At 38.3% G+C, this 72089-nt stretch overlaps 1 protein-coding gene and 1 long non-coding RNA gene across 3 annotated transcripts; one reads left to right on the top strand and one right to left on the bottom strand.

Annotated features, from left to right (window-relative positions):
- Window positions 1-35103: 35103 nt before the first annotated feature.
- On the bottom strand, window positions 35104-35734 carry LOC130462566 (uncharacterized). Its single transcript, XR_008923087.1, has 3 exons — window positions 35692-35734; window positions 35438-35539; window positions 35104-35332 (listed from the first exon to the last, which is right to left on the bottom strand). It is a non-coding gene; the product is annotated as an uncharacterized lncRNA (long non-coding RNA).
- Window positions 35735-54309: 18575 nt separating this feature from the next.
- LOC130463915 (protein DETOXIFICATION 45, chloroplastic-like) lies at window positions 54310-58754 on the top strand. Of its 2 annotated transcripts, XM_056833200.1 has the most exons (6): window positions 54310-54420; window positions 54519-54647; window positions 54742-54882; window positions 55069-55249; window positions 55455-55618; window positions 58220-58754. In XM_056833200.1, exons 3-6 carry the CDS (start codon window positions 54742-54744, stop codon window positions 58316-58318), a joined length of 585 nt encoding a protein of 194 aa, XP_056689178.1. In that variant the 5' UTR covers window positions 54310-54420; window positions 54519-54647; the 3' UTR covers window positions 58319-58754. The 2 variants fall into 2 exon arrangements, with proteins under 2 accessions (XP_056689178.1, XP_056689179.1); XM_056833201.1 differs by having other exon boundaries at window positions 54315-54647.
- The last annotated feature ends 13335 nt before the right edge of the window (window positions 58755-72089 follow it).

Genomic DNA, 72089 nt, shown 5'->3' with positions numbered 1-72089 from the left:
TAGTTTGCCAAGAAAAGGTTTAGGATCGAGGGAGAAATACTTGCTCCCCATGGTTTGCCGCAGAACCATTTTTTCGATCTTCTTCTCGTTATCGAGGTCATTTTTGGCTTGCGCAGCCGCTAAGGATTCGTTTTCCATTTTCAGTTGACTCATAAGTTGAGTCATTTGGACCATTTGATCTCGTAATTTTTCCATGGACATGTTTGAGGGTGCGAATTGAGGTTGGGGAAGCGGAGATCCTTGAAAGGGGGAATGACGGATGGAGCTTGGAGTTACTAGACCTTGTGTTGGTGATGTAGCTTCGAGACGCACTAACCTTTGGTTTTTAGATCGACACCAAGTGGCAGAACCAGCCCTATGCATAAGACAAGCTAAAGTTTAGGCCCAAAGTTAAGCATTACTTAGTCTAGACTTTTGACTCTTTCTATTGGTTTTCTATTCTCACTCTTGTTGGTACACTTTTGGCTCTTCTTTTGGTCATTCTTTGGATTTTCGAAACATATGCCCGTGTGACATTTAAGGTTATCTTAATTAGCATGCTCGGTTTTGGTGCCGAATATTGTCGTCATAGGATGTCTAATGACGACACAAGGAGTTATTTAGTTTGTAAGTCGTTTTGAGAATCGAGTGCCTTTTTCATACGTCCTTGTAGGAAATCCGTTACGAACTTTTTATTGCTACGTATACTTTGTGCGCGGGTACCGAGGCTGCCGTGCCCGACCAAAAGGCCAGGCAGCAACTCCAGCGCCCAGCACGGGCGTTGAAAATGATTGGCGCCCAGCCAGGGGCGCTGAAAATGCGTCCCTGACTGGTACTCGTATTCTGTTCGCGTATCCCTTTTTTGTATATACGACTTGATTTTGCGTGCTTTCCTAATAACGTCATTTACGCGTTGTGCGGCGTTGTGGGATGCTTTACAGGCTGTCCTGGGCGTCGCTTATTTTTGTGGCGATCACTCGGGGCTGCGGAACACGTATTTTGGTATAAATCTTTGGCCAATTGGTGTTTATGAATGTTTGGGCAATTTTTAGGGTCGTTGGTTTTCTAGTATTATTTGTCACACACAATCACATAATTCGCTACACATAACTAACATTACAACATGAAGTAAAATAATATGTCACGTAGTTTATGATAGGCTTCTATGGGTAATATTTGTGCCGGCTTGGTACCTCCTCTATCGTCGGTCCAACACATGCCCTGGTCGGGGAAGTGCTTTCACGAGCGAATTTTGTCCCAAGAGGCCAATCACGATGTAAGCCAAGGGGGGATGCACCAATCAGAGGGACCTAGTGGGCGAGCGATTTGGTTTGGGATAGGTGTACTACTAGCGAAAGTGCCGAGTGGACAATATTCGAAGCGTATGCACCCTCCGGGTAGCGATGTGTATCCTTATTCCCAACTCCCGAGATGATACATGCCAAGGGAGCCAAGATTCGTTATGCGGTTTTGTCCGTTCACATTAATATGCTGATTTTCAGGTCGTCCCAACTTGATAGGGAAATAAACGCGGGGTAGGATCGTTTCACCCTTCGGCTATTTTGATTACCTACGAGCACGAGTATTTCATTAATGTCCCCAGCGGAGTCTCCACTGTGAGGGGGTCGAAAAAGCACGAAGCTAATGCGTGACCTCGTCCCTCGTGGGCGTGACGTTGTCAGATCAAGTGTAATTGGATTTCCTGTGAGTTTACACCCAATCGACTAGTAATATAGGAGTCGCCATTCAGTTTTTAACGACAATGAGAAAAACTGACAAAACACGGTTATCATGACATAAAGGGAGTGCCATTATGTTCGACCACGACGGCCATAGGTTCCCTTGTGATCCCTGGTGTGGGGATCGCTCAACGTACACCCGCAGGGCAGAGATTGAGATTTCGGAGGACTGTAACTACCGAGAGGAGTGCTCATCGATAATACTCCAGAGGCAGGTTATCCTTACTAGCTCAGCATAAATAATTGAAGGGACATGCGTTAAACTATTAAACTATTCTGAATTGATTTTAGAAATATGCAACACATAATACTAAATCGATCGTGATTATCTTATTTAGATTGATTTAAGGTACCTAGCATGATAATTCAATTGTCCAGGGTATTATCTTATTAGGCGTGATAGATCAATCAAATTAATAGTTTGACAATTTTATAAAAGGGTGATGAAAGCGATTAAATCATATGAGGGACACATTACAACGCACCCTTGAGAGGTGCGTTGTGGTTCGCAGAAAACTAACCACTTGGCTTTGCTATTTCTCCTTTTATTTAGCGAATCTCGGGTTTCCAAGCAATGTTCCAGTATTTAGGCTTAATTCATCAAGCTACAAGGGGCAGGATGCGTTCTGTTCGACTTTTGGGTCGATTGCGACAGAACGCCGGATCAATTTCGCAGCGTGAGGCTTAGGCTTAAGGCTAGAGTCAATACTCAGATTATGGAATTGTGTGTTATTTTCATGTCGGTTTTAGGCTGTATTTATAGGAACAGAGTGTGTGGAAAGATAGATTTTAAGATACGAATCAAAAAAGAATCCGGAGATAAAACGACCCCAGCTCTTTCAGCGCCCAGATCCAGGCGTTGAAAATGGGATCTGGGCCGAGTTCTTGTCAGATTTGGACTCTTAGAACACGGAGCTTTTGGGAGATTTATCTGAGTCTTTTAGTGCGTATTAACTTATGACGGAATGCGTCTGGGCCCGTTACGAACTCTAGGTTCGTTAGGAATTTAATTAATACGTAACTCTTATTTTCGAATTATACCAGGAATAGAATTCCTTTGTAAATTCTATCTCTTTTAGGATTTATGTTGGAGTGCAACACCTAATTCTGACAGGTTTCTATCTTTTATGATTTTGCCACTTTTAACAACTACCTTTTACGGCAGTTACTATTCTTAGCAGGTTTCTATAAATAACAGCTTTGGCTGAAATGAAAGGGTGATTGAGATTCGTTATTTTATAGGAGATGCGTTGCCAAGTGGAGATTTATGTTCTCATCATCAAACCTTCCCTTTCGGGAATGGGGACAAATGTAGGCGTCTACACGTACCATGTTTCCGTTTCCGGCAACATCTACGATTTGGATAATATTTATATTTCCAATACGATCCATATTTCCGTTTCCGGCAATATCATCGTTTCCGGAGTATTCATTTACTTGCCTTTGACGATCTCAGCTCCCACTGAAACTAAGATCCGTCAATTCCGAATATCCATTAAATACTTGATCCGTCTACGTACTATTTGTGTGACCCTACGGGTTCAGTCAAGATTAAGCTGTGGATTAATATCATCAATCTACTTGAACTGAAGCGGCCTCTAGCTAGGCATACAGTTCACTTGATCTCCCAGAATTATTAACTTGTATAATTAATACTGAACCGCATTTATTAGACTTACCATTAAATGCATACTTGGACCAAGGGCATTATTTCCTTCAGTTACAACTTGAAGCTTCAAAGCAATGGAGTTTCTCTCTCTAGAAATGCTGAAAAAAGTAAATGGAATTTCTAATTATGTAAATGTAAAAGTGAATCTTCTAAAATTAAAATCAAAAATTTATTTTTAAGTTTCCCCAAATAGAAGCTTTATTTCAAAAATCTGCAGCCCGCGTCGATGTTCGGTCGCACATACCCTTTGTGCGATCGAACAAAGAAAGCTAATTCGAGCAAACATTTAATCCTATGCGAGCAAACGAAGCGAAGACAGCCTCCTTCGTCATGTGCGAATGAACAGGAAATCTTGTTCGATCGAATAAGCTTTTCTTGGCCCAAGTCTTCTACGATTTCTAATTTGGTCGAACAGCTAATCTTGTGTGGGCGCACAAATTCTTGTGCGGTCGAACGAAATCATGTGCGGTCGAACACCAAAACATGGGACATTCTGTCTCTGAAATCCATTTTGTGCGATCGTTTAACAGAGCTCGATCGCACAAAGGGGCTCTTGTGCGATCGAACATAAAGAGTTGTTCGGTCGCACAAAGATGTGTCTTCCTTAATTCCACCAGTTCATCACTGTTCGGGCGCACGAACTCCTGTTCGGTCGCACATCCCCTGTTTTGGCTCCAATCTACTTGTTTTCCATCATATTTCACCATAATCACCTATAAAGTAAAAGATGGAGAGAAACTTATAAAAATCATACGAAAAACTATAAAAACTATGAAATAGCATAATAAACTAACATGAAATCCTAAGCTAAGAGCGACATAAATGTCGCTCATCAATGAACCATAAAAAGGTTTAGAAGGTATCCTTAGGTTCATTTTTTTGATATTTGGGATAGAAAATGCCATTTTGGGCCATATATGACCTATATCGACCCAAATGAGCTTTATATGTGCATAAATAGTTTGAAATAAATCTTAGAAACCTCTAACTAAGCATATGAAACATAAAAGTCTTAGAATGTGTCCTTAGGTTCATTTGTTGATATTTGGTATCGAAAGCGCATTTTGGGCCATACATGACCTATATCGACCCAAATGAGCCTTAGGTGTGCATAAAGAACTTGAAATGAATCTTAGAAACCTCTAACTAAGCATATGGAACATAAAAAGGTTTAGAATGTGTCCTTAGGTTCATTTGTTGATATTCGGAATCGTAAATCCCATTTGGGGCATGTATGAACTATATCGAGCCAAATGATCCTTAGTTGTGCATAAAGAACTTGAAATGAATCTTAGAAACCTCTAACTTAGCATATGAAACTTAAACAAGGTTTAAAATGTGTCATTAGGTTCATTTATTGATATTTGGGATCGAAAATGCCATATTGGGCCATATATGAACTATAAAAACCCAAATGATCCTTAACTGTGCATAAAGAACTTGAAATGAATCTTAGAAACCTCTAACTAAGTATATGAAACATAAAAAAGGTTTAGAAAGCTGTTTTCGCTACCAACTCTCAACTAATATTATATTTAACTTAATTTAATTTATTGGTTTGCATGTATGTTGTTTTTTAAAAGGTTTTTAACAATTCAAGGGATAGGCCCTTTACCAAAGACGAGATGCATGAAGTTCAAGACAAGTGGTCTAATTACTTCACCGATTGTGAAATACCCTCGTTGTAAATAGATTATGCTAGTAGTTATCCGTGACTCTTAAATTACTTTGTTATTTATTGATTTAATTACATTTGAATTAATGTGGTAATATTTGATGTGGCCTAAAATAGGCGGATATCGTGACCTAATGATAGCTCGACACGTGTCCTGTGTAATATAAAATTGGCAAAACAATCAAGTTGTTTTGCATGCCAATGTGGCACATTCAATACTACTCTTATATACTTTCTAAACCTAGTAAAGTAATCACTTATTAATTGGCCCAAGGCCCAATAAATACCATGCATCACATTTTCTGAGACACTTGTCATTCCAAGAATGATCAGCCAATCACAGGCTTTCTCCATTAGGGTTTTTCCTAGCTTGAAACCATATAAATACCCCCATTTTCCATCACAAAAGGGAAGGGTATTCTTCTCAATAGACTACACATTACAAAGCAACATAGCTCTGCCTTCTCTCTAAACATAAAAAAGGGTTTAGAATGTGTCATTAGGTTAATATCAATATTAAAGGTTTTTCTTCGTGTTTTCCTTAATCATTTCAAAAACAAATTTTCTGAAACCATAAAAACTTTGTAGTCACCAAATTAAACGTGATTAATCCACTATATATACAATGTGTAACAATAGGTATATACTTCATAGCTTTTGAAACAAAATATCAAATTACAAATTAAGCTAATGTAATCTTATATGTACTAATAATTTTTGTTATGGCTTTTAGTTTTCATATGACAGTAATAATTAATCTGTATATGCATAGTTTTCTTTCATTTAGAAAATCTAATATTTTTTTTTTGACAGGAGAAAGTCTAATATTACGTAGTCTATAATAGATTTTTTATTTAATAGAGATCGATAGTTAGAAAAAACATATTTTATTTATTTAAATTAAAAGAGAGGCGAATCAATGAGTGACATTTGTCATCACCACATTGATTTTCTCTCTTTTCATATAATATATAGATATAGATTGATCTTTTCAATCTAATTTTTTAGGGTTCCTGAGATATACCGACAAGGCGACAACCATTATTCCATTCGAAAAAGAGAGATTTCAAATTTATCTCAGAGATTAACGGAACAAGTAAATCAAAGGGCAAAGTAGTAAATGACAGTTAAAAAGAAGGTGACTGTATATTTAAAAAAGATTAAAGTTGTATACTTTTGTAACATGAATATTATTAAGAATTACTTCACTGTATATTTTTGTAAGGTCATTGTCAATTAAAAGATGTGAATACTATTTTAATTCAAAAGAGTAGCCCTCAATCTCAGAAATACTCCCCCAAACCCTTCTCACTGTCCCTCTCCAGCCCCTGAGCATTCTCCCCTTCAGTGTACGTTAGCACCTCCGCCCTCACCGCACCTTCTCTCGACATCCCCTCACCTTAACCACCACCACACTCCTGAAGGAAATAATGCCCTTGGTCCAAGTATGCATTCTATGTTAAGTCTAATAAATGCGGTTCAGTATTAATTAACAAGTTAATAATTCAGTGAGATCAAGTGAGCTGAATGCCTAGCTAGAGGCCGCTTCAGTTCAAGTGGAATTAATGATATTAATCCACAGCTTACTCTTGACTGAACCCGTAGGGTCACACAAATAGTACGTAAATGGATCAAGTATTTAATGGCATTAAATACTCCATCTATGAATATTCGGAACCGACGGATCTTGGTTTCAGTGGGAGCTGAGATCGTCACAGGCAAGAAATGAATACTCCGGAAACGATGATATTGCCGGAAACGGAAATATGGATCGTATCGGAAATATGAATATTATCCAAGTCGTAGATGTTGCCGGAAACGGAAACATGGTACGTATCGGAAAATATTATTGGAAATGGAAATATTACCAGAATCGGAAATATTGCCGGAAACGGAAATATTGTCAGAATCGGAAATATTGCCGGAATCGGAAAATAATTCCGGAAACGGAAATATTAAATATTTGTTCGAAACGGAAATTAATTCCGGAATCGGAAATATTAAATATTGTTCGTATCGGAAATAGATTCCGGAAATGGAAATTTAATCGGAAGCGTATCGTACGAATTAGCATCGGACGAGGCTTGCCGGACGAAGGCCCAGCACGAAGCCGGGGCCATCGCCCAGCAAGCGTGCGCGCCACAAGCCCAGCCAAGGCAGCGCCCAGGCCTACCGCAAGGCAGGCCCAGCGCGCGCCAAGGGCCACGGCTGCGTGGGCCGTGCTGCGCGGGCTGCTGCTCGCACGCATGGGCAGCCCTTGTGGCTGCCGTGTGTGTGTGAGTTTGTGCTCATGCATGATTCCTGAATCTGCAAGAGTCAGTGTATGATTAAATGTCTATTCCTAATTGGATAAATTAATTAAATAGAATTCATGTAGGATTCTAATTCCAATTAATTCGCATCCTACTAGGATTACGATTCCTTTTCCATAACTCTATAAATAAAGGCCTAGGGGTCATAATTTATACATAAGTTTCAAAGTATTCAAAAGTGAGTTTTTGAGAGAAAATTAAAACACATCTTGCTCATAAAAGTGCCGAATTTTCTAGTACCTTAAGGGCGGTTCTAGTTGGTCAATCTTAAGGCGGATCCGGACGTGCTGTGGACTATCTACGGAGGGACGACACTTGGAGTCCTAAAAGACTTGTTCTTGTTCGGTTCGGGCGCAGCTAGGGAGGGCACACAACAAAGAGTATGCATCTAAATTATGCTATATGATTATGTGTAAATAATATGTTGTCCTGGGTTAATGGTTGTTTCCGCATGATCTATGTAATGTCATATGTATCATAACCTAACAGTGGTATCACGAGCCCCTTATTATTTTCATAATCTAAATTGCATGAACATGGTTAAATATTACAAATTTGCAAGAATTAAAAGGGGTGATTAATTTTCGTAATTGTTAATTAATTGCAAATTGCGTTTATTTAATTATACGTACGCAGTTTTTCGGCAGTTTATTCGTTACTCATCCGAATTGAGTGATTTTTGTGTCAATTCCGCATGTAAAAGGCATTCTAAAATTTTGACAAAAATAGTATTTTTCTGCCGAACCCAGAATTCTCAAATTCGAAGCCTAACTATGACTTTTCGAAGGTTTTAGTTTTTCGAATGCAAAATTTCGTAAATTTAAGATGTTAAATTAAATATTTGCTATTCCTGTTGATAAATCTTGAATTTTTGATTGACCTACTGCATATGTTTAACAAGTTTGAATGCCTAGTCTTGTTAATTATGCAATCTAATTTGTAATTATGATTAATTTGTTGAAAATTAGAATAATTTAGAATTAATTTGATTTTCATAATTAATTGTAATTTAATTAGAAACCTATGATTAAAAACCACCATAAAAGTTGTAAATTTACGATAAATTTTAAATTTTTATGACCTAGACATGAATCCATATCAATCGGAAATCAATTGGATAATAAATTTTCGATTTTTTCGCCCTAAAATTATGAAATTAATAATATTTATTAATTTGTCATTAATTTTAAATATAAATTTTGAATTTTTATGCGATTCGTTCAAATAACTTGCACGCACGAAGCAATGGACGCTTCGTGTTACCCTTAAGGGGTGTTGTATAATGCGGGCATGCGACGACGAGCAAGGGAGCTCGTCGCCCGTGCGGCACGAATGCAATGAGCAAGGGCGTAGTGCACGAGCACAAGGCAGCAGCCCTGCCTTGTGTCGTGTGCCACGAGCAATGAACGAATGGGCATGGGCGAAGGGCGAGCCAAGGCAGTCGCGTGTGGGCAGCAAGCGAGCTGCGCCACAACGCGCGCTGCCTCGCACAAGTGCGCGCAGCCTCGCGCGCAGCGAGCGCAAGCTCGCGTGCCACGAGCGCTGCGCCCAGCACTGCTCGCGCACGCAGCGCGCGATGTCGCTCGCCCAGCGAGCGATGTCGCGCGATGGCTCGCGCGCGCAGCGCGCGATGTCACTCGCCCAGCGAGCGATGTCGCGCCCCAGCGAGCGATGGCTCGCGCGCACAGCGAGCGAGCCAGCGCGCCCAGCGAGCGATCTCGCGCGCGCGCACTGCGAGCGATAGCTCGCGTGCGATGGGGCGCTGTGCGGAGGCTTGCGGTGAGACAGCAGCAGCTATGCGACGAGCGCATGGGCTGCGCGCACATGGCCAGCAATGGCTGTGTGCGTACGGCCCATGGGCGTGCAACGCGTAGGGTGTTTGCGTTACGATTAGATCGTTTTGAATGTTTAATTTGAAAATTTCAGTTCATGTAATTTTAATTAATTTTAAAATTAATAATTTGAATTAATTTCTTGGATTTTAATTTTGAATATTATAATTATAATAAATGGAATTTATTCTAATTATTTTACTAAAATTAAAATCATGAATTAATTTAAATGCGACTGAAATTAAATTAAATTTTTGGATTCAATTATAAATTTATATGAGCTTTAAATTTTAATTAAATTTGTATGTTTCCGGTTAGACTAGAAATACAATTTTATGTTTAAAATTAGTAAAGCATATGAATTTATTGGTTTAAGTGGGAGCGCTTTTAGTCATAAACTCTTGATTAGGTCTACAAATCCTTAAGGTTAAAACAACTTGATTAGAATTAATAAGGACTGAATAATTGGTAGATTATTGGTGCCCTTGATTAATTGCTGCAAATGTTTACGTGATGCATAATGTGTTTTACTAACCAGCTAAGTGGGCCATTCATGATAATGAATGGGTGAATGGTATATATTGTATATGTACTGTTTTGCAGGTTATGAAGTGACTAGTATGGCCCAAATAGGATAGAAAATATGGTCTGCGTACCATTAATTTGAATGTAATTGGTCTAAAGTACCAAAGTTATTTTTCAATTCAAATATGGTCTGCGTACCATCAAATAGTTGTAACTAGTTATAACTTATCCTATTTGAAGAAAATGGTGCCTCCCACGGAGATTTTCAAGACGGACTTTGAAGTTAAAGCTTCAAGATGAAGTCGGGCCATACTAGATCACATTTATCTTATGCATGTTTTAAGTTATTTATTGCTTTAAATATGTCTTAATTATGCATAAGATTATGGCTTGATTATGTTGCATGATTAAGGATTTTAGTTCACTTAAAATCTAACCAACATAGTAAGAGCCTTAAGTTCCAAACTTAAAAATTGAGTTAAAAGGTGCCATGCCAAAATATACACTTGCTTGGATATCCTTTACATCAATCTAGTAATAGTTTTCGCTCAGCGAGGTGTTACTTATTGGTCCTAAAGGGGCAAGGTACACAAATAATTGTGAGTACATGTTAGTTTTGGTGAAACTCAACGATATAAGTAAGGAGTCCTTTTATGTCGTGGCAAATTCGATAGGTTTACCTAATAAGTTCTTAGACGTACCTATCAACCAAGAATAGTTTCTAGACTATTAGCAAAAGGCTTTTGCTTACCTAAGATGTTCTAGGATTAAGTCGACAAACTGTGCTTAGTTCTTCAATGATTTTAGGATCTTGGAATCATTTTATTCACACCTGCCGGAACAATAAAATCGAATAAAATGCTAATAACTTGTTTGAATTGCATGGTTGCTTTAATTTCAAGTTATTATTAATGGTAAATGTTTAGACTTTGCATGCTTCAATGTATGTTTTAATTATTGTTTATAATTAAATATCTTGCACTGCAATAAATCCTTTTAGAAAGGTAACAGTAAATTTCCTCGATTGGTAGTGAATCCAAGAACGATTCACGGAAAAGAGAGAAAGTGAGCAATTTAAAATGTACGTTTCTTATAGCGACTTTTATGGTTGTTTTCGAATATCAAAATCGAATGGCAAACCAATTGGTGCTTGTGAATTCAAAATACAATGTAGTTTTGAGATCATAAAGCATTGAGTTTAATACGCTCAGCTTTACCAATGGTTAACAACCTAATATCTTTGTCCATTTAATTCTCGAATGAGTCTAGTCCCTAGACATTCGAATAGATCGATGCTTAGAGAACTTTAGAAGCTTCTGATAAGATCATCTAGTTGAAACAAAATATTCAACATAAATCAAAATGGTAAAGAACCTTGTTGGTGACATTGGACATGTCTAACAAAGTATAAAAGTCAACACTAAAGAATTCAATTCTTAAGACTATAAGAAAGGGTACAAGAAATAGGAAAACGAGGAACAAATGAAAGGAATTTACGATTCCGTTTTCTACCTATAAATTTATGTTTAAAGAGAAGTGACCTAGCAATCAAACTTCCTTGGTATCATATACCGCTTGAGGTTCTTACTTCGGTAATAACTCAAACAATGGAAGCTAGGATACACTAATGACCTACAAGTGGGAAATGAAGCATGGCATTGCTACATTAATTGTAGGGTCATCTAGTTTTTTTTTTAAGTCCTTTCAAAGGCTGGAACTAAATGGCTATTTTGTTCCATAATCAGCATACCTAAATTTCTGTTTTCAAACACAGAAAGACTCACATTCAAGAAAAAACAAATACAATGTTTGTTTGTTTATTTGAATGAAATGGTCAATTACTGGTTGAGTCAATATGCTTGATTAAAACAAACAACTCTTTAAAGAACTTTACTAGGTTCAAATCAAACCCTTGATTTGAGTTCCATTAAATCTTTGGCATTGTTGCTTAGACCATATCAACAAGTTAACATTCATAAGCTCTATTTTGATGGACTTTTGAAAGTTGGTTGATTTCTAGATCAACTTAAGACAAGCTAGTGTTACTTGTTGAAAGTAACAAAAGATGTGAACTATTGTTAGAACGCCTAGACAATAGAGTTCAAAGCTAAAGAAAGATTTTATGACTTTATTATTTCGCATGGATTTGAGTGAATTTACTCAAATGTGATATAAGTTGAATCTGTTTGGCTAGTTCAAAGATTCAGAAGTATAAAATCCACTCGGCAAGAAATCATAAAGATCTAGGTTAGATCATTTTGATGATTACTTGAGACCAAATATGATCATCATTGATTGTGTGTTGTAATTTCACAATCTAGCTCCATAAGATATGGCATATCTACGTTAGAATGATCGAAGTCAATTAGTACTTGATTCGATCAATGATGAATCATAAAGACTTTTCCTATAATTTCTAAAACAAAATGCTCAACTACCACCAAACTAAACCAAATTCGTCAAAGCTATTGAAAAGTAATTTCAGGATATCTTTTCAATTATATATATCTAAAGAGTTGCTAAACTCAGTGGGAGCTTAGTATTTGTTATTCAACAAACTAAGGCCCAAGTCTAGATATATGTTTCATTGTGATTTATTCAAATGAGACACAAGGGTATTGTTTCTACCACGAATTTTTGAGAACATAATGTTTGTTTGCTCGAAATAATGTCCTTTTGGAGATTCGTTTCCAAAATGACAAGTGGGAGAAAATAGACCTCGAAAGTCTTCGAGACGAACAACAAACATAAACGGACATTCCGGAGGCTTTTCGAAGTGCTTCAGAAAATCCGAACTTATTCTTTAAGGACTTTAGAAGTGGCTTTAAAGAATAGACATCTCTTAGAAGACTTTACAAGTGCTTCAAGGAGAACAGAATATTCAAAGGACTTTCAAGTGGCTATTGATATTCTAATGTTTGATGTTCTATACCCAAGTAGGCATATGAGATTCTTCTATTAGATAGTAAAGAAACATAGAGATCAGGTCAATGAAACTATGAGATTCTTCTATTAAATAGTGAAGAAACCTACAACTTGCAGTCAAACTATTATCATGTAGATTAATGAGTTTGTGACTTGTAAGAAAGCTATGACGAAACCTAGATTCCCTAAAATGGTTAGAGGCCATATATAGACTCAAATGTTTTAAATGGTTAGAGGCCATAAAACATACTCAATGTTTTGATGACAAAATTGAAATTTTGTTGATTTGCAAGAATGGGTTCACACCTATTGGTTGCAAGTTTGTTTTAAGGATAAAAACCATCAAACATGGAATTGTGTTCACACACAAAGCTAGATTAGTTGCTAAAGGTTACAAGCAAATTCATGGTGTAAATTGTGTTGAAACCTCATGCATAATCGTAATGCTCAAGTCTATAATTCAAGCAATGATTGCATATTGGTACATATAGCAATTGGATGACAAAACGTATTCCTCAATCAAATGTTGGAATAAACTATGTACATGGTATGTCATAGGATTTGTGGATCCAAATAAATGCTTGAAAGAGAAAGCTAGCTTATAAAATCTAAGTACAGATTTAAGCAAGCAATTGGGAGTTGGAACTGTATTTTAGTGAAGCTAATAAGTATTTTAGTTTCATAAAATGTACATGATTCTTATAGATATATAAGAAGTTTAGTGGGAGTACATAAAACTTAATTGGTCCTATGTGTATCACACACATATCTCTCTATTGTGAAATAACATTCAAATGCTAATGACTTAGATTTGAAATTATTCATCAATGATGGACCATGGCAAAACTTAGTACATACTGGGTATTAAGATCCATTTACAAAGATCTTATGATATTGTTTTAGATTAAGTAATGGCATTTACTAAATCAAACACGAAAGTCTCCATTGGAGATATTCGACCCATGTGAATAAATCTAAGTAAAGAATGTTTGAACTATGTATAAGCATTTACTAAGTTAAAACATCAAAGAATCTAATGAGATTCTTCACCTATATTATATGTCAAAGAATTTAGCTGGATTCAGTATCTACTGAAATTGAATGAGCTAAAGTTACATGAAAAGAATTCAATTGGGAATTATTCTGCAAAAGAATTTATCATGTATGATATAATATGAGGATCGCCAAAAATGTATCGTGTGACTTTAGCCATGACGAACATATACCAATCTCTATTGATCTAAGTAAAGATCAACTAGATTGAGATCAAGAATACTTATGGTACTTGAAAAGGTACATAGGAATAGTTCTTGATTCAAGGAAATAAAGATATGCTAAATATTGATGCTACACGCATAAACACTGGCAAAGGATCAAGCAAGACCCTTTGGAGTTAACCATTGATAAAGACGAGCTATAGAGCATCGTGTTTTGAAAATGGCAACATGGGTTGGAGACCATGAGTTGTTGCGTGGGAAATTAAAATAATAATTTCTATGTTCTAAGATATAGTTGGAGAATCTTCCACATATCTATGAACTGCCTGGATAGGTAAATCCAAACAAAGCATCACTAGCAACCTATACAGTTGAAGTAAAAGTAATTATTGCCTAAGAAGCAATAAAACAGGGGTGTTTAAAGTTCTTCACTGAACTTGGGTAGATCACTTATCTGCTGGCTTGATGGTTCTTCATTGAAAAATGCGTAGAACCACTCTTGAAGCAAGAAAAACGTCTGCTAACTTGATGGTTCTTCATTGCAAAATGAGTAAAACCACCATCGAAGTAAGAAAGACTAGATCACATAATAAACAAACTCGAAAAGATCTTATCATCATATCTCGAAGAACATTCGATGAAAAGGATATTAAGATTGGCAAAGCATGATAACTAAACCTATGCAACAAGTGAGAAGCAACACTCACGTTGTAGCACTGGAAATCAAGCAAAGCTTTGAATTCCATGAATTGTTTTAGAAGATGGGTTTGAGGCCCATGGTTATAAAACATTGGGGTTGAACATTTATCATATATGAAATGTATTTTCATATTCCATTTAATCTTGGTTTAGTATTAAATGATGAGTCCCTTCAATTTGACGATATATTCAAGATAGACTGTCAGGACCAGTCCTGTGACTAAGAAATGTCTATCAAGTGAACTTGAATGTCAAAGGTTGAAAATGGTCCCTAGTCGGAGTTTTCTATAAAATTGGACGCATAGAAAACGTTAGACGATTAGAATGCAAGATGACTAGTAGTTCTGTTTCTTGAACTATGTGGACATGGCAATGTCATAATCATTTGCATAGATACTTACTTTGGGAAGACTAGTATCGGACAAGACCTATGAAACTTTACTGTAAGAGATGAAAGTCTGTCATAAGTAAATTTCATTAAATTATTAGACACTAAATCCTCAATACCTGAGTGATTTGAGATTACTTGTTTGAGAACTGGTTGCTTTGACGTTGACCAACCGTCGCACCGTAAAAGGAGGCTATAAAGGCAACGCTCAGGTAATCACCTATCAAACGAAGTCTAATCTCAAGATCGCAAGATTGGGATTGTCCTCCCATAAATCGGGATGAGATGCTTAAAAGTTGTACAAGGCCACTCGGAGAGCTAGAAACTGTGAAATGCATGGCCGTGCTCGGATGAATCATAGGCTATGATTATCTGTTTATTTGATCAGTTGAACTCTGAAACCGAGGAACACCTCTGGACATAATAAGGATGACAACTCTTACCTTATGTTCAAGAGCAAGCATCGAGCGACAAAGGAATTAGGAAATGCACACTTGTCCCTAAGGACAAGTGGGAGACTGAAGGAAATAATGCCCTTGGTCCAAGTATGCATTCTATGTTAAGTCTAATAAATGCGGTTCAGTATTAATTAACAAGTTAATAATTCAGTGAGATCAAGTGAGCTGAATGCCTAGCTAGAGGCCGCTTCAGTTCAAGTGGAATTAATGATATTAATCCACAGCTTACTCTTGACTGAACCCGTAGGGTCACACAAATAGTACGTAAACGGATCAAGTATTTAATGGCATTAAATACTCCATCTATGAATATTCGGAACCGACGGATCTTGGTTTCAGTGGGAGCTGAGATCGTCACAGGCAAGAAATGAATACTCCGGAAACGATGATATTGCCGGAAACGGAAATATGGATCGTATCGGAAATATGAATATTATCCAAGTCGTAGATGTTGCCGGAAACGGAAACATGGTACGTATCGGAAAATATTATTGGAAATGGAAATATTACCAGAATCGGAAATATTGCCGGAAACGGAAATATTGTCAGAATCGGAAATATTGCCGGAATCGGAAAATAATTCCGGAAACGGAAATATTAAATATTTGTTCGAAACGGAAATTAATTCCGGAATCGGAAATATTAAATATTGTTCGTATCGGAAATAGATTCCGGAAATGGAAATTTAATCGGAAGCGTATCGTACGAATTAGCATCGGACGAGGCTTGCCGGACGAAGGCCCAGCACGAAGCCGGGGCCATCGCCCAGCAAGCGTGCGCGCCACAAGCCCAGCCAAGGCAGCGCCCAGGCCTACCGCAAGGCAGGCCCAGCGCGCGCCAAGGGCCACGGCTGCGTGGGCCGTGCTGCGCGGGCTGCTGCTCGCACGCATGGGCAGCCCTTGTGGCTGCCGTGTGTGTGTGAGTTTGTGCTCATGCATGATTCCTGAATCTGCAAGAGTCAGTGTATGATTAAATGTCTATTCCTAATTGGATAAATTAATTAAATAGAATTCATGTAGGATTCTAATTCCAATTAATTCGCATCCTACTAGGATTACGATTCCTTTTCCATAACTCTATAAATAAAGGCCTAGGGGTCATAATTTATACATAAGTTTCAAAGTATTCAAAAGTGAGTTTTTGAGAGAAAATTAAAACACATCTTGCTCATAAAAGTGCCGAATTTTCTAGTACCTTAAGGGCGGTTCTAGTTGGTCAATCTTAAGGCGGATCCGGACGTGCTGTGGACTATCTACGGAGGGACGACACTTGGAGTCCTAAAAGACTTGTTCTTGTTCGGTTCGGGCGCAGCTAGGGAGGGCACGCAACAAAGAGTATGCATCTAAATTATGCTATATGATTATGTGTAAATAATATGTTGTCCTGGGTTAATGGTTGTTTCCGCATGATCTATGTAATGTCATATGTATCATAACCTAACAACTCCCACTAACATTCACCCCCAAAGCACGATAGTCCTCCTCCCTCCCATAATTCTCCAAAACTGTCGCACCCACTGCGCCTACCCCGACGGCGCATAAGTGTGCATCTGGTACGGACGAACTACATCAAAATCTACCTCGGAAAACCCGATTACTCGACTATCCAAATTGCTAAAATGCGCTTTTAGAAGGTCAGAGGTAGGAGGAGATACTAATGCCCTTACTACTTCTTTTATTTACCAAAGTTGCCACTTGATTTACTCACTGTGTTTATCTCTGAGATAAACTCGGAAAAGCTCTTCAAAAACTGTTGCAGGTATTGTTTGATGTAAATTTATTTTTTTTGAGTTTTTTTTACGACTTTGTCCAAATGGACCCCCACGGCTGGACCATTACTCCTGTAGGGTAGTTTGTAATCCAAGAATCTAATATACCTTAATCCCGCTGAAGGAAATAATGCCCTTGGTCCAAGTATGAATTCAATGCTAATTCTAATAAACGCGGTTCAGTATTAATTAATCAAGTTAATAATTCAGTGAGATCAAGTGAGCTGAATGCCTAGCTAGAGGCCGCTTCAGTTCAAGTGGAATTAATAATATTAATCAACATCTTACTTTTGACTGAACCCGTAGGGTCACACAAATAGTATTTGAACGGATCAAGTATTTAAGTGAATTAAATACTCTATTTATGAACATTCGGAATCGGCGGATCTCGGTTCCAGTGGGAGCTGAAATCGTCAAAAGGCAAAATATGAATACTCCGGAAATGATGATATTCCCGGAAACGGAAATATGGATCGTAACGGGAATATAAATATTATCCAAGTCGATCGTAGATGTTGCTGGAAACGCAAACATGGTACGTATTAGAAAATATTATTGGAAATAGAAATATTGCCGGAATCGGAAATATTGCCGGAAACGAAAATATTACCGGAATCGGAAATATTGTCAGAATCGGAAATAAATTCCGGAATCAGAAATATGAAATATTTGTTCGAATCGAAAATAAATTCCGGAATCGGACATATTAAATATTGTTCGAACCGGAAATGAATTCCTGAATCGGAAAGCGAATCGGAAGCGCGACGTATGATACGATCGTCGGACGAGCTTTCTAGAGGCAAGGCCCAACACGAAGCCATGCCCGCGCGCATAGCGAGCAGCATGGCAGGCCCAGCGCGCGAGCAGCGAGCAAGGAAGGCCTAGCCGCGCAGCAAGCGAGCAAGGAAAAGCCCAACAGAAGCGCCCACCATGGGCCGCGTGCTGCCAGCGCCCTGCCTAAGGCCCCTTCTGGGCTGCGTGGCTGCAATGCTACGTACGACCAACTCCTTGGTCATTTAGGATTGCTTGATTAAATTGTTTTCCTAATTCTACACGAATTGAATATTTTTGTGTTTGATTAAAAATTAAATTCTAATGGATTAATTTAACTAGAATCTTAATGGATTTAGTTATTTGAATCCTAGTAGAAATCTAAGTATGTTATTTCCACCCTATAAATACGTGGTTCATAATCACAATTTATATACAACAATTCAATAAGTATTCATATAGTTTAAGTTCAAGTACGAATTTAATAAATTGCCTGAATATATAACTAAGCTTTCGGATAAACATAATACCTTAGAGAATATCCTAGTTGGTTGAATCTAAAGCGGATCCGAACATGCTGTGGACTATCTATGGAGGGGCGAAATTTGGAGTCCTAAACTTGTTCTTCTTCGGTTCGGGAGCAGCTAGGGAAGGCACGCATCAGATTTATGTATCCTAAATTATGCTAATTGACTATGTGGCAATTAATTTGGAATCCTGGCTTTATGGTTTTTCCGCATGAAATATATGTTATATATTTGTCATAACCTAACAGTGGTATCACGAGCCTCTAATTAATTCCATAATCAATTATAGTTAACATGGTTAAATTTTATAAATTTGCAATGAATTAAAGGGGTGATTAATTTCGTGTATGTAATAAATTTCCCATGTAAACGGCGTTTTAAAATTTTGACAAAAATCAAAGATTTGTCGCCGAACCCAGCATTCCCAAATTCGAAGCCTAACTATGACTTTTCGGAGGTTTTAGTTTTTCGAACGCAAAATTTATAATTTTTATGATGATAAATTAAATATGTGCGAATCTTGTATGTAAATCTTGAATCTATGGTTGACCTACTGTATATGTTTAACAATTTTAAAGCCTAATCTGTTAATTATACAACCTAATTTGTAATTGTGATTAATTTGTTGAAATTCGAATAATTTAGAATTTGTTTTGATTTTCATAATGAATTAGAAATTTAATTAGGTTCTTATGATTAAAACCACCATAAAATTTGTTAAAATTGAAAATTTTTAAAATTTAATGACCTAGATTTGAATCCATGAAAATAAAAATAATCGGAAATTAATTTGAATAATAAATTTTCGATTTTTGCCCGAATTTAATCAAATTAATATGATTTATTAATTCGTCAATTAAATTAAAGTATAAAAATTATTAATTTTTATAAAACTGATCACCAATGTTGAACGCACGAAGCAATGGAAGCTAAGTGTTACCCTTAAGGGGTGTTGCATTGTGCGGGCATGCGACGACGAGCAAGGGAGCTCGTCGCCCATGCGGTACAAGGCAACGAGCAACGAGGCATGCACGGCAACAAGGGTGCTATGCCGTGTTTTCCGTGTGGATGGTCGAGCAACAAAGGGCATCGATGCAACGTAGCGCCAGGCACGAGGCAAGGCAGCAGCATACGAGCAAGGGAGCTCGCATGCGCTGCGCATGCCACTGTCCAGCGCTGGCAGCCATCAGCGAGCAAGCGAGCAGCCGCAAGGCAGCGAACACAGCCCGCAGCGATGAGCATCACTCAACACACTCATCGCAGGCCTGGGCGCTGCTCCGTGCACGCGACCCGTGGTGTTCGGCCTAAGGCCTTGCCTTAGTACGTAAGGGTCGTTTTATTTATTTTTCGGTTGAAAAACGATTTTAACTAAATTTAAATTCGTAATTTAAATTTTTATCGGAATTTAATTTTGATTAATTTAATTATTATAAATTTATACTAATTATTTTACTAAAATTAAAACCTTGATAAAATTTAAATTAATTAATTTTAATCAACTTTAAATGAAATTAAAGGATTTAAATATTATCATATATGAGCTTTAAATTTTAATTAAATTTGTAAGTTTCCGGTTGGACTATGAAATACAATTTTATGTTTCAAATTTGTAAAGCATGTAAATTTCTTGGTTTTAGTGGGATCTTTTAATTAAAATCTTGATTAGGTCTACATTCCTTTAAGGTTTAAACAACTCGTCTAGAATTAATAAGGATTGAATAATTTGTAGATTATTGGAACCCTTGATTAATTGTTGCAAATATGTATGTGATGCATAATATGTTCTACTAACTTGCTAAGTGGGCCATTCGTTGATAAATGAATGGATGAATGGTATATTGTAAATGTACTATTTCGCAGGTTATGGAAAGTGACTAGTATGGCCCAAATAGGATAGAAAATATGGTCTGCGTACCATTAATTTGAATGTAAAATTGTTCTAATGCACCAAAGTTTTTAATTTTAAATATGGTCTGCATACCATCAAATAGTTGTAATTAGTTTCAATTATAGCTTATCCTATTTGAAGAAAATGGTGCCTCCCATGGTGAAATTCAAGACGGAGTTTACAATCCATTTTCAAGACGGAGTTTGAAGTTGAAGCTTAAAGATGAAGTCGGGCCATACTAGATCACATTTATATCTTATGCATGCTTTAAGTTATTTATTGCTTTAAATATGTCTTAATTACGCATGAGATTGTCGCTTGATTATGTTGTATGATTAAGGATTTTAGTTCACTTAAAATCTAACCAACATAGTAAGAGCTTTAAGTTCCAAACTTTAAAAATTGAGTTAAAAGGTGCCATGCCAAAATACTTACTTGGATAACTGTAGACACCTAATTTGTGTCTCCCCTTTGGGATGATGACGAAACCATTATCCTTGTTAGGCGATTGGAGTAACTCCAGGCGGAAATCCCAATTGCTAAGAATACCTCCGAAATCCAAAGTCCAAAATCCAATACCCGAGACCGTTCCCCTCCCGGAACTCGGTACAAAATACAACTTCCAAAATCCAATTTCAAAATCCAAGTACAATCTCAACTAGTGGACCATCCCATTGGTCTTACTAGGCCTTTTCCACTCAAAATCATATAAGGCAAGTCAAATTCGGGCGTCGACCCACAAAACCGAGCATGCCGGGCCCCGCCCCGTAAAACCGGAATTCAAAAACCCGAGAAAGGTTTGTTTTTAGACGCAAATTCAAGCCTTAACCTCCAAGAAAACACTACGTGCCATACATCGTACTATTCGTACGAAGGTACACCCATACAAGACAAATCAAGGACGACATATTTCCGTCCTTTTTGGCGGCATTCAGCCCACGTTAGCAGTGCCCAGCGCTGGCGTGTGCTGGCGTTTTGCACCATTTCCCTCATATAAATACCCCTCATTTCCTTCGAAAAGGGGGAGCACAACACATATAACGTCGTAATTTCGACATTACTCCTCACAATACAAACTTCAAAACTCTTCAAAACACATACAAAAAGTCCTAAATTTAAGAGCAATTGGGAGCTCGAGCCTAAACTTAACTAGGTAAATCCGAATCCCATTTCAATTAATCATGCTATTTTGATTTCAAATGATTAGCAAGTTGGTGTCGTTTTTGTCATAAAAAACACCACTTGCAACAATCATACATGCTTTTTCAAAAATACAAACTTTTTCAAAATACAAAATACAAACTTTCATGATTCAAGGATGTTCAAAGTTGCTTGCATTCATCTCTTTGAACTAGAATCACCTTCAAGCATGGAGTAATTAAAGATGACACCTTTTAGCATTTAAAGGTTTAATCTTTTGAGATTCAAAACTCCATTTTTCAATATACAAGTTCAAGTCTTTAAATTTCAACATACTAGTTCAAGTTTTCAAATTTCAATCATTTCAAGTTCAAAGTTTCAATCTTTTCAAGTTCAAACCTTTCAATATTCAAGCTTTCAATTTCAAGTTCAATATGCAAAATCTAGGACATTTGGGTTGAGCAACCTCTCCCAAGTTGAGATTTTTGGCTTTGAATTCGTGTCGGGCGCACTTATTTTTAAGGAGCCACTTGACGTTCGAATCTCATGTGCCCGAGTACAAATTTCAATATCGCAATTTGAATATCGCACTTTCAATATTGCACTTTCAATATCGCACTTTCAATACCGCAATTTCAATAGCGCAATTTCAATACCGCAATTTCAATATCGCAATTTCAATTTCGCACTTTCACACTAGTGGAAAAAATACCTGTTGAGGTTGGCATTTTGGGGTTATTGAGGAGAACAAGGCCCGCTTCGACAGATGTGGCTTCAACAGCTCACATAGTTGTTGAGGCGGGCTTTGTTCGCCTCAACAGGTAGTCTGTTGTGGGGGGTTTCAAAAGCCCGCCTCAACAGGCCAAAACCAAAGCGAAAATTAAGGACCTGTTGTGGGGGGCTTTACAAAAGCCCGCCTCAACAGACACCTCTGTTGAGGCTCACTTCTTAAATGCCCCCCTCAATAGACCTGTATTTTTGCGCCAATACCTATACATTGGCGCCATAATTTCATAGGTTGTTGAAGCGTACATTAAATGCCCCCTTCAACAACATTATTTTTTTTTCCAAATTCTTTTAAAATATAAAATAGGTGGCAATAACCAAATCTATATATATACACCATTGAGCATTGAACACTAGTAGAAAAAACCCCTGTTGCAGCCCCCTTGTTGCAGCGTACATGTATAAATACGCTTCCACAACCAGTCGGTCAACGCGGGTCAAACCCTTTAAAGGGTTATCGCAACGTACATTTTAATTGTTCGCAGCAAATGTGTTTGTTGCAGCGTACAAAATAAAAGCCCGCAGCAACAACCCGACTTTATTGCAGCGTACATGCTATTGCCCACTGCAACAAGTCCGCGTTTCAAAATTTTTTGCTGCAATAACGTACGTCAATAGTTTTGCCCTTTAACATTATTTTGAAACCGCGCTCAAACGTACGTACCTTCTCTCCAAGCTTTTTCCCTTAAACAAATATCCAAGCAAGCCGTCGAACTCAGCTGTCGAACTCAGCCCTGCGTCGCCGTCGAACTCAAGCATTGCTCAGCCCTACGTCGCTGTCTTCGCCGGTGTGTTTGTGTTCTCGCCTCATCTCCCCCATCCCGTTCTGTTCTCGCGCGGCCTGTCACTGAAAGGTTATATTCTTGGTCGGCCGGGGGTTCAGCATCCCCCCGTCGCGTCGTGGTTCCGGTGGTTGCTCGGCGTCGTGGTTCCGGTGGTTTCGCTATGGTTTGTTCAATTTTTATTTTCGTTTTTTTTTTCGTTTTCAGATTAGGGTTCAATTTTCGTTTTTGATTTTCGTTTTGATTTTCGTTTTTGATTTTCGTTTTGATTTTCATTTTCAATTTTCGTTTTTGATTTTCGTTTGTTCAACTTTTATTTTTATTTTGATTTTTTTGGCTGTTTTTCAATTATTTCTTTAATTTGCAGTTAATTGTGAAGATGGGTAGATACGCATATGGTTGAAGAGAGGGGCGATGATCGTACTGCCAGCATAATCTATCATCGTGCTTGTTCGAATTTCAACAATTGCATAAGGTATTGATATATCTAATTATCTTCATAAAATTTCTCTTTTCCTCTTTTGAAAGTTGAAATCAATAGTACAGTAAGTGCATATCATTTTTACGATAAATAAAATTTGGATAAGTATAGTAAGTGTAATAATAAAGCGTGTACATTAGTATTCTATGCTTAAGTATCCATTCCGTTTTACTTATTAGGATTGTTTTTGGACTTCTAATATCACTTCAGTGAAGCATTGATAAACTTAAATGATGTAACCAAAGATTTGCGGAACTTCTTAATGATTTTGTGACTTCTTAATATATGTGTTTATGTGTGGAACCTTTTGTTGTTGTTATTAGTAATGAGTCGTCGTTGGATGTATAGTGACCATACTACGGCAGAATACTTGAGTGGGGTCGCAGAGTTCATTAGATGTGCTTTAGCACACCAACGGAGTACAAAAGCCGAAAAAAATCTATTGTCCCTGCCGTGATTGTAACAATATCAAGCGGTTAGGTGACATTGATGAAATTGAGGATCATTTATTTCGCCGTGGGTTTAAGCAAGATTACCATGTTTGGTTTTGGCATGGTGAAACAATACCTGATCGTCCAAGTTCTAGTGTCCATGAATTTGATGTTCAGAGTAATGAGAGTGATGATGACATTTATGAGAATAATGAGACGGATGATGATGAGGAAGAAGATGATGAAATAAATGAGATGATGGATGGGCTGAAAGATCACTTGGACGAACGACCTCAGATGTTCGAACAAGTATCAAAGGCTGCTGAAACTCCTTTGTATCACGGTTGTACAAAATTCAGCAAGTTGGAATGTGTGTCAATACTTTACAACCTCAAATGTAAAGGTGGTTGGAGAGATGAACACTTTGACACCTTATTGGAGTGGGTAGGTGAAATTTTGCCGGAAGGGAATGATATCCCCACCTCTACCTATTATGCCAGGAAATTGATGTGTCCCTTAGGCTTAGAGGTCGACAAGATAGATGCTTGCCCAAATGATTGTATGCTTTACAGAAAAGAGCATGAACATTTGGATGAGTGTCCAACATGCGGCGCATCTCGTTACAAACGCAAAGGGGCAAATTCAGCTAAGAGGGGCCCGCCTGCTAAGTCTTTGTGGTATCTTCCAATCATACCTAGGTGGCATGCGGAAGTGAGGAAGAAAGATGGACTCCTTCGACATCCTGCAGATTCTGTTCAATGGAGAAATATTGATAAGAAATAGCCTGAATTTGGTAAGGAGGTTAGAAATCTAAGGCTTGCTTTATGTGCAGATGGTGTGAATCCATATGGAACTCTAAGCAGTCAACATAGCACATGGCCGGTTCTTCTAGCAATTTATAATCTTCCTCCATGACTGTGTATGAAGCGGAAGTATATCATGTTATCACTCCTCATCTCGGGGCCTAAGGAACCTGGAAATGACATAGATGTGTACCTGGCTCCACTCATAGATGATTTGAAATTATTGTGGAATGAAGGTGTTTCAATGTTCGATGCACACACCAATTCAAGCTTTACATTGCGAGCTATGGTTTTTTGTACCATAAATGATTTTCCGGCATATGGAAACTTGTCTGGATACAAAACCAAAGGAGAACAAGCATGCCCTATATGTGAAGAGTACATGAAGCCCACATGGTTGCATAATTTCAAGAAAAATGTTTACCCAGATTTCAGGAAGCACCTCAGTCGATATTACCCTTATCGTAAGAAGAAGAAAGAATTCAATGGGTTCACCGAGGAAAGAGTAGCTCGTACGCCTTTGACAGGATCACAAGTTTATGAACGAATAAAAAATGTTGAAACCAAATACGGCAAGTGCTACAAGTCCAAGTCTAAAAAGGGTGTTTTGTGGAAGAAAGTATCTCCATTATGGGATCTTCCCTACTGGAGAGATTTGTCGGTTAGGCATTGTCTCGATGTAATGCACATTGAGAAAAATGTGTGCGATGCTATCATTGGGACTTTGCTAAACATGCCTGGAAAGACTAAGGACAATGAGAATGTGCGGAAAGATATGAAAAAGAGGAATATTCGACCAGATTTGTGGCCTGTTGAAAAATCTGGTGCGGGTGGTACTAAGACTTATCTGCCTCCAGCGTGTTACACAATGTCAAGAAAGGAGAAGAAGCAGTTTTGTGAGTGCTTACATGGAATTAAGGTTCCCTCGGGATATTCGTCGAATGTAAAGCGCCTAGTATCTCTTTCGGACCTTAGGTTGGTTGGTATGAAGTCTCATGATTGCCATGTAATGATTAATGTGTTTTTGCCAATTGCACTTCGTGGGATATTGCCGAAACACGTGAGACATGTTATAACAAAACTTTGTGTGTTTTTCAATTCTATATGTGCTAAAGTGATTGATCCGGAGAAATTAGATTCTTTGCACAATGATATTGTTGAAACTTTGTGTCGATTTGAAATGTACTTTCCACCATCTTTCTTTGATATTATGGTGCACTTAATTGTCCATTTAGTTCGAGAAATCAAGTTATGTGGTCCGGTGTTCTTAAGATGGATGTATCCTTTTGAGAGATTTTTTGGGCATTTAAAGGACAAAACAAAGAATCGGGCAAGGCCGGAGGGTAGTATCATTCGGGGAGTCCTTGAGGAAGAGATATCTCAATATGTAGCTGAATTCTTATCAAGGCTTGAGCAATTAGGTCTTCCAAAATCTCGTCATGCAGGGAGGCTTGAAGGGCATGGGGTAATTGGTAAAAATGTGATCTCGCCTCCATCTGAAAGGAAGAATAAGGCACATCTTTGTGTGTTGCAGCATCTTACCGAGGTCAATCCTTACATAGATAAGCATTTGCTAGAATTGCAACAAAAGAATCCTAAGTTGAAGGAAAGAGCGTTGATGCAAGAACATAATCGCACATTTGTTGATTGGTTTAAGAAGGAAGTAGCCGAGGAAATGAAAAAAAATCTAGATGTTTCTGAAATGGTCCAGTGGTTAGCTCGAGGTCCTCGACTATGTGTTCTGTCTTATGAAGGGTATGATATCAATGGGTTCACATTCTACACTAGAAGACAAGATGAAAAGAGTGTGGTGCAGAATAGTGGAGTGAAGCATGTTGCAGCATCTAGGGTCTATGCAAGCGCCAAGGATAGAAGACCGGTTGATGCGACACAATCATATTATGGTGTTATCGAAGAAATATGGGAGCTTGATTACAACAAATTTACGATCCCTGTATTCCGGTGCAAGTGGGCCAACAACCATAATGGGGTGAAACAAGATGAAATTTTTCCTGGTTTAACATTGGTTAACTTTGATCGATTAAGTGATAGTGACGAGCCATTCATTCTAGCATCACAAGCTAAGCAAATTTTCTATGTGGTAGACAATGTTGATCCTATATGGCGTGCAGTTGCCCAAGGCAAGAGAAATATTCTGGGTATTGATGATGTTGTGGATGAAGATGAGTATGACAAGTACGATGAAACACCCCTGTTACCAGCGGCTGTTCAACCGTTACCGGAGGAGGAAGAATCAAATAATACTAATCATATGCGTACAGATCATAGGGAAGGAATTTGGGTTATAAACCGTAAATGAATAAGATGAGTTGGCTTCTGGGAATAGGTAATTCTAGCTAACTGAATATCAGATTAAATGTATCTTTTCTAGCATTTAGGAAGGTGTAGTTTGTACTTCCACATCTTTAATTCTTATTTTATACTTCCATTGTGTTCATGATTATACTTTTCTAGCTTTCTTTAATTCTTACTGTACTTCCATATCTTACTTTTGTTCCTGACCGAAGTTTTCTAACTTTCTGTGCAGATGACTTAAGATCTCCGAGTCAGAAATTTTCAGAAGCACGTATTTACTTTTGGTAAGTTGTGCGTTTTCTCCTAGTGTTGCGCTAATTAACATGTCTCCTAATCTTGAGCTAGAATGACCTAAATCAAAACGAGCGGGCTTAAATTGACCTTAGTTGAATAAATTGACCTAAATTGACCTTAGTTGACTAAATTAGCATAAATATGAACCATAACTACCAAACAAGTCTCAAATGGCATAAATTGATTGGATTGAGTCTAGGTAAGTTAAAACTAATCATATTAATCATTTAAAAGGATTAAAATGACTGTTTAGGTTCTTTAGTTCAAAGTTGGGAGCGGAAATGTCATTTTAGCTCTATATATGACATATAACGACCCAACGAGCCATAAATGTGCATAAATAGGTTGGAATGAGTTTTAGAAACTTAAAACTATGCATATTAGTCATGTAATAAGAATAAAATGAGTCATTAGGTTCTTTAGTTCAAAGTTGGGAGCGAAAATGTCATTTTAGCTCTATATATGACCTATAATGACCCAACGAGCCATAAATGTGCATAAATAGGTTCGAATGAGTTTTAGAAACTTAAAACTATACATATTAGTCGTGTAATAAGAATCAAATGAGTCCTTAGGTTCTTTAGTTCAAAGTTGGGAGAAGAAATGTCATTTTACCTCTATATATGACCTATAACGACCCAACGAGCCTTAAATGTGCATAAATAGGTTGGAATGAGTTTTAGAAACTTAAAACTATGCATATTAGTCATGTAATAGGATTAAAATGAGTGTTTAGGTTCTTTAGTTCAAAGTTGGGAGCGGAAATGTCATTTTAGCTCTATATATGACCTATAACGACCCAACGTGCCATGAATGTGCATAAATAGGTTCGAATGAGTTTTAGAAACTTAAAACTATGCATATTAGTCGTCTAATAAGAATCAAATGAGTCCTTAGGTTCTTTAGTTCAAAGTTGGGAGCGGAAATGTCATTTTAGCTCTATATATGACCTATAACGACCCAACGAGCCATAAATGTGCATAAATAGGTTCGAATGAGTTTTAGAAACTTAAAACTATGCATATTAGTCGTGTAATAAGAATCAAATGAGTCCTTAGGTTCTTTAGTTCAAAGTTGGGAGCGGAAATGTCATTTTAGCTCTATATATGACATATAACGACCCAACGAGCCATAAATGTGCATAAATAGGTTGGAATGAGTTTTAGAAACTTAAAACTATGCATATTAGTCATGTAATAAGAATCAAATGAGTCCTTAGGTTCTTTAGTTCAAAGTTGGGAGCGAAAATGTCTTATTTTAGCATAAATATGAACCATAACGACCAAACAAGTCTCAAATGGCATAAATTGATTGGATTGAGTCTAGGAAAGTTAAAACTAATCATATTAATCATTTAAAAGGATTAAAATGAGTGTTTAGGTTTGTTAGTTCAAAGTTGGGAGCGAAAGTGTCATATTAGCCTAAAAATGAGTTCTTAGGTTCTTTAGTTCATAGTTGGGAGCAAAAATGCCTCATTTATCATAAATATGAACCACAACGACCAAACAAGTCTCTAATGTGAATAAATAGATCGGATCCAGTCTTGGAAAGTTAAAATTAATCATATTAATCATTTAAAAGGTTAAAATGAGTCCTTATGTTCGTTAGTTCATAGCTGGGAGCGAAAATGCCTCATTTTAGCATAAATGGTGTTTTCTAGACTTATCTCATATGAGTATATGATTTCATGATATAAGAGAAGTGAGATTGTCAGATTTCCTCATTAAGTTTCTTAATCATTGTTGCTTGAGTTTAAGTGAAACTCAATCAAGTAATTTCATTTTACGATCTAACTTACAAACTACTCCGTACTATACTAGATTAATAGAACTTGTTTATAGAATGAGTTAGCTGCCCTGCATTCTCATATTGCCTCAACAAACACACCAAGAATGACAAAGAACATTGCAGATCAGATCAGCACAGATCAGTGCAGATCAGATCAGCACTGATCTGTGCTGATCTGTTATGCACTGATCAGATCAGCACAGATCAGTGCAAATCAGATCAGCACAGATCAGTGCTGATCAGATCAGCACAGATCAATGCAGAGCAGATCAGCACAGATCAGTGCAGAACAGATCAGCACAGATCAGCACAGATCAGTGCAGATCAGTGCAGATCAGATCAGCACAGATCAGTGCAGAACAGATCAGTGCAGAATAGATCAGCACAGGTCAGTGCTGATCTGATCTGTGATATCTGCACTGATCTGATATCCTTCTGTATGCTAGTGCACTGATTTGCTGCTGCGCGCACATGTTGTAACCACCCTTCTGTATGTTTTACTTGATGCAGGAACAACATAGGTACGATGAATGAAAACCAAATTGTTGTTAGGCATGAATCAGAAGGTGGCAAGACTCCCACAACGGGTGACGAATCACAAGATGTTAGTACGATTACAAAGACCATTAAAGGCCGTGGTCCGTCAAAAGGTGTTAAAGTCGCTAAGCCTATGTTCCTTGAGTATAATGTATATAATGTCCCCGATGGACAATGGTCTCATGAATACGGGAAGCAAGTTGGGAGTTGTGCTACTAGAATTAATATTAACGTCCCATTATATCCAAAGGTAGATGAGCAAACCAAGAAGGGGTTTTGGGAGGAGACTAAGCTAAGCATTGGATATTAACTTGATTTGTATATTTTAGGGATTATTTAATTTGATTTAAATACTATTTTTATAATCTAACTTTTTTTAATTATTAACAGCTTATGTTTCACATTACTGATGATTCTAATCATTCGAGGGAGAAATATTTTCATTCTTGTGTGGCGAAACGATTTAGTTGTTTCAAGAGCAAGTTGGTGCGCCGATGGATAACTATGAAGGAAAAGAAGCCAAAAAATCAAACAAACAAGATGCCTTGGGATGTCTACAACCATATCACAGAGGATGATTGGAAGACTTTTGTTAAACATTATTTCCTGCCAGAGTCATTGGTAATGATAATATTTCTTTAACTTGTCCTTAAAGAGTTTTTCATGTAGCAAACTGACATTGGTTCTAGGACAAAAAGTTATCAGAAAAAACATTTATTTCCATCTTTTTATGTTGTCTTTGACAGCTTCGTAGTGAAAAGGCGAGGAAAAGTGCATCATGCAACAAGAACCCACATCGCACCGGCCAAAATGGTTATAATAGAAAGCGACTAGATTGGATAAAAGATGGACGACTTCCACCAGATGCAGCTTTACCTATCTCGAGTAGCTCCTCGGTGAACTCATCAGTGACCTCAACACCAGAATAGCAAAGGTATGAATCTGCTTATTTTTTATTAATAAATCATTAAATTAACTTCATTTATATTAACCCAATAGAGAAAAGCGTATAGTACGTCCGTAACGTTTACAATTTTTGAACACCTAGCTAGCTAGTCTAACAATTTAAAACTAATATTAACAAATAAAGACAAAAGGCTAGAGAGCTAGTCTAACAAATTTCTCTAATCCGGCCACTTAGCTCCCTTTAGATCATGCATTACAAACCTTAATTAATTAAGGCCGTGTTTACGTACTTTCTAATTCCAATCGACTCGATCCCTGCAAGATGGAAGGAAAATATATGAGCTATGGAGTACCAAAGTTCACACTCACGATATTATCTTTACATTCCATTGAAGCATAAAAAGATATGGTTGCAGACTATAAAGATAATTAAGTTGTTTAAAATATGACCTATAACGACTCAATGAGCCTTAAATGTGCATAAATATATTCAAATGAGTTTTAGAAAGTTAAAACTATGTATATTAGTCATGTAATAAGAATCAAATGAGTCTTTAGGTTCTTTAGTTCAAAGTTGGGAGCGGAAATGTCATTTTAGCTCTAAATATGACCTATAACGACCCAATGAGCCTTAAATGTGCATACGTATATTGAAATGAGTTTTAGAAAGTTAAAACTATGCATATTAATCATGTAATAAGAATCAAATGAGTCCTTAGATTCTTTAGTTCAAAGTTGGGAGCGGAGATGTCATTTTAGCTCTAAACATGACCTATAACGACCTAATGAGCCTTAAATGTGCATAAATAGATTCGAATGAGTTTTAGAAAGTTAAAACTATGTATATTAGTCATGTAATAAGAATCAAATGAGTCCTTAGGCTCTTTAGTTCAAAGTTGGGAGCGAAAATATTATTTTAACTCTAAATATGACCTATAACGACCTAATGAGCCTTAAATGTGCATAAATAGATTTGAATGAGTTTTAGAAAGTTAAAACTATATATATTAGTCATGTAATAAGATTCAAATGAGTCCTTAGGTTCTTTAGTTCAAAGTTGGGAGCGGAAATGTCGTTTTAGCTCTAAACATGACCTATAACGACCCAATGAGCCTTAAATGTGCATACGTAGAATGGAATGAGTTTTAGAAAGTTAAAACTATGCATATTAATCATGTAAGAAGAATCAAATGAGTCCTTAGGTTCTTTAGTTCAAAGTTGGGAGCGGAAATGTCAGTTTAGCTCTAAACATGACCTATAACGACCTAATGAGGATTAAATGTGCATACGTATATTGGAATGATTTTTAGAAAGTTAAAACAATGCATATTAATCATGTTATAAGAATCAAATTAGTCCTTAGGTTCTTTAGTTCAAAGTTGGGAGCGGAAATGTCATTTTAGCTCTAAACATGACCTATAACGACCCAATGAGCCTTAAATGTGCATACGTAGATTGGAATGAGTTTTAGAAAGTTAAAACTATGTATATTAGTCATGTAATAAGATTCAAATGAGTCCTTAGGTTCTTTAGTTCAAAGTTGGGAGCGGAAATGTCATTTTAGCTCTAAACATGACCTATAACGACCTAATGAGCCTTAAATGTGCATAAATAGATTGGAATGAGTTTTAGAAAGTTAAAACTATGCATATTAATCATGTAATAAGAATCAAATGAGTCCTTAGGTTCTTTAGTTCATAGTTGGGAGCGGAAATGTCATTTTAGCTGTAAACATGACTTATAACGACCTAATGAGCCTTAAATGTGCATAAATAGATTCGAATGAGTTTTAGAAAGTTAAAATTATGCATATTAGTCATGTAATAAGAATCAAATGAGTCCTTAGGCTCTTTAGTTCAAAGTAGGGAGCGGAAATGTCATTTTAGCTCTAAACATGACCTATAACGACCTAATGAGCCTTAAATGTGCATAAATAGATTCGAATGAGTTTTAGAAAGTTAAAACTAAGTATATTAGTCATGTAATAAGAATCAAATGAGTCCTTAGGTTCTTTAGTTCAAGTTGGGAGCGAAAATGTTATTTTAGCTCTAAATATGACCTATAACGACCTAATGAGCCTTAAATATGCATAAATAGATTCGAATGAGTTTTAGAAAGTTAAAACTATATATATTAGTCATGTAATAAGATTCAAATGATTCCTTAGGTTCTTTAGTTCAAAGTTGGGAGCGGAAATGTCATTTTAGCTCTAAACATGACCTATAACGACCTAATGAGACTTAAATGTGCATAAATAGATTGGAATGAGTTTTAGAAAGTTAAAACTATGCATATTAATCATGTAATAAGAATCAAATGAGTCCTTAGGTTCTTTAGTTCAAAGTTGGGAGCGGAAATGTCATTTTAGCTTTAAACATGACCTATAACAACCTAATGAGCCTTAAATGTGCATAAATAGATTCGAATGAGTTTTAGAAATTTAAAACTATGTATATTAGTCATGTAATAAGAATCAAATGAGTCCTTAGGCTCTTTAGTTCAAAGTTGGGAGCGGAAATGTCATTTTAGCTCTAAACATGACCTATAACGACCTAATGAGCCTTAAATGTGCATAAATAGATTCGAATGAGTTTTATAAAGTTAAAACTATTTATATTAGTCATGTAATAAGAATCAAATGAGTCCTAAGGTTCTTTAGTTCAAAGTTGGGAGCGAAAATGTTATTTTAGCTCTAAATATGACATATAACGACCTAATGAGCCTTAAATGTGCATAAATAGATTCGAATGAGTTTTAGAAAGTTAAAACTATATATATGAGTCATGTAATAAGATTAAAATGAGTCCTTAGGTTCTTTAGTTCAAAGTTGGGAGCGGAAATGTAATTTTACCTCTAAACATGACCTATAACGACCCAATGAGCCTTAAATGTGCATACATAGATTGGAACTAGTTTTAGAAAGTTAAAACTATGCATATTAATCATGTAATAAGAATCAAATGAGTCCTTAGGTTCTTTAGTTCAAAGTTGGGAGCGGAAATGTCATTTTAGCTCTAAACATGACCTATAACGACCTAATGAGCCTTAAATGTGCATACGTAGATTGGAATGAGTTTTAGAAAGTTAAAACTATGCATATTAATCATGTAATAAGATTCAAATTAGTCCTTAGGTTCTTCTTATAAGCTAATAATCAAACAACAGTTTCCTGAATCATCATACCATTGTTTGTTGAGCTTAAATGTGATCCTAGTTTCACCCATGCTGAATCCAAGCCAATCATTCAAGTGTTCACAGATTGCATAGGTGTAGAAACCAGATGAACCGCGCAACATTATAAACCTGAAAACAATTTAATCATTTATCATGAACCAGTTGGGATTTGGGAAACATCATACATCAGTGTTGCAGCATACTACCTCTAGTTGTCTTAAATCAGAAAACATCAGACATCAACCTCTAGTTTTAGTTGTCAGAAATCAGAAAACAACAGACATCAACCTCTAGTTTTAGTGTGTGTGTGTGTGTGTGTGTGTGTGTGTGTGTGTGTGTGTGTGTGTGTGTGTGTGTGTGTGTGTGTTGGTTTACACCACTGCAGTGCTGATCAAGCTATCAGCACCAGCAATGCAGCCAAGCAAGATCACAGCAGCAACTTCATTGAACCCTTGCTCAGTTCCAGCTCAGTTTCTAGAACCAAGCTCAACTGATTTCCCTTGAAATCAGGAGGTTGTTTGAAGTTGTTAGAATGTCATTATTTATGATTGTTGTAATATCCTAGCTGTATTAGTTGAGGTGTACAAACAATACGTTTGGTTTCAATACATCACTCTAGCTTGTATAAATACACTAAACACTGTAATTCAGATTAACATTCAATAATACAAAGATCATTTTCTTTAAATTCTCTCAGTTTTTCTCCCAACTGAATTCACCCTATAGGGAGAATTCTGACATTATAATAAAGAAAGATGCCATCTTGAAGCCTGTTCAATAAAACTCAGAGCAATCACAAGAACTCAGCAAAACTCATATTTGAGCCTAGGCAGGAAGGAGATCAAACATTTATGGCAAAAAGTTCTACATATACCTCCTAACTATAAAGAAGACTACAACATTCTGCCTTTTTAGGAGAACCAATTCGAAAGTGAACTAGATCTAGCACATCTGCACACACATTCAACTTAAGGGTATCTAAGGGGCAAACGAACCCCGCAATCCAAGTGCCGAGCAAAGAAAAGAAGCAAAGCAGAAACAATAACATACAGAGCAGCAACAGAAGCAAACAGAGGAGAAACGCACAGATGGAAGTGAAATTCTAAAGACCACCAGATTATTCACAGCAGCATATTAGTATTCACAGCAGCAGCAAGACCACCAGATTAGTATTCAAAGCAATAAATTAGCAACAGATAACTAGATCACAACAGCAGCAGCAAGACCAACATATTAGTATTCAGTAGCAAGACCAGCAGATCAGTATTCACAGCAGTATTCACATGCAGCAGCAGCAAGACCAGCAGATTAGTATTCAAAGCAATAAATTAGCAAATCCAGCAGACTTGTAATTATGGAAAAATTAAAGAACTTTACCAAATCCATGAAGATATAAACGCTTCCATCTTTGTGTCTAAACAACCTAAGTAAATAAATACTCGGTTGTAAAAAACTTAGCCCATTGCTCACGAACCACATCTATTTCCTCATCGGTATAAGGCGCATTTCTTGGAGTGTAAGCCTGAAATAAGTAACATGATAAGTAATGCTACTTGTAAATTAAGAATTCTACTACGTAAAAGTACTAGTATTAGTAGTTCAACTAACATATGGTAAAAGAACGAACATTATCTAACCGCTCATCAGAGTTATGGTGTAACGTGACTATTTCATGCATGAACTTCATAACGTAATAGCCACACTCGCGGGCGCCGACTTGTTGAGCACACTGATTTGGAGACAAATCATAAATTATATATCCAAGTAGTTACCAAAAAAAAAAGTAAAGCTAATTAGTAAGCATGATATACCTTTACATGGAAGCCTTTCAACCCCTGCGTAGTCGCTCTATTCGGACAAATCTCATCCTTAAACTTGTACACTTGGTATGCCCTGGAAGTTGAGTAAAACTTCATGAATCTGATTCGGCACGAAAAGAAATAAGTTAAAAAGAAATGAAAGTAACTTACAAACACAAGATTCCCCATGCACTATTTTCTCGGTTGGAACCTATCGCAGAGTCGAAAATATACGCACAACCTCTACGTAGGTCTAACACGTACAAAATCCAATGATTTCTGCATTGTATATAAATGTTATTGCAACCTTACGCATGAAAATAACAATAACATAGCTATTTACCAAATATCGATCAATCTCTAACACTTACTCTTGATGGTATGGGATAAAAAACCACTTGGTAATGTTAGGATCACCCTTCTTCTCCTTTTCAATTTCAGCATTGAAAACTACTTTCAAATACATTGATGCAGCCTGAGGGTTGGCCTTGATTCTAGAGCTTGACATTGCCTCGGGACAAACAAACCCAATCTGAGAGTTGTCAAATGCAAAGGTGTGCTCGTGGAATAAACACCTACAAAGTAATTGTATAATGCAAAAATTTCAAAAACTATTATAGTTGACAAAACAAAAAACAAAAATATCGATGGAAAAGTTTACATCATATAGACTTGGATCACTGAAATGTTGAGGCACGACCCTCTAAGGAACTCTTCAACGTCAACCTCATGTACATAAGTTTGTCGATATTCGTGATAATGCCAAACCGAAGCGGGCAATGGGATTGAAGTATTTTTATATACATCACCGGGCGCCGTATTGATGATAAACTTCAAATAATTGCATGATGGGCCAAGACCTTGAATTGTGTCGTCTGCCAAATTTTGCTTCTTACTTTTGGCCGCCGATTCTTCAGTTTTACGATCACAACTACCTACCATCTCTTTGGATTTCTTAGAGTTCTTAGACTTCGATTTCGACTCCAACTTATTTGAGCATGAATTTTCCTGTAACAATAATGTTAAGATAGCATGAAAATTTCAGTTTTGATTTCAGTGTTGAAGCAAAGGGGAGTGGGAAGCATATGGTTTACCTTGGCCGTTAACTTCAGTGTTGTCTTCTCTTTGGACCCTAAATCAAGTGTTGCCTTCTCTTTGACAATTAATTCTGTTGTCTTATCTTTGACAACTAATTCTGTTGTCTTCTCTTTGACAATTAATTCGTTTTTCTTCTCTTTGGAGCTACCAACCACCTCTTCAAAAAACTGACTCCTGGACTTCTTTGTTGGGCGTGGAGTAGAGTACTCCTAAACAGAGGTAGAAACCAAAGGAGTTCAAGGCTAATTCTAAACAGAGGTAGGCAAATAGCAATAATAAATAAAAAGATGCATAACGCAATGAATGACAATTAATAATAAAAAAATTATACCTCGACTTCTTCGAAAATCACCAAGTGAATTGGCCATTGCACAAAACTAGCAAGAGCCCTGCCTAAGTTATTGAATCCATCTCTTGTAGGTACCGGAAGAGTGTCATCATCATGTCCGTCGTAAATACAATCAACTTGGACCTTATAATGACTAGGCTTCATCGATCTAAAGTGTTGGTGCAACGAACCATCCAATGGGTACGCCATACCATCTGCCACTATCACTTTGTTACCCAAAACTTTATCCTCAAGGGCAAGACGACATGGAGTTATGGCCTTCACAAATAAATTTACAAAATTTCAGAAATCACTACAAATTACAATAAAAAAACCTAGCTAGTGGTGTTTTGAGTGTATGCACTATAGAGAATATATACCTTTAGCTCGCGTGGTTGCTGCGATGAATTCGGACGATCGGTTTCGAGTGCACGGTTAACATCAAACTCATCACTTACAAGAGCAGAATCAAGTGCGGGGGTAGAGAGGGTGTTTAGTTGACCGGTTGCTTTCAATGTGGCTAGTTGCTTTTGGAGGGCCTCTGCCACCTTTCTCTCTAATTGATCTTCAAACTACCTTCTCACTGAAGCTCTGATTAATTCGACTGCAGCCGGTGATGGTTCACTATGGCCACATCTACTACTTCGGTCTATTGGACGGAAAGCAACTTTGTAACCGACATTGACTCCACCTGTTGCCATGACACGCCCACAGTGATCCTTTTTTCCCATAGCCTTGGTGAGGGCATCTTCTCCCTGGGTGAAAGAAATATTTCCTTTTCCCTCTTCTTCTATGTACTCCAACTATAAGAATTAGGAAAGTAAAAATTAGATGGTATACATATGAAAAGGAGAAGCAAAGAAAAGGATATAGAACGTATAATTTCATATGCACTTACAACCATCTTAGCAATATTTACGGCTTGCTTATCATTCGGGTCAACTTCCCACTTTCCCTCTTTGTTTTTAACTTGATGAGCCAAGATCTACTCTACTGATCTAAACTTCTTAAATCTATCTGGCGTTGTGGTGAGTGATGAGGTCATTGAGGAGGAGCCACTTGAGAGGGTTAAAGCTGCCTCTGGCGGTAGTCGCCCATCATTTATCCACTCTGGTCTCTTTCTAACATAACCCTTTTGGCCTGTGCGATGTGGGTGCTAGTTTTGTAATGCACTTTTATTTGCTTTTTCTCTACGAACCTGTAAAAAAATACATAAAGAACATGTCGAACAATTAAAGATGGCAACAACAAGCTAATCATATAATTATATAAAAAAATATCTAGCAAAGTAAATTCATTATTACCAACATCTCCGGCTTGTTTCGTTCCATCACAAATGTTTTCCAATCATCCTCTGTGATTTGATTGTAGATGTCCCAAGGCATGTCGTCTGTCTGATGTTTCGGCATTTTTTCTTTCTTAGTTATCCAACGCCGCGTTAACCTGGACTTGAAAGCTCCAAAGCGTTTCGCCACACACATATGAAAATATTTTTCTCTCCTTTTAGCCGGATCATCAATAATGTGGAACACAAGCTGTTAATTTTACGGATAAGAGATTGTTAGAACTGTATGCTACACAAATTAGATAATCTAGGAGAATACAAATCAAGTTTTTATTCAATGTTTACCTTGGTCTCCTCCCAAAACCCCTTCTTTGTGTGTTCATCTAACGTTGAATATTCTTTCACATTAATGTTAATTCTAGCAGCACAAGACCCAACTTGCTTCTCGTATTCTCTTGACCATTCTCCATCGGGGATTCCATATTGATTATACTGAAGATTCATGGGCTTTTTGGCTTGAACTCCTTTTGACGGACCACGGAATTTGGTCTTTTTACTAGTGTTGGTACCTTGTGATTCCCCCGTAGGATGACTAGCTCCATCAATTCCCTGTATTTCATTATCACGATGATCATCCATGCTAGCTACGGTCCTGCAACAAAAAAAAGAGAGCAATACTTAGTAAAGGGAACAATACTTAGTAGAAATTTAATGCATGATTACAACTTATAAAGCTTAAGACTATATGAACAGAACTGATCTGAGCTGTGCAGATCAGTGCACAAAACTGATCAGAACTTGTCAGTTCTGATCTGATCTGTGCAGATCAGTGCACAGAACTGGTCAGTTCTAATCAGTTTTGTGCACTGATCTGCACAGTTCTTATATGAGCTGTGCATATCAGTGCATAGAACTGAACAGGTCTGATCAGTTCTGTCCATTGATCTGCACAGTTCCGATAGTGCAGATCAGTGGACAGAACTGATCAGAACTGTGCAGTTCTATGCACTGATATGCACAGCTCAGATCAGTTCTGTGCATATAGTGTACTCATATCAGTCATGTATGATCTGCACAGATCATCATTAAAAATGTTTAAAGGCCCCAAAAATTGCTAGCGTATTTACATTTGCAACGTCGACCACCTATAAGAAGTAACCATGATAAAGATAACAAAAGTAAAACACCAAATTTCATAGGAATCGAAAATTTATCAACTACAAGTAATATTGTTAACCAAATGAGAAACAATTGTTGTTCAATCTTAACCAAAAAAAGACTTTAGGGCTTGCAACAACCCGCAAGCCCAAAACTAACAAAACACGCAAGTATTCTCACAAGTAGAACAATAGTATGACAACAAAAAGACAACAGGAGGACAACATGACAGGACATCAGCGTAGCAGCGAGACAACAACAGTGTAGCAGCGAGACAGCAACAGTGTAGCAGCGAGATAGCAACAGCGAAGAAGTGAGACATCACATTATCAGTGTGTAACACAATATAGCAGCAACTCTGATCCTGAAGGTCATATAAAGAGTACTATTTAGACAAGCGATTTCAAAAAGTAGGGTGAGAAGCAATAAAGAAGCAATACAGCAGGACATCAGATTTTTTTTTCAAATGATGTTGCCTAAACTGAGCAACATAAATCTCTTGCCCGTGCACCAGAAATTTTTTCAGACATAATGCAAGCATGTACAGTGGCCAGCCAACCAACCAGAATTAGCATAATCTATCCCATCATATTAGGAGATATTATTGCAGAAATTTAACTCCAGATTCAAGATTAAAACAATAATTAGAGTACTCACTTTTCACAAGCTTTAAATACCCAAGTATTCTTGCATTATTAAAAGTGTCATTCTTTAAGTTCATTGTACCAGAGTAATAATAATAGAAAAGTTATAAAATTACAACGTACTAGTGTAAGATTTAAGATATATTCTCCGACATGATAAAAGAATCAGAGATGGATATTTATGGAGAATGACACAATGCAAATTATTAAAGCAAGTGTATGCAATCAAACAAAATTAGCTTACTTAAATGCTGCTATGGAGGCGGAGGATCCAATCTTAATGAATATGAGATATGCAACAATACACTTGGGTGATATGGAAAAGTCCGGAATTGATCAATTAGTCTACAACTTAATCCAATGGAAATTTAATTCAAACTATGCACCAAAGTCACTCAAAACAAGTATTTTGAATGCTTAATTCTGATCAAATAAAACAAGTGTAACTCAATGAAATAAGACAACACTATATTGCATAAACACATGAGAATCTCAAATCTAATAAAGCATCACTGCATAAGACACATGACATATATTAAATTCAAACTAGAAAGATTATATTCAAACTAAATTGAATTGTATTCAAACTTTAACAATGCATCAGAAGTGAAGCCCGGACTTACACATGTATGTTTCAATTACGATTTGTAACCCATATTCCTTCCGTATGATCTGTACGCAAATGATTAGTATTATTTGCATCCTCCTCTTCTGGCAATGGTTGAACAACCATCGGTAACGGAGGTGTGTCATCATACTCATCATACGCATCTTCATCTACAACATCATCAATACCCAAAATATGTCTTTTTCCTTGGGCAATAACACGCCATCTAGGATCAATATTGTCAACCACATAAAAAACTTGCTTAGCTAGTGATGCTAGAATGAATGGCTCGTCACTGTCACTTAGTCGATCAAAGTTCACCAAGGTTAAACCCGGGAAAATTTCATCTTGCTTCACACCATTGTGGTTGTTAGCCCACTGACACCGAAAAACAGGGATCACAAAATAGGTATAATCAAGCTCCCATATTTCTTCGATAACACCATAATATGATTGTGTTGAATCAACCGGCCTTTTATCCTTAGCGCTTGCATAGACCCTAGATGATGCAACAACCTTTACTCCACTATTTTGCACTACACTCTTTTCATCTTGCCTTCTAGTGTAGAATGTGAACCCATTGATATCATATCCTTCAAAAGATCGAACACATAGTCGAGGACCTCGAGATAACCACTTGATCGTATCAGAAACATCATGGTCTTGTTTCTTGCCAACTTCCTTCTTAAACCATTCAACAAATGTGCGATTATGTTCCCGCATCAACGATGTTTCCTTCAACTTAGGATTACAATGTTGCAATTCAAGCAGATGCTTTTCTAAATAAGGATGAACCTCTGTAAGATGCTGCAACACACAAAGATGTGCCTTCTTCTTCCTCTCCGATGGAGGAGATATCACATTTTTACCAATTACTCCCTCCCCTGCGAGCCTACCAACATGTCGAGATTTTGGAAGTCCTATTGGTTCAAGGCTTGACAAAAACTCAGCTAGATATCCAGAAATCTCTTCTTTAAGGACTCCCCGAATGATACTACCCTTTGGATTAGCCGGATTCCTTGCTTTGTCCTTTAAAGTCTTAAAAAATCTCTCAAAAGGATACATCCATCTTAAGAACACCGGACCACATAACTTGACTTCGCGAACTAAATGGACAATCAAATGCACCATTATATCAAAGAAAGAAGGCGGATAAATTTTTAAAATCGACATAGAGTTTCAACAACATCATTGTGCAAAGCATCCAAAGTCTCCGGATCAATCACCTTAGCACATATGGAATTGAAAAACAAACAAAGTTTTGTTATAACATGTCTCACGTGTTTCGGCAATATCCCACGAAGTGCAATTGGCAAAAATACATTAATCAGTGCATGACAATCATGAGACTTCATACCAATCAACCTAAGGTCGGAGAGAGACACTAGGCGCTTAACATTCGACGAATATCCCGAGGGAACCTTAATGCCATGTAAGCACTCGCAAAAAGGTCTTTGTACCACGCTTTTTTTGAACAGGCCACAAATCTGGTCGAATATTCTTCTTTTTCATATCTTTCCGCACATTCTCATTGTCCTTGGTCTTTCTTGGTATGTTTAGCAAAGTCCCGATGATAGCATCGCACACATTTTTCTCAATGTGCATTACATTGAGACAATGCCTAACCGAAAAATCTTTCCAGTAGGGAAGATCCTATAATGGAGACACTTTCTTCCATAAAACACCCTTTTTAGACTTGGACTTGAAGCACTTACCGTATTTGGTTTCAACATTTTTGATACGTTCATAAACTTGTGATCCTGTCAAAGGTGTACGAGCTACTCCTTCCTCGGTGAACCCATTGAATTCCTTCTTCTTCTTACGATAAGGATGATATCTACTAAGGTGCTTCCTGAAATCTGGGTAGATATTTTTCTTGAAATGATCCAACCGTGTGGGCTTCATGTCCTCTTCACATATAGGGCATGCTTGTTGTCCTTTGGTTTTGTACCCAGACAAGTTTCCATAGGCCGGAAAATCATTTATGGTACAGAAAACCATTGCCCGCAATGTAAAGTTTGAGTTGGTGTGAGCATTGAACATTAGAACACCTTCATTCCACAACAATTTCAAATCATCTATGAGTGGAGCGAGATACACATCTATGTCATGTCCTGGCTGCTTAGGCCCTGAGATGAGGAGTGACAACATGATATACTTGCGTTTGATACACAACCATGGAGGAAGATTGTAAATTGCAAGAAGAACCGGCCAAGTGCTATGCTGACTACTCAGACAGCCGTATGGATTCATCCCATCTGTACATAGAGCAAGTCTCAGATTTCTAACCTCCTTGCCAAATTGAGGATACTTCTTATCAATAGTTCTCCATTGAGGAGAATCAGCCGGATGTCTAAGGAATTCATCTTTCTTCCTCTCTTCCGCATGCCACCTCAGAAACATAGCATTCTTCTTTACGGAGAACAAGCGCTCAAACCTAGGTATGATCGGAAGATACCATAATACCTTGGCGGGCGGTCCCCTCTTAGCTGAATTGGCCCCTTTACGCTTGTAACGCGACATAGAACACGTTGGACACTTATCCAAATTTTCATACTCTTTTCTGTAAAGAATACAATCATTTGGGCAAGCATCTATCTAGACGGCCTCTAAGCCTAAGGGATTCGTCAATTTGTTGGCATAATAGGCAGAGGTGGGAATGTCATTGCCATCGGGAAAACAAAGACCTAGTCGTTTCAATAATTTCGTGAAACTTTCTTCGGTCCAACCACTCTCCGCTTTCAAGTTGGAAAGTGATGCCACACATACTAACAATTTGAATTTTGTACACCCAGGGTACAAAGGCGTCTCAGCAGCCTTTAATACCTGCTCGAGTATGCGAGGTCGTTCATTCAAGTGATCTTTCACCGCATCCATCATTTCATTTATTTCACTATCTTCTTGCTCATCATCATCCATCTCATTATTCTCAGAAATATCAGAATCACTCTCATCACTCTCTTCCAGAACATCAAATTCATTCACACTAGAACTTGGACGATCAAGTATTTTCTCACCATGCCAAAACCAGACATAGTAATCTTGCTTAAACCCACGACGAAATAAATGATCCTCAATTTCATCAATATCAGCTAACCGCCTTACATTGTTACAATCACGGCAAGGACAATAGATCTTTGCGGCTTTCGTACTCCGTTGGTGTGCTAAAGCACATCTAAGGAACTCCTCAACCCCACTCAAGTATTCCACCGTAGTATGGTCACCGTACATCCAACGACGACTCATTTCTAATAACACAAGGTTTTACACAGAATTAGATAAATCAAGCCACAAATTCTTAATTTTGACACAAGAACTATACATCAGAAAAATGGTAAGACCTCATCTCAATTTTAAAACCAAACAAAACAGGAATATGTGTCAACATTAACATTTATTAGCTTCACATAAGATTTCACAGGAATAAACTAAAATCGATTTAAGTATAAACTAGCTTGGCATAAGATCTTTGTTCTCTAATGATGCAATCTTATCCAAAGATAAAATATCAGTAAAAACCATCCTCCAGAACTCAATCAATAGATCCCAGCGATGCTCATGTTTAGGTTTTAAATTAGTTACGAAACCCGCATTCAGTGTAAATAAACCCATTTGCACATTAGGTTAGCGGAATTGGGAGACTACACTTTGAAACACTAACAGGGTAGCAGAAAAAAGGCAACGTATTCACTTGGATTGGGTTCTGTTCGGGTTAATTCGGTTTACTTCATATTCATTCAGCTAAAATCAGATCAATCTAGCGATATCCTCAAACTCTGACTACCTTTTTTCAAGTACAATATAGGTCCAATAAGAAATCTTGAAGTAAATAATCCAGTGAAGGCCAGGTTTATTACCACGAAGTCGTATACAACTAACCTCGTAGATGTCATTTTAGCATAATATCAAGGCAATCTGGCAGACAGTAAGTCAGCTCTAAGTTTCAGAGAATAGTGATAAACAAAAGAAAGGAACCTCATAACCTACCTCTACAACGGGTGCTATAGCATTTGAGCCACTATTTCCTCCCTTCCCAACATCAAGTTGAATTGAGATGTTGGCCTGAGACAAATCCACCCCAAATTCAGTCGCTCCTGGGTAAGTCTCTTTAGTAGTATGTCCAATGCCAAAAGCCAGACATTAAATCAAATGGCATTTCACCAAAAGCCATGTAATCCAAAACAGACACAACCAGGAATTCACTTTAGTAAGCAAAAAATGAAAGAGTTAAATAGATATTTACCCTTGAGAATAAACATCAGAAACACTACTGGAGCCCCTTTCGTATGTCCTGTCTTCAGTTAATATGATAGAACCCTCAGCTCCGGATGATCCATGGGGATGCGAAGAAACAGTCTCAATAAATTTCAATAGGAGATTTTCCAAGCTTAAAATCGCAGAAAATGCTTGTTAATCAGCTGTTAAAAAAAGTCAAGATTAAACTAGGAACAAGGGAAATCAAACAAAAATGAAATGAACAAGGGTCGATGAACAAGGGAAATTAGGTCGATGAACAAGGGAAATCAAACAAAAATTAAATGAAGTGGAAAATGCACGAGAAAAAAGAGGATTATTACCCAAGTAATTGCAAATAAAAACTAACCTAGCTTCACAGATCGATTGTGTGAAACAGATGGAGTCGCGCGAAGGTAGGAAAGACGACGGTCGGGGGCAACTCGCCTTCACATGGTGGTGGTGGAGCCGCGCGGTGAGGAAGGTGGTGGTGGTGGTTATGGTGGTGGTGGAGCCGCGCGGTGAGGATAGGTATGCGTTGGAAGAGATGTGAAGTACGACGAGATCTAGCTTATCTGTTTGGCGGTGGTTTTAATTGTTTTAAATTTAATGTGTGCCTATTGAGGCGGGCAAATGAAGGCCCCCTTCAACAGAAAGATCCTATTGAGGCGGGCAATTAAAAGCCCCCTTCAACAGCTTCTTTCCATTGAGGCGGGCTATAAAAGCCCCCTTCAACAGCTTCTGTAGAAGCGAACACCACAAAAGCCCGCCTCAACCTGTTAGTAAAATATTTGACCCGCGTTGACTAAGTGGCTATTGAGGCGCGCTTATGTATGCCCCCCTCAACAAGGGGGCTACAACAGGGGTTTTTTCCACTAGTGTCAATTCCGCACCTTTACTTGCCTAGTCCATTTCTAGGCAATGTGGACCAACTCCCTAGTCCTTTTCTAAGGGGTCTTATATTTACTAATTCCGCACTTTATTTAGTATTGTGATGTTGCTTTATGTGCTTTATCGCTTTCATCACCAACATGCTAAATACAACAAAATACAAAGGTTACATCACGCTTAACGAAGATATTTTTGGACAAACCGGCCTTAGGTTCCTTAAATCAATCTTTAAAGCGAAGTGACCACCGTACAATTAGAAATTCTATTTTGTTTTAATTTGCAAACCCACATTGTCTAATCTTAGGGTTTATTTTCGAAACAATGTTGTGCCAACGTACTTGAATATTTGTAAAGCTCGCCGAATAAGCATTTTCGTTCCCGAGCCCGGATCTCACCCATCCGTTTCAAGGATTCAAGGCCTTATCCAAAAATAGAGTCATTGTGCGGTCTTCCCAAACGAGACCTAAAATAAGTTTGGTGGCGACTCCTTCGAGGTGCAAAAGCAATTCAACGATTCTCTAAACGAACCGCCGCGTGCCAAACCCCCCATTGTAGGAAACGGGAAAAAGATCCCAAAAAAAAACCCCTACAGTAAATTGGCGACTCTGCTGCGGAATTTTCTAATTTCTATTTCGAAAATTAGAGCAGATTTCGAGCAACGAGCCACTGATCTGCAGGACTACTGGATGCCAGCATTAGCGCCAGGCGCAGCCCCTGCGCCCAACGCCGCTGCCTGCTTCCAGGACAGTGGCTCACAGTGGCTTGTTGCCCAATTTTGCTCAACTTTTCGTGTTGGGAGTTAGTCTGTTTTTGCATCTAGAAGGACGCTCCCAAGCCTCGTGAACTAGTGCCGAAAAACAGGCTATACAAATACAAATTTAAGTACGATTCCAATTTCAATTTCTAGGCATTTCATGCATTTTTCGAAAACCATATTGTGCAAAATGAATTTCTACCTTTCCCCAAACGGATGTGTTCTACATTTGGGCTAGCCCCGGGGGCAACGAAATGGTGACTCTCCATACGGTTCCCGACCAAAGTGTGTGACCATTTCCGCGCCTACCGAAACTTGGCATTTGCTTGACATTCCCGATGTCAAGTATGGAGGCCGTCTGCCGACACACACTTCCCTTAGGCGGAACGTGAAAGCTTGTCGCCGGATCCGTCTCTTAGCCGAGTACCTTTTTGACACCCAAAGCCGACCACTTGCATCATACAAAAACTTAGACCGACCTTAGGTTGAGAACGTTGCATGTCGCATTCATATTCATGATTAGTGTGACAACGTGCTACTTGTGCATTGTGTGGCCGTCTTTGCACGCGTGAATGGCTAACCTCGAGTTCTAGCTTAACAAGACCAATTAGCCTCCAACTAGGAAACCAAACCCCTAGGAGCATCATTCAAACCTCATGCATCTAAATCGCCGATTTTAGGGTCTTTAGGGGTGTCACTCCATTTGATTCAAAACCCTTAAACACGCCTCACGCACAAATGACAAACTCAAAATTCAATCCAACGACGTCATAATGCCGGATTTTCGAGTCCAAATTCCAAGCTACAAATTCAAAATCAATCCAACGGCGTCATAATGCCGGATTTTCGAGTCAAAATTCCAAGTTCCAAGTTCAAAATGCAATCCAACGGCGTCATAATGCCGGATTTTCTATTTTCAAAACCTCAAATCTCCAAGTCGAGCCCAAATCCAACGGCGTCATAATGCCGGATTTTCTAGTCCAAATTCCAAGTTTCAAAGTTCAATCCAAATTTTTCTAGTTCAAAACCTCAATTTTCAAGTCCAAATCCAACGGCGTCATAATGCCGGATTTCCTAGTCTTCAAGCCTCAAGTTCAAATTCAAACTTTCTAGTACAAAACTTCAAACACAACCCAACTGCGCCATAATGCCGGATTTTCTAGTCCAAATTTCGAGTTTCAAGTTCCAAGTCAAGACTCAATCCAACGGCGCCTTAATGCCGGATTTTCTAGTCCAAATTTCAAACTTCAAACTTCAAAGTCAAAAACCACAAATCCAACAGCGTCATGCCGAATTTTCTATTTCAAACATTCAAGTCTTCAAGAATCGAAGTCAAGTTGCCAATTCCAAACCTCAAAAGTTCAAATGCCAAAGTTCATGACCGGCGTAATGCCAACTTTTCAACTCCAATTTTCAAACCTCAAATTCCATGTCATTCTTTCGAATTTCAAGTCCTATGCTCAAAACTTCAAATTCCAAATACATGTCGTCATAATGCCGATTTTCCATTCCACATTTCAAACCTCAAGCTCGAAGTTCAAAAATTCCAAACCTTCAAATTTCAAATCCTACAGTCCAAGTCCACGGCGGCATAATGTCGGACTGTCAAGTTCCCAAATTCAATATCCACGACAACATAATGCCGGATTTTCCAAATACGAAACTTCATGTTCTACATACGAAATGCATCCCTTTCCATTTCAAAATTCAAACTTCGAGTCAAACTCAAATTTCAATCGGGTTGAAAATCCCCTGAAATAATACAAGTTCAAATCCACGGGTTGAAAATCCCCTGAAATAATACAAGTTCAAGATTCTATCTATGGGTTGAAAATCACCTAAAATAATACAAGTTCAAATCCACGGGTTGAAAATCCCCTGAAATAATACAAGTTCAAATCCACGGGTTGAAACTCCCCAGAAATAATACAAGTTCAAATCCACGGGTTGAAAATCCCCTGAAATAATACAAGTTCAAATCCACGGGTTGAAACTCCCCAGAAATAATACAAGTTCAAGATTCCATCTACGGGTTGAAAATCCCCTGAAATAATACAAATTCCAATGGGTTGAAATTCCCTTCCAATACTCCAAGTCCAATGGGTTGAAACTCCCCCAAAATATTGACGGGTTGAGATTCCTTTTAAATAATACAAAATCAATCTCTTTCAATCGGGTTGAAATTCCCTTCAAATATTCCAAGTCCAATGGGTCGAAATTCCCTTAGAAATTCATTTTCCTAGTACAAGCCCAATTTCCATGTCCTAGGGCGGGTTGAAATGCCCTTCAAATATGTCCAATTTCCAATAGGTCAAAATATTCCTTTTTTATTTCCCAAGTTCTAGTACAAGAGCCAACTTTCACAAAAGAATAAACACTCCTCTCAAACATTTCCAACGGGTTGCAAATCCCGAAAACAAGTACAAAATCCAAAATCCCGAATCTTCGGAGTGACACTTAGAGTCAAGTGTAGGTCTCATTCATTGCATGCATATCATATCATGTGTCCGGGAGTCCAAGTACTAAAACTGTCTGGTGTGTCTTAACTAGAAGTCCAAAGATCCTGTGGGTTCGCCGAAGAGGGGAGAGGTTGAAAAGAACTCCAGCAGCCCTAGCCTCCCGCATAGCCGGTGTCGAGCATAGATCATCTCCTACAAATCAGACTCCCAGCCCCATTCAAGGAACAATCCAAATGTCTGCCTCTGATCAACTCGCTCAACTCCTAGCGGCTTTCGCCAACCTCAGTGCCAATGTGGAGAGCATAAGCAACCGATTGGGTGTCGTGGAACAGGGTGCGCCCACTGATGACTTAACTAAGAAGATCGAGAGTGTTGTCAGCAAGATTACCAATCAAGAGAACTACTTTGACACCTCGATGGAGGACAACCTCAAGGGGAAGGCTAATCTGCCAGACAAATTCTCCGCCAATGACATTCCAAAGTTCAAATCAACTGACAATCCCAAGTACCATCTCAAGAACTTCAGAGCTACAATGGCCATCAAGGGGGTCGAACTTGAGCTATACCCAGTGGTATTCCCTATGTCTCTGGAACATGTCTGCCAGAAATGGTACTATTTACTCAAGGAACATCAAACGAGTACCTGGGAAGCGGTCGCTCGAGCATTTATGGAGCAATATCAGCCCAACATTTAGCTGCAAACTACTCTAAGGGAACTAGAAGTTCTCAGGCAAGGGCCTCAGGAAGGCTTTACTACTTACCTCAACCGGTGGAGGGAAATGGCATCCCAAATGGTAACCCGACCATCCGAGAGAGAGTTAGTCAAGATTTTCATCGCCGGTCTCCTTCCAAAGTACAATGCTCACATGAAGTACCTAGGTCTGGAAAGCTTCAAGAGAACCTACGACATCGTGGTCGACATAGAGGATGACCTAATGAAAGCACCCGCAGCCCCAGCTCCGCAAACTGAGAAATGGAAGGGGAAGAGACCTGAAGCAACACACAAAGTTCATGAGGTTAACGCCCTAGAGGCTCCTCAAGGTCCCAAAACGAACAACTTTAAAAGCAACACTAACTAGCGCAACTATCAAGGCAGGCCCCAAAGAGTCTTCACAAACCACGGGATGTCTTACAGTGAGGCATTTGATCGGCTGGTTGAGAAACAAGTCATAGCACCGATCGGTCCAACACCCGATCCTCCAGTTGACAAAAGATCCAAGAGTTGGGATCCCACAGCTCATTGCAATTACCATCAAGGGAAGGGTCATGACATCGAGGACTGCTACAAGCTCAAGCACTTGATCCAGAACATGGTTGACAACAAGACTTTACCCTTACCCCCAGGGGCTAAGCTAACCCCCCTCTTTACAAGCCATCTCCTATGACTGCGAAGATGAAGAAGAGGAGTTTCCATGCAATCTGATCCCCACAATATGCAAGCCAGGTTACGAGCTTATGGTTCCAAGCTTTTTCCATCTACTTCCAAGTGTTCAAAACTGGGTGATCCCCGAACCTAGGGTAACCACCGACATTCAAGAGAACATCTGTCCCCTCGCCACCGTGAAGGCTTTAGGGTTCTCCGAGTACGATCTCATGCTGAGTACCCAACAAACTGTCAAACTCCAGGGAGTCACATACAAAGTCTTGGGAGTCCTTGAGCTGGTTTTCTCCTTTGACACCTATTACGACAATGCTGAGTTTCTGGTAATCGATGTGCCTACTAACTTCGACCTACTATTCGGAGAGCCTTGGTTCGAGGAAATACTAGACGGCCCTGCCTGCCTCACCCTCAAAGGTTCAAGCTTCTGAGACACTCTCATCAAGCAAAAGTCGGTTGTACGCCAGGAAAAGAATGAGTGCATTCAAGAATACTACCACCGATGGGCAATCTCCGCTCGTACAATTGAACTTGAGCTATTAGGGGACAAAATGGTGAGAATGTTCCTCTTAGAGCTCAACACTTCATGCAAGGGCAGCTTTGCCGCATTTCCTTACAGCACATAGAACCAAGTCTGGGATCAAGTCCTGAAAATCTGTGCATGCAATCCCGTCTTCGAGGATTATGACGATTACAATGCAGATGTCTGGGAGTACCCTGAGAACTATCTTTTCGATTAGTGTCTTTGTCCAGGTCCAGAGTCTGTCTTTCAATTTTCGAGTCTAGCAATGAGTCTAAGTGTCTAGAACTAGAGTCTTGCATCAATCAAGTGCCTCTAAAGGCCAAGCTTCAAGTCAAAACAGTCAATGTAATGATTGTTAATTTCAATAACACTTCAATTTCTACTTATTCTTCGAGTCCTATTAAGCTATATTAGGCATGTTAATATTATCCTAATTGTATTAATTAGTATGTTAAACTATAAGCTATATTAGGATGTTAATATTATCCTAATTGTATTAATTAGTAAATTAAACTATAAGCTATATTAGGATGTTAAGGTATATTAGGCGTTAGTAATTGTTTAATTAGGGGTATCCTAATATTAGGATTATTATAGTATTAGCATTATCTTAAAATAGGTTAGAAATTGTAACATAAATATTCATTGATTTAATAAGAAGAGAGTAGCTTTTTGCTTCATATTTGTCATGGTATCAGAGCAAGGTAAGATTTTTTTTTTTTTTCCTCCACAAAATTGAGAAAAAAAAACACGGGGAGTTTTGAGGTCGTGTAATGGCGAAGGATGGTGAGGTAACTCCGCCACCGAAGGATGAACTCGCGAAGGAATACTATCTAGGATCATCCGATGGTCCAGGAAATATAATTACACCAATTAAACTTAGAGGCTCTAAGAACTACGACGAGTGGTCTACATCGGTTCGTAGAGCTTTGATTTCAAAGAGAAAATTTGGCTTCATTGATGGAACAATAAAAGAACCCACAACAGACCCGGACCGGCTTGCAGATTGGATTGTTGTCCAATCTATGTTGGTATCATGGATCACACACACGTTGGAGGAATCGCTGAGATCCACCGTAGGAGATTATGATAATGCCGGGACTTTGTGGCTTTACCTGAAGAAGCGCTTTTGCGTGGTCAGCGGCACACGTGTCTGCAAATTAAAAACAAGCCTAGGTGAATGCAAGCAGGGAGGTAATGAGACAGTGGCTGAGTATTATGGCAGGCTGTCAATTATCATGAAGGAACTTGTAAATTATGCAAGGGTACCACTAGTAGAAAAAACCACTGTTGCAGCCCCCTTGTTGCAGCGTACATGTATTAATACGCTTCAACAACTAGTCGGTCAACGCGGGTCAAACCATTTAAATGGTTGTTGCAGCGTACAATTTAATTGTTCCCTGCAAAAGTGTTTGTTGCAGCGTACATTTTAAAAGCCCCCTGCAATAGCCCGTTTTTATTGCAGCGTACATTTAAAAGCCCCCTGCAATAACCCGGATAAAAAAATTCGCTGCAATATTGGTTGAATACTACGGAGTAATTCAGAACAAATTAAGCATCTCAAAACTTCAGCTCTCGCGCGCGCTCAACTCCCTTCTTCTTCCCCTTAGCTTTCCCTGCGTCGCCCCCCTCAAAAAAAAAACCATTCCTGCGTCATCAATCTAGCTTCCTCGTCGAGTCGTTGGTGGTTCTGGCCTCCTCGCCAGTCGCCGGTGGGTCTCTTTTCTCGCCTCCTCTGCAGATGCCGTTTTGTTCAATTCATTTTTTTGAGTTCTGTGCTTCGTTTTAGGTTTTGTTCAATTTGTTTGTTCAATTCGTTTTAGGGTTTGTTCTATTCTTTTGTTCAATTCGTTTTTACGGTTCAATTCGTTTGTTCAATTCGTTTTTAGGGTTTGTTCAATTCGTTTTTTAGGGTTTATTCATAGATAAAGATGGGGCGGTGTTGGAATTAGAGAATGGTGGTGGTGGTGGTGGCAGTCGTGGTGGGGTGGAGCAGGGGATGTGGGTTGACTGTTGTTAATTGCATCGTACGTACTATTGAAATGTGATTTTTCAAGGGCTACTTTGAGAGAAGTTGTGGTCTTTGAGGAAACTTGTCTTTCATGATTCCTTTTTCTCCTAAAAAAATGTTTTATGTATGCATCATCAAATGTTTTCATCCAGGTTTGATAATACGTGCATGAATTTCATTGATATTGTCTAAAAATAATCTTGATATGGATGAAAGGGGAGAGTACTGTTATGCTTTCTCATGTCATGTATTTTTCTCTGAAATGATGCATCTCTACCTAATTCAAACAGTAGTTACAGTAAGAAATTTATGGGATCTTCAATTTCAAGTTGAAATATTTTTCTGGGGTTTTGAAATTTTGTTTCATGAACAAGATTTATAATAACAGTAATTATAACAACAATTTCTGGGTTTTCAAAATTTCAAATTTGTGAGACTTGAGATGTTATTCTACAGAGGTATGCGATTATGCAGATTGGTTTCTTTCCTGTTCTTGCTCTTCAGTTCACAGATTGGTAATTCTTTCTTTCTTCTGAAATTATGATACTTTTAAGTTTAATTTGCTATTATTGTTGTTTTGAATTAGTAGTTTGAAAGTGTTGGTAAAGCCGTAAAGGGATTACCTATTGAGGGGTGGGGAGAGGGTCAAACTAGCATTGAGGATAACTAAATGGAAAGTAGAATGTGGTTTTTACAGTCACGTAAAATGCTGAAATGTAACTAGAACTATGTACACTTTCTGTTGATTTTATGTAAAGCACTCTTACCTACTTGAGTTGAACCGTACCTCTGTAATTTGGAAGTCTTGCACTGGATGATTTTGCCAGTTTGGTTCAAGTTCTGTATCTGGGGACTAGTATAGCTGCTCTTCGAGACTTAGAATTTTGCAGCTTTTTAAATACGGGGTACAATTTATTAGTATGGTAATCTGCATTCTGTAGGCTGTAGCAACACCCTTGTAATATTAGATAATTAAGTGGTTGTCTTGAATTATATTTTAAGTGGTTTTCCTGAAGGTCTTCGCAGTTCGCACTCTTGTTCCCTTCTATTACACTTCCAAATCCACTCTCTGCGGCTGTCTGACTTTTCCCTTCTAGCCGATTATGAATTTGAAACAGTTGATTTGGTGGAAGAACCTGGACTGCTTATTTGAGGTCATTTTCATGTTATAATTCTTTACCTTCATTTTTTATGGTCTTGTTGTATTTTCATCCTATCATTTCCAGAAGCTGTATTGATCATAAATCTCTGAAGCAAAGGGATCCCTTTTATGTTAGTTTATTTTTAATGACTTCGCAGTGAGTCTGTACTTCAGCCCCTCAACCAGTTGCCTCCTCCAAATGTCAAACAGGAGCTTATAATGCTTTCTTTACCGGCAATAGCTAGCCAGGCCATTGATCCTATGGCTCAGCTGATGGAGACAGCTTATATTGGCAGTTTAGGTTGAAATCTTATTCTTTATTTTGAATTTAAAAAAAACTTTGTTTTCTCTTATTTTGTGTGTGTCAATGATCTCACTTTGTTTTCATTATGTGTGCAGGTCCTGTACAGCTGGCATCCGCTGGTGTTTCTATGTCTATCTTTAATATCATTTCAAAGCTATTCAACATACCACTTCTTAGTGTTGCTACTTCTTTCGTAGCTGAAGATTTAGCAAAGTCTTCTTCAGGTAAAATATTCTGAATGTTGTCATTCTGGTCATAATCTTTGCCATTGAACTATTGTATTACTTGATTATCATGTATTTTGTTTGCACCTTCTAGATGGCGATGAAAAAAAATGAAAGAAAACAGTTATCATCAGTTTCGACAGCGTTATTTCTCGCTCTAGGCATTGGCATCATTGAGGCGCTAGCTTTACTTTTGGGAGCTGGATCATTCCTCAGGTTAATGGGTGTCTCAGCAGTAAGTTCTAAATAGTTAAATGGTTATTGAGATTTTGTTTCCAAGACGAATTCAGTAGTGAAACTCGTGAAGTTGACCAACGAGCCCTTTGTTATCCCTGCTGGTCATGATCAAATTTATTCTTAGTACATTGATTACGTATTGCATACTGGCATTATTTAATGTTCAACTGCAATTGCCTTGCAGGATTCTCCTATGCGAGTACAAGCAGAGAAGTTTCTGTCGCTTAGAGCTCTTGGTGCCCCCGCTGCTTGTTTGTGCTCCAGATACATAGGTAGCTTCTTGATGATTTGGTTTCTTAGCAAGAGAGTAATATTATTACCTCCAAAATTTGGAGATCTGAAGTTTGGGGTCTATTTAAAATCTGGTGAGTGTCAGAGAAATGTTTATGGTTATTTTCTGTTTTTGATTCTTTATCCAACACATTGATTTTAATAACCTTCTACTTAATAATCACCATTACAAACTTCTTGAATTAGTCTGCTTAAGTGGCCATTGTTTGTACCTACTTAAAGTGTTACTCGTACATGTTTGGATTGCCGTCTGTTTCCTTATGTTTACCTTTTTTCCAGGTGGATTTCTGATTGGAAGAACTGTGGCTGTTTTGATAACTATGACGATTGGGACCTCGATGGCTGCTCGTCAAGGTCCTCTAGCTATGGCTGCTCATCAAATCTGTATGCAAGTGTGGTTGGCTGTCTCTCTTTTAACTGATGGATTGGCCGCATCTGGTCAGGTATGAGCTTTCATCTAACTAGGAGGTTCGATATCCAGGCTATAGGTTTTTCAGGCATCTAGACTACCTCTATTCTACAGTGCTTGTCCATTATGATTTATGATTATCACAAAAGTTGAAGATTGTGAATAATGTGTGGGTTTTAACCAAATAGGAAAAGCTTCTTGGATTAATAAGCATTTGTTGTTGTCCAAAGATCCTGATTTGTGAACAATAAACCAAATAGGAAAAGCTACATATTTTCTCAGAGTACTACACTTATTACATGTTTAATATGAATAGTTTTAACTTTCTAACACTCATTCCAATCTACTTATGCAAATTTAAGGCTTGTTTGGTCGTTATAGGTCATATTAGGCTAAAATGAGGCTTTTTTGCTCCCAAATATGAAATAAAGAACCTTAGGACTCATTTTAAACATATTAAATGTTTTATATGATTAGTTTTAACTTTACAAGACTTAATCCAATCTATTTATGCACATTCATGACTTCTTTGGCCGTTATAGGTCATATTTAGGCTAAAATGACATTTTCGCTCCCAACTTTGATCTAACGAACTTAAAAACTAATTTCAAACTTATTACATGATTCATATGATTATTTTTAACTTTTCAAGACTCAATCCTATCTATTATGCACATTTGAGACTTGTTTGGTCGTTATAGGTCATATTTAAGCTAAAATGAGACATTTTCGCTCCTAACCTTGAACTAAAGAACCTAAAGACTCATTTTAAACCCTTTACATGATTAATATGCTTAGTTTTAACTTTCTAAGACTCATTTCAATCTATTTATTCACATTTAAGGCTTATTGGGTCGTTATAGGTCATATTAAGGCTAAAATGAAGCATTTTCCCTCCCAACTTTGAACTAAAGAACCTAAGGACTCATTTTATACTTATTACATGTTTAATATGAATAGTTTTAACTTTCTAACACTCATTCCAATCTACTTATGCAAATTTAAGGCTTGTTTGGTCGTTATAGGTCATATTAGGCTAAAATGAGGCTTTTTTGCTCCCAAATATGAAATAAAGAACCTTAGGACTCACTTTAAACATATTAAATGTTTTATATGATTAGTTTTAACTTTACAAGACTTAATCCAATCTATTTATGCACATTCATGACTTCTTAGGCCGTTATAGGTCATATTTAGGCTAAAATGACATTTTCGCTCCCAACTTTGATCTAACGAATTTAAAAACTAATTTCAAACTTATTACATGATTCATATGATTATTTTTAACTTTCTAGGACTCATTCCAATCCATTTATGCACATTTAAGGCTCATTGTGTCGTTATAGGTCATATTTAGGCTAAAATGAAATTTTCGCTCCCAACTTTGAACTTAAGAACCTAATGACTCATTTTAAACTTATTATATGATAAATATGCTTAGTTTTAAGTTTCTAAGACTTATTCTAATCTATTTATGCACATTTAATGCTTGTTTTATCGTTATAGGTCATATTTAGGATAAAATAAGGCATTTTCGATCCCAACTTTAAAATAAAGAACCTAAGGACTTATTTTAAACTTATTACATGATTAATATGCTTAGTTTTAAGTTTCTAAGACTTAATCTAACTACTTATACACATTTAAGGCTTGTTTGGTCGTTATAGGACATATTTAGGCTAAAATGACATTTTCGCTCCCAACTATGAACCAAAGAACCTAAGGACTCATTTTAAACTTACTAAATGTTTTATATGCTTATTTTTAACTTTCTAGGACTCATTCCAATCCATTTATGCACATTTAAGGCTCATTGTGTCGTTATAGGTCATATTTAGGCTAAAATGACATTTTCGCTCCCAACTTTGAACTTAAGAACCTAATGACTCATTTTAAACTTATTATATGATAAATATGCTTAGTTTAAGTTTCTAAGACTTATTCTAATCTGTTTATGCACATTTAATGCTTGTTTGATAGTTATAGGTCATATTTAGGCTAAAATGAGGCATTTTCGCTCCTAACTTTAAAATAAAGAACCTAAGCACGCATTTTAAACTTAATATATGTTTAATATGCATAATTTTAACTTTATAAGACTCGTTCCAATCCATTTATGCATATTTAAGGCTCATTGTGTCGTTTTAGGTCATATTTAGGCTAAAATGACATTTTCGCTCCCAACTTTGAACTTAAGAACCTAAGGACTCATTTTTAAATTATTATATGATTAATAAGCTTAGTTTTGAGTTTCTAGGACTTATTCTAATCTACTTATACCCATTTAATGCTTGTTTGATCGTTATAGGTCATATCTAGGCTAAAATAAGGCATTTTCGCTCCCAACTTTAAAATAAAGAACCTAAGGACTCATTTAAAACTTATTACATGTTTAATATGCATAATTTTAACGATCTAAGACTCGTTCCAATCTATTTATGCACCTATAGGCTCATTGGGTCGTTATAGGTCATATTTAGGCTAAAATGACATTTTCGCTCCCAACTTTGAACTAAAGAACCTAAGGACTCATTTTAGACTATTAGGACATTGTCATTAGTTTCTTGAATGTTAAAATGTGATATTTAATTTGTATTTAATCTAATGTTTAATTTAAATTTCTGTTTTTGTAAAGGTCTACACTCCGAGGATTGCGCCTTATGCGAGGAATTTGATGTGGTTCGTGAGCAATGGGCTAAGTTTTTTACCAACAAGTATTTATTATTGGCTTTAGCGCGCTTGATCGAGTTGGTTTAGTTGTTATAGAATAAATTTTATATTAAAATGTATGTTTATGTTGAAATTGGAACATATATTTAAATGTAATATGTGCACTTTGGTTTTGGGATATATAGTATACAAAACTCCAGTTGTTGTTTTTATATTTGTTATACAGGTTGCGTTATTCTATTATTGTTTTGACAGGTTTCTATATTTGGTGCAAGGCACTCTAGGTATCCCTAAACAAAATTAGAATTTTCCCGCCAAAAGTGCTTTTTTGCAGCGTACATATATGTTGTACGCTGCAACAAGGGAAAAAAATTTGGCAAAAATTCAGACTTGTTGCAGCGTACAAATAAATGTACGCTGCAAAAAATTGAGTAATTCAGACTTGTTGCAGCGTACAAATAAATGTACGCTGCAAAAAGTTGAGTCTTTTGCAGCGTACATATATATGTACGCTGCAACAAGTCCAAAATTTTGCCAATTTTTTGGCACTTGTTGCAGCGTACATCTAAAAGCCCACTGCAACAAATCACTTTTTGCAGCGAACATTGTACGCTGCAACAAGTTCAGACTTGTTGCAGGCCCCCCAGTTGCAGCATACGATGTACGCTGCAACAGGGGTCTAAAAGCCCGCTGCAATAAGGGTTTTTTCTACTAGTGTACCTAAGTGTGATTGTGGATGTTGCATGTGTGATATTGCAACGCAGGTAGCGGAAATTAGAGAAGAGGATCATCTACATTATTTTTTGATTGGGCTTGACAAACCTTTCGAAGCCATCCGAGCCCAATTACTAAGACAGACGCCTCTACCTTCGATGGATGAAGCATACCACTCTGTGACTAATGCTGAGGATTTACGAGTAAAGGAAGGCCATCAACGTGAGGGTAACATTATGGCTTTCAAGACTGAAGTACGAGGTAAGTCAGGTTATAGAGATCATGCCAAAAGATTTTGTAACCATTGAAATAGGGAAGGCCACGAGGATGAGACGTGCTACCAGCTGGTTGGCTTTCCTGAATGGTGGGATGATAGGAGAAAAGGAGGACGAGGATCTGGCCGTAACAATAGTAGAGGCGGTCATGGAAGCCGAGGTCGTGTCGGAGGCAATGGTGTTGCAGGGCCAAGTAATCAAGGGGCAGTAGGTGGTGTGATAGCTAACAAACTTACAAGCCAAACACATCACACTCCTTTGGCTGCTTCTGAGATAGCTGATGGGCTAGCAGGAGTATCCTCCACTCAAGTCCAGCAGATTATTGACCTATTGACATCAAAACCCAATACAAAATTGCAAGGTATATGTGAAAATAATTTATCATGGATCGTTGATACGGGAGCATCAAATCATGTTACAAACGACCTCTCCATATTGATGAATGTGCGTACAATCCAAAATTGCCCCGTAGGCCTCCCAGATGGAAAATTTACTACCTCAAATCAAATTGGTTCGGTGGAATTGAACGGAGGATTAATACTTGATAATGTGTTATTTGTACCTACTTTAAATTGCAATTTAATTTCCGTGACGCATTTGAGTGATGAATCAAATTGTGTGATTCAATTTACTAACAAAATATGTGTTATACAGGACTGGTTGACGAGGAAGATGATTGGCCTTGGTTAACGAAAAGATGGACTTTATTTTTTTCGTGGAACTCTGTTGGTCAAGGTGTGTGCGGTTGAGACAGAGTGTGTGGTCGAACTGTGGCATCAACGAATGGGACATCCATCGGAAAAAAATTGTGAAGCTTCTTCCTCCTGTGTGTAAGGCTGTTAGGAGAAATAATAATGTATGCGATATTTGTCCTCGTGCTAAGCATACTAGGAGTCCTTTTCCTGTCAGTGAAAATAAAGCTGGTGAAATGTTTGAGTTGATACATTTAGATTTGTGGGGGCCCTATAAGACACATTCGTCTTGTGGTGCTCGATATTTTTTAACTATTGTAGATGATTTTTCCAGAGGAGTATGGATTTATTTGCTTCGTAATAAAACTGAGTTTTAAGATGTGTTTAAGAATTTTGTTGCAATGACTAAAAGTCAATTTAATCAAGATATTAAGGTGATACGAAGTGATAATGTACTGAATTTAATTGTCTGCAAGGTTATTTTTTGAAAAATAGAATTTGGTTTGAATCATCATGTGTTGGGACTCTCCAACAGAATGGTAGGGTAGAGCGGAAACACCAACATTTATTAAACGTGGCACGAGCTTTACGTTTTCAGGCTAAGTTACCAAAGAAATTTTGGGGGGAATGTATTTTAACGGCATGTTATCTGATAAATAGAACGCCAACTCCTTTTCTCAATAATAAAACGCCATATGAAATGTTGTTTGGTAAAATTCCGTCGTATGAGTTGGTTCGTTTTTTTGGATGTCTTTGTTATGCACATAAGAAACGGAGTAAAGGGGACAAATTTGATTCTCGGGGTAGAAAATGTATTCTTATTGGTTACCCGTTTGGCAAGAAAGGGTGGCAATTGTTTGATTTAGAAACACGAGAATTCTTTGTGTCGCGTGACGTTAAGTTTCATGAGAAGATTTTTCCTTATACCAAGGGTATGGGAGATGATGTTGTCGGAGTAATTGATAATGAGGAACATGTGGAAGTTTATGGGAGTGATGATGAGGCAGAATGTGTTAGTCGTCGCAATGCCAGGCAACATTTAAGGCCTAGTAGTAGTGCGGCGGAAGAAATAAGCGATAATGCACGGAACACAGGGGCATCAAGTGTGCCAGTAGCTGCGAGTGATGGAGAAGTATTGCAGGAGGAGTTCAACGAGGTGACGCATGAATCGCACGTCGAAGTGCAGCAAGAGGCGCAGATCACAACACCTACTTTGAGAAGTGAGGAGGAGTTGGGTTGAGGGAAGAGACAAAAATACCCTTCCTTTTAACTTCGAGATTGTGTGATGCATACTATACGGAAAAATAAAGTTCAATCGGAAAGTTCATCCTTAACATCATCCTCCTCAGGTACTCCTTATCCTATAACATATTTTGTTAATTATGAAAGATTTTCTGCGAAACATAGAAATTTTATTGCAGCTATTACAGAGGGAAAAGCCCCAAAATCTTTTAAAGAGGCAATGAAACATGAAGCGTGGAGAGAGGCTATGGGTGCAAAAATTGACGCACTTGAAGGGCAGGGGACATGGGTCTTAGAAAAATTGCCTCCAGGAAAGAAAGCACTAGGAAGCAAGTGGGTATATACCGAAAAAAGAGATGAGGATGGAAATTTGATCCGGAACAAGGCACGATTGGTGTGCTTAGGAAATCATCAGGTTGAAGGTACAGATTATAATGAAACTTTTGCTCCAGTTGCTAAAATGTTAACAGTGCGAACTTTCTTGGCAGTTGCCGCAGTGAAAAACTTAGAGGTGCATCTAATGGATGTACATAATGCTTTCTTGCATGGTGATTTAAAAGAGGAAATCCATATGAAAATTCCACCTGGGTTTCATAAAGATAATACTGATATGGTTTATACAATGAAAAAATCATTGTACAGATTGAAACAGGCACCCCGATGTTGGTTTGAAAAGTTGTCCATTGCTTTGAAAAAGTATGGGTTTAAACAGTCATATTCTGATTACTCGTTATTCACTCTTTCGAAAGGAGAGTTACAGTTGAGCGTTCTAGTGTATGTTGATGACATGATTATTGTCGGAAATAATGTATTTGCATTAACTAGTTTTAAAGCATATTTGAGTCAATGCTTTAAAATGAAGGATCTGGGTCATCTGAAATATTTTTTAGGATTGGAGGTTGCACGTAGCAAGAGTGGCTTATATGTCTGTCAGCGGACGTATGCTCTAGATATTATTTCAGAAACAGGTCTACTAGGTGCAAAGCCCTCGGATTTTCCTATAGAGAAAAACCATAAGCTAGCACTTGCAGAGGGGAAGGAACTGGAAGATGTAGAGAAATACAGGTGTCTCGTAGGCCGTCTAATTTACTTGGCCGTGACTAGGCCAGATCTGGCATATTCTGTGCATATTTTATCGCAGTTTATGCAGACACCAAAGGAGAAACATTGGGAGGCAGCATTGAGAGTAGTGCGATACTTAAAGAAGTGTCCTGGTCAAGGCATCCGTTTACGTTCTGACAGTGTTTTGGGACTAGAGGGATGGTGTGACTCAGATTGGGCTAGTTGTCCTTTAACACGTCGGTCGTTAACTGGATGGTTTGTTTTACTCGGTCATTCTCCGATTTCCTGGAAGACTAAGAAACAACATACAGTTTCACGCTCCTCAGCTGAAGCAGAGTATCATTCGATGGCAGCATTAACATGTGAGTTAAAGTGGTTAAAGCAACTACTTAGAGATTTGGGTGTGGAGCCCAAGAAAGGTATGCGTGTGTTTTGTGATAGTCAGTCACCACTTCACATTGCACATAATCCAGTATTTCATGACAGGACAAAACATATTGAGGTAGATTGTCATTTCATAGGAGATGCAATCAAGGAAGGTATTATTTGTCCTTCTTATGTATCAACAAAGGTCCAATTAGCAGATATTTTTACAAAGGCGTTAGGAAAAGTGCAATTTGAATTTTTTCTTGACAAGATGGGCATTCGAGATCTACATGCTCCACCTTGAGGGGGGATGTTAAGCTATATTAGGCATGTTAATATTATCCCAATTGTATTAATTAGTAAATTAAACTATAAGCTATACTAGGATGTTAAGGTATATTAGGCGTTAGGAATTTTTTAATTAGTGGTATCCTAATATTAGGATTACTATAGTATTAGCATTATCTTAAAATAGGTTAGAAATTGTAACATAAATATTCATTGATTTAATAAGAAGAGAGTAGCTTTTTGCTTCATATTTGTCAAGTCCTAATTCAAAATCAAATCCTAATCCACACAACTTTGCTTCACAAGAAACTGACTTTGAATTTCTAAAAGCTATCGAAAATCATGAAAACAGGACGCCCATAATTGAGGAAACAGAAAAAATTAACCTTTTTAATAGCAGTGATTCAAAACTAGTTCAGATTGGTTTAACTCTTTCCCCATCAGAGCGGGACGACCTTATCAAACTACTTTCAGAGTATGTAGACGTCTTCGCATGATCCTATCATGATATGCCAGGGGTGGATCCAAGCATCGGTCAGCATACAATTCCCCTTATTTCAGGGTCAAAGCCCATCAAGCAGAAGCTCCGGCGCATGAAATCGGATGTTTCCCTCAAAATTTAAGAAGAGGTCTCCAAGCAGTTAGAGGCCGGGTTTATTCGTGAAGCAAAATATCCAGAATGGATCTCAAATGTCGTCCCAGTTCCAAAGAAAGATGGCAAAGTACGAATGTGTGTGGACTACAGGGATCTTAACAGGGCCAGCCCTAAAGACGGTTTTCCATTGCCTCACATCGACGTCCTGGTCGACAACACCGCAAATCATGCCTTACTCTCTTTTATGGACGGGTACGCAGGCTATAATCAGATTCTCATGGCAAAGGAAGACATGGAGAAAACAACCTTCATCACTCAGTGGGGTACATATTGCTATATAGTTATGTCGTTCGGACTAAAGAACGCAGGAGCAACTTATCAAAGAACAGCAACAGCCATCATGAGCGATATGATTCACAGGGAAATTGAGGTATATGTCGACGACATGATTCTCAAATCCAAAGAACGACATGAGCATACCTCAGTACTTCGAAAGATTTTCAACAGGCTCAGACAATACAATATGAGGCTCAATCCTCAAAAGTGCGCATTCGGGGTAACGTTAGGCAAGTTGCTCACATATGTCATCAGCTCTCGAGGCATAGAGGCTGACCCTTCAAAAATCAAGGCAATTCTCGAGATGCAACCACCAACGAATGAAAAGGAAATTCGGGGTTTTCTCGGCAGACTACAATACATCAGCAGGTTCATTTCAAGACTGACAATGATATGTGAACCAGTATTTCGAAAGCTCCGAAAAAGCGAGCCCAAAGTGTGGGTTGACGATTGTCAGCATACATTCGAAACAATCAAAAGCTACCTTTCCAACCCACCAGTACTAAAACCAGCAATGCCAGGGATTCCCCTCAGGCTTTACCTCAAAACAACAGATTCAGCAGTGGCGGCTATGCTTGCTCAAGAAATTGAAGGCAAGGAGATCGTCGTATACTACATATGCAAAAAGCTGATCGAGTACGAGACCAAATAAACTCAGCTCGAGAAACTCAGCATCGCCTTGGTTTGGGCCACAATGAAACTACGACACTACATGCTCTCCCATACAATACATGTGATCAGCAAAGCCAATCCTCTCAAATATCTATTCGAGAAGCCAGCAGACAACGGACGTTTGTCCAGATGGTTGGTCATGCTGGCAGAATTCGACCTCAAATACATTCCACAAAAATCTATCAAGGGTTCAGCAGTCTCAGATTTCCTAGCCGACTGTCCTGTCGAGGCAGAAGAGGAAGATTACGACTTACCCGACGAGCAACTCTTAATTACCAGTGATGACAGTTGGTCAATGCATTTAGATGGCGCCTCCAATCAGAACGGATGTAGCGTTGGAATAATTCTAGTAGCCCCAGACGGCACACACATTCCTATATCAGCAAAACTGCAATTCAACGTCACAAACAATTCGGCAGAATATGAAGCATGCATTATGGGCCTGGAAGTCGCCTTAGCCCAGAGACTTTGAGTGTACGGGGATTCCTCCCTAATCATCAATCAAATTTCTAGCAAATGGAAAGTAAGGAGCGAGAGCCTGGCTCCATACCAATCTTACCTTGAGCAGTTGTCTGAACAAATAGAAGAGCTGCACTATACATACCTCCCGAGAGAGGAGAATCAATTCGCCGATGCACTGGCAAAACTGGCCTCGATGATCAACATTCCAAGCAGCATGGCTGAAATGCCACTTACAATTGAAATACGTCAAGAAGCAGCATATGTCCATGCTATTGACCACGTGGAGCAAGACAAGATGAACCTTGGTTTGCAGACATCCAAATGTATCTACAAAGTTCGGAGTATCTCCCACACTTTTAAGCAAGAATCGAAGGGCTCTACGACTACAGTCAGCCAATTTCGTCATAGAAGGCGGCATTCTATACAAAAGGTCCCTTAACGGTCCTAATCTCCGATGTGTTGACAAACACGAAGCTCAAAGAGTCATGGATAACATACATGCAGGAGTATGTGGCACCCACATGAATGGTGTGAGGGGGTCGAAAAAGCACGAGGCTAATGCGTGACCTCGTCCCTCGTGGGTGTGACGCTTCTTTTTGTCAAATCAAGTGTAATTGGATTTCCTGTGAGTTTACACCCAATTGACTAGTAATATAGGAGTCGCCATTCAGTTTTTAACGACAATGAGAAAAACTGAAAAAACCCGGTTATCGTGACATAAAGGGAGTGCAATTATGTTTGACCACGACGGCCGTAGGTTCCCTTGTGATCCCTGGTGGTGGGGATCGCTCAACGTACACCCGCAGGGTAGAGATTGAGGGTTCGGGGGACTGTAACTACCGAGAGGAGTACTCGCTCTTCGATAACTCCAGAAGCAGGATATCCTTACTAGCTCAGCATAAATAATTATTAAACTAATCTGAGTTGATTTTATCAATATGCAACATATAGTACTAGATCGAGCGCGACTATCTGATTTAGATTGTTTTGAGGGACCTAGCATGATAATCCAATTTCCCAAAAATATCATATTTATTAGGCGTGATCGAACAATCAGATTTAGTTAGTTTAACAGTTCATAAAAGGGCGAGGAAAGCAATTAAATCATAGAAAAGGGACACATTACGACGCACCGTTGAGAGGTGCGTCAGGGTTCTCAGAAAACTAACCACTTTGACTTTGCTATTTCTCCTTTTATTTAACGAATCTCAAATTATGGGACAGGATACGTTCTGTTCGATTTATGGATTGCGACAAAACGCGTGATCAGTTTTGCAGCGTGAGGCTTAGGCTTAGGGGTTTAGAGTCAATACTCAGAATAATAATTGTGTGTTGTGTCATTGTTGTGTGTTTCACGTCGAACTTAGGGCCCTATTTATAGAAAAGAGTTCGTGGAAAGATAGAATTGTAGAACTCTAATCCTCGAGGAATTGGGAAAAAACACGTCCCGGGTATTTTCAGCGCCCAGGGCTAGGCGTCAAAGATTTCGGCGCCCAGCTCTGGGCGTTGAAAATAGGATCCATTTAATTTCAGCGCCCAGGGCTGGGCGTTGAAATTGATGTTTGGGCCGTTTCTTTGTCAGATTCGATTTCCTAGAATCCGGAGTATTTGAGATTTAATTGAGTCTTTTTGTGCGTATTAACCTTGTGACGGGATGCGTCTGGGCCCGTTACGAACTCTAGGCTCGTTAGGATTATAATTAATACGTAACTCTTATTTTTGAATCGTATTAGGAATAGGATTCTCTTGCAATTTCTATCTCATTTAGGATTTATGTTGGAGTGCAACACCTAATTCTGACAGGTTTATATCTTTTATGACTTGCCACTTTTAACAACTACCCATTACGGCAGTTACTATTTTTAGCAGGTTTCCATAAATAGCAGGTTTCTATAAATAGCTGGTTTCGGGTGAAATGAATAGGGTGATTGAGATTCGTTATTTTATAGGAGATGCGTTGTCAAGTGGAGATTTATGTTTTCATCATCGAACCTTCCCTTTCGGGAATGGGGACAAAAGTAGGTGTCTACAGTTAGCCCCCACTTTGACTGAGTCTTGGAGTAAGACGATGGTCAAAGTATTAGACGGAGTGCGTCGCACAAGCCATGGTGACCTGTTTTGGCGAGGGTCTCACGAGCCCCCGAGTGATAACATTTGACTTAAGGGTCATCACTTGAAGTGTCGACATATCCCTCACGTGTCATTGGGATTTGTCAACGGATAGTATAGACACTTCCTCACTTTGTCATTGGAAGGATCTAAAGGTGCGCAGAAACTCCCTCACTTTGTCATTGGGAGTAGCTACAGATGTTTTCGAAATCAAAGCTATAAAGTGTAATTGGGCCTGGCCAAGCCTAATCACGAGGTAAAAAATGTTTTTAAAGATTCTCATTTTCAGGGTTAGCTAAACGAGAAAACCCCCTTGTTTTAATTGGACGTAAAACGAAGGAAAATCCTGCACATCGTTCTTTTTTGGAAAAAACAGAAAACCAATCTTTGGAAAAAGGGAAAGCTACTCACATCGTTCTTTTTTGGAAAAACGGAAAACCAGAAAAAGTTATCGCTGCAGCGACTAAGGACCTGCGCGGTTAGTGACGCAGACCCCGCCGGCTAAAGATGGCAAGCTTGTCCGCTAAGGGTGGATACCCCGTCCGATAGAAGTGGACGAATCTATTTTTGAAATTTGAAAATAAGGACCTACGCAGCTTGTGACGTAGACCCCGCCGGCTAAAGATGGCGAAACCGTCCGCTAAGGGTGGACACCCCGTCCGATAGAAGTGGACGAATCTATTTTGAAATTTGTTTTGTGTTCATTTTTTTGAAAATAAGGACCTACGTGGTTTGTGACGTAGACCCCGCCGGCTGAAGATGGCGAGCCTATTTTGAATTTGAAGACTTTATTTTTGAAAACTGAGGACCTGCGCGGCTAGGGATGCAGACCCCGCCCGCTGGAGGTGGGCGAACCTTGTCCGCTAAGGGTGGACGCCCCGCCCGCTGGAGGTGAGCGAACCTGAATTTGTCTTTTCGATTTGGGACTCGCGTGGTTCGTGGCGCGATCTTGCCCGATTGAGATGGGCAAGTCCCTATTTCATTTGTTCTTGCAATTATTTATTTTTTAATTTTTTTTTAAGAATTTTATTTTATTCATTCTCGCAGGAGCGAATTCTTTCGTGGGATGCTCGGATTTAGTTGCAACCTGAATGTGGGTTGACAGCGTGCTTAAACGGACCATTGTCTTGTGGTCTTTTTCATGGTTTTGAGCTAGTCTTTACGGCTCAATTTTGCTACTACCTGGGTCCTTGATTAGGGGACTATGTATAAGTATCAACGGCGACCTTTGTCTCGAGGTCGTCCGGTTTTATTTTTTGAGACATCCAAACACGGGACTTCGTACAGCGTAGTCTGAGAATATTGTTTTAACTTTTCATACTCTCTTTTGAAATATATATTTTCTTTCGAGCCCCCAAGCGTTCGTGTTTGACGGTCATTTCTTGTCAAAGGTGTTCCTTGGGGATACGCAATTTGTGATGTCCTTGATCGTGTTTGGGATCGTGCTCGTAAGTGCGAGCGATCTTTGTAGTGGTGTGCTACTCTTGACAAAGCCGTGAGGTGCGACTTCCAGTAAAGAAATCGGCAATTTTCGAGTCGAATGGATGCGGCAGGGCCCAATAGAAGCCAGGGCCTTTTTTGAGCCTGGGTTCATTTTCGGCGCCCCGGCCTGGGCGTTGAAATAATTCACGCCCAGGTGGGGCGTTGAAAGTGTTGTTTGGGCTGGTCTTTTGATGACACAGTTGGCCTCTTGTTTATTCGTTTATTTCACTTGGAAGTTCTATGTATTCTCTTTTCTTTTGTTTTTTCTTTGTTTTTAGAACGTGATGATTTTCTTGAGAAGCCGTAGCCGATTGGTGGACTACGATGCTTGTCGCTTTGGGGCGATTATTTTAAGGAACTGTTGCTCTTAAGGCGTACAGTTATTGCGATAGTTGGGCGAGTCTATATGGCCCGAGGAACATACCTTGAGGCGTAAGACTTTGACCGCTCTTGTTGTTGTATATTTTTCCTTTTGAACGCGTTCGTGAATGTTCGATACTTAGAATGATGATATGTATGTGCGAACGAGCGTTCATAGAATGGCCGTTGTGTGCGGTTCCATTAATCAGTTTGCTTGCTTCCTTTTTTTTGAGCAATGACTGATTTTGAATAGTTTGCTTAGAAGCTTGATAGGGTTCAGGCCAATTCATGAAGTGGGCTCAAACATCGTGCCCTTTCGATTGTTCAAACATTTGCTTCGAGATTTTTTTTTTATTTTTCCATGGTCGTTTCGTAGCTTGGAGCCCCCAATTATGCATGTTGGGATGCTTCCTTTTTGCGTACGATTTTGTAGGTTTTTTTTTTGAGAAAGGTGCCTTAGGGTTCCGCTCGTGTAGGTGCGAGCTATCCCTTACGTGGTAGGTGATGTTTTGCTACCTTTGATCCTTAATGTAGAAGTCGTGTGGCTTGCATCTTGAATTTGGGCGATAAGTAATCTTTGCCTCTTTTACACATTACTCTTTTTTGGACTTGTACTGTGGGATGGTTGAACTTATGGTGCGACGTAGGCTTGTGTGGCCTAACGACGTGTCTTAGAACATTCCTCCAGGTGTTGGGATACTATTATTATTTTTTGCATTGGAGTACTTCATCACGCCTCGTTCAGGTGCTCAAACAAGTGTAGCACCTTCTGTGTGGGTTTGCGCGGCTTATTACTTTGTTCGATGCGAGGATTCATACGTGTTTCTTTCTTATTTTTATATATGGGCAAAACTGGGCTAGCAGAAAGAATCAGCGCCCAGGCTGGGGCGTTAAAGATATCGGCGCCCAGCTCTGGGCGTCGAAAATGATTTCTGGGTATATTTTGACAGTTCTTATCCTTGATTTTTTTCTTTCTCTTTTGCTTTGGAATGAGGTAGACTGTGTAACGGGCGCTTGTAGGGCGAACGTTATGTGCAGTAGTTTGATCGGAGTTTTGGTGACTCGCGATTTTCAGTTACCCTTGATAATGGGGTGACTTTATATATTCTAAGTAGTTCTTTAGAATTTGGGAGGGGTTGTAGCCATTCTAAGGTTCATTTTACACGATTAAAGCTTAGGATTGTGCCCCTATGATGTATGTATGGCATTAGCGTCGAGAATTTGCGATAAAATCGTCATTTCGAGCATTTTTAGAGTGTTTTTCTCAAGCCCCCAATTGTAGCTACGGGATTGGCTTGGTGCTATAATGCTTTGCATGCATTCATGGTGACACAGATCATGAATAGTTTGAACCAGACTTGTTTAGTGCGAGGTATGTCCGAGTAGTGATTTGCTACTTCTCTTGTAAATGTCGTATTGTGCGACATTGCCATGGTCAAGGTAGTCACTTGTTGAAGTGTACCTTGACCAAAAGTTAGATGTCTTTCTTTACCCATAACCATATTTAGAAATCTTTTGACTCACTTGCAACATCGAGATAAACGCATACTTAGCTTAAACCAACGACACTTTATTATGTTCGAAGAAGTTTTTGAAAATTATTTGAAATCCGAGTCCTACTGTGTACAATCCGAGGTGTCCTAAGTAAGTTTGACTTATAGAAGGGTTCGTACAGGATTACATGAGTGAATCAAAATACTGTTACGATTATTGGAATGTTGTCTAAGGATTTGCTGGAAGCCAGGGTGCAGGCGTCAAGGTATTACTTGTGCCCGTTTGGCATATGCTTTAGGCTTTTAGGGCCATCTTTTCCAGAATTGCGGGAATATAAACCGTTTTCAAATTGACTTAGATTTACTTGGTGTATGTCTGCACGAAAGGTCAAGGTACACTTAGTTCTTTCCCTAGCTCTTTCATTTTAATTTTTTAGCCCCCAGTTGCTATTATGACTTCCCATTAATGATGCTTTTAGATTTCGACTTTAGATGCCCGTGTCATATGTCTGAGTAGAGTGAGCCTTGGTTAAGTGCCAAGTCCTATTGACAATGTCTGATTTTTTTTTAAAGGGGATTCGCGAGCATTTGAGTTACCATGAACGGGTGCCCTGAGCTCGAAGGAACGATGGGGCGACGCCGTAGAACAATCCTCTTTATTGCAAGCTTACTGCCTTTACTACTTGTTGGCGATTATGACTGTGTCTAGTGGTGAAAGAAGGTCTTTAAGCGAACGACTATGTCTAGTGGTGAAAGAAAGTCTTTAAGTGAGTTAGTTCGCTTTAGGGAGGGTCAAGTCGAGTACTTTAGAGGTCATGGACGCTTGCGCTAGCCCCCATTCAATTGAGGCAAAGCGATCTTTTTGAGTCTTGGCTAAGTGCCTAGGAATGTGAGTGCTCCTTCTGGCAAGGGTACGTGCCCTTATTATTTTTTGATGTGTGCTCTTTTTGGCATCTTGATGACTTGGATTATTCTTCGTGCTTTCAATTTTTCTTTCGACTTGGATTGCAAGTAATTAAATTTCAATAAGGGACTCTATTTCTTATTCTTGTTATTCTATAGGCTTTAACATTTTTGCTAATTGATTGGACCGAATCATGGATTGCCTACGTATCCGCCTTAAATGGATTTAATTTGGAATCAGGTCTTGCGTAGTTCTTAGCCTAGAAAATGGTTTCTTAGAATGCCGATTTTAAACAAGTATGTTCTGAGGTGGAACCGTAATGTTTGAAATAGTATGAGATAAGTGAAGTTCATTATTATTTTAACGGTTTTTTCATGAAATGCCCCTGAGGTTTGAAAAAACGCACCAAATACCCTCGCGTGTTTCAATTCACATAATATACCCCTATTTTTTTCCAAGTTTGCACCAAATACCCCTAAACCGACCTTCCGCTAGTCCTCCGTTAAGTCGTGTTTATAATTCACAATATACCCCTTTTTATAAACTTAATGCATAATATACACCTATTTGTAAACTAAGTTGCACTAAATATCAAAACTGCCTTTTTTTTTTCTTTTCTCTCCATCCCTTCCTTCTGTTTTCCTGATCCATTTTCTCCGGTGCACTCCATTGTTCTACAACCGCCAAAATAAGAATCAATGTGCAAACAATCAAATTCGAAAAATCAATTACTTCCATTCACAATAATCGCCCACAAATTGGACTGAGATTGGAGAAACAATA

The sequence above is a fragment of the Spinacia oleracea genome, chromosome 6 (genome assembly GCF_020520425.1).
Source record: "Spinacia oleracea cultivar Varoflay chromosome 6, BTI_SOV_V1, whole genome shotgun sequence".
Taxonomy (NCBI): Eukaryota; Viridiplantae; Streptophyta; class Magnoliopsida; order Caryophyllales; family Amaranthaceae; genus Spinacia; species Spinacia oleracea.
This window is presented reverse-complemented; position numbering and strand designations above follow the sequence as displayed.

Bases quoted from the DNA above. Each gene is read 5' to 3' on its own strand.
- LOC130463915 (XM_056833200.1), top strand. From the start codon at position 54,742: ATGGCGATGAAAAAAAATGAAAGAAAACAGTTATCATCAGTTTCGACA. The intron at 55,250-55,454 runs GTGAGTGTCAGA...CCTTTTTTCCAG, and splicing joins TGGGGTCTATTTAAAATCTG to GTGGATTTCTGATTGGAAGA. The intron at 55,619-58,219 runs GTATGAGCTTTC...GTTTTTGTAAAG, and splicing joins GATTGGCCGCATCTGGTCAG to GTCTACACTCCGAGGATTGC.